Source organism: Triticum aestivum, chromosome 4B (assembly GCF_018294505.1).
Source record: "Triticum aestivum cultivar Chinese Spring chromosome 4B, IWGSC CS RefSeq v2.1, whole genome shotgun sequence".
Lineage (NCBI taxonomy): Eukaryota > Viridiplantae > Streptophyta > Magnoliopsida > Poales > Poaceae > Triticum > Triticum aestivum.
The window spans coordinates 399498981-399571069 of NC_057804.1; the positions used below are offsets into that span (position 1 = coordinate 399498981).

The 72089-nt window shown below is 44.0% G+C and overlaps 1 long non-coding RNA gene across 1 annotated transcript; it reads left to right on the plus strand.

Annotated features, from left to right (window-relative positions):
• Window positions 1–27578: 27578 nt before the first annotated feature.
• LOC123092346 (uncharacterized) lies at window positions 27579–31011 on the plus strand. The gene is made up of 3 exons (XR_006444485.1): window positions 27579–28005; window positions 28711–30175; window positions 30846–31011. It is a non-coding gene; the product is annotated as an uncharacterized lncRNA (long non-coding RNA).
• The last annotated feature ends 41078 nt before the right edge of the window (window positions 31012–72089 follow it).

Below are 72089 nucleotides of genomic sequence, written 5' to 3' on the forward strand. Positions count from 1 at the left end.
GTGATGTACCTGTGAATGGAAACGCTTTTCTTGGAGCGACTTTGTGGGACTACAAACGGAAATGTTTAGTGGGGACTGACTGTGTGGGATGTAGTTACGACCGGAAACGATTTCGCCTGTATAATTGTATTTTTTAGCACTACTATATGTATAACTGTATTTGCTCACTCGCCGGTCGCACACGACCTCATTTTGCCGAGCGTGTGTACCAGGAGGTCATATCCCCGACGATTTCTGGGTCATGTGGGAAGGACCCCCTATCGCCCACACTCACTTGGCGATGGTTCCAAATGTCGTCGCGGAAAGGGGTTAAATACCGTTTGTATAGCACCTCCTTGTACCAGTGTGTTCTTATGGAATTCGTTGCTAGTTAAAATGCTCCTATTGATCCTAATGATGTGCCTTTTTCACTTTGGTTGAGCAAAATAATGATCTCGTATATGTGAATTTTGTCTCGCGAAACAATTTTAATAGCAATGCTTATGGAGGTAATTCTAATCCTAGGTCGTTTCCTGGAAATTCCTCTAATAATTATGGCAATTCCTATGGTAATTCTAATAATAATAATAATAATAATAATAATAATAATAATAATAATAATAATAATAATAATAATAATAGGATACCCTCTGATCTTGAAAGTAATATCAAAGAATTTATCAATGCTTAAAAAGTTTTCAACACTACAATAGAAGAAAAGTTGAGTAATATTGATGATATGTCTAGGAGCATTGATAGAATTATTCATGATGTGGAAAATCTTAAGACCAAAATATTGCCACCCAAGGTTGATATTAATGAATCAATTAAATCTTTATATGTCTCTATGGATGAAAGTAAGAAAAGAACCGCTATGCCTAGAGCTAAAAGAGAATTTTTAGAAAAAACAATTTCTCCTGGTTTCTTTCGTAGTAATGATGAGGAGATTAAAATGATTGGTGTTTCTTCTATTGATCCTTATTTAGTAATGTTAAAATTGATGATGAGAGGACTGAAGAAGAATCAACTTTAGTTAGAAGGCATCCTCATGATTCAGTGGGTGAAAAACTTGATGAAAATTTTACTAAAAGTGGGTTTGAAGAGGTAAAACCTTTAACTAGTGGTGTGCCCACTCTCTTGGATTACAAAGATTTTAATTATGATAGTTGCTATTTGATTGAGGGTATTTCTTTGTTGCAATACATGCTAAATTCACCCAATGCGTATGAACAAAATAAAGCTTTTACTAAACATATTGTAGAAGCAATGATGAAAGCTTTAGAAGAAAAGTTAGAATTAGAAATTTCAATTCCTAGAAAATTATATGATGAACGGGAACCCACCATTAAAGTCAAGATTAAAAATTATGAATGCAATGCTTTATGTGATTTGTGTGCTAGCGTTTCCACAATTTCGAAATCTCTATGTTATGTGCTAGGTTTTACCAATATGGATGAATGTTCTCTTAATTTGCACTTAGCGAATTCTGCTATTAAAAAGTCTTTGGGTAGAATTAATGATGTTCTTATTCTTGCAAGTAGGAACTATGCGCCCATTGATTTTATTGTACTTGACATTGATTGCAATCCGTCTTGCCCCATCATACTTGGTAGACCGTTTTTACGAACTATAGGTGTCGTTATTGACATGAAAGAAGGGAATATTAAATTGTAGTTTTCGTTAAAGAAGGGTGTGGAAAACTTCCCAAGAACTATAATTAAACCACCATATGATTCAATCATGAGGGCCACCTATGGAACAAAAACTAAAGATGACAACACTTTAAACTTTGCATTATGCCTAGCTAGGGGCGTAAAACAATAGCGCTAGCTGGGAAGCAATCCAATAGTTATCTTTTAATTTCTTTTCTTTTCTTTTCTATTTTTCAATAAATATACACTTATGCTACTATTATGATTGTGTTCTAGTGTTTTAGTTAGTGTTTGTGCCATGTAAAGCCTTTGGGATGATTTGGGTGATAGTTGATTTGATTATGTGCATTAACAGAAACTTTTGTCTCCAGTAGAAGAATTGCTAAAATTTGCTGGAGTGTGATAAAATTATATACTTTTTACACATGATTGATATACAATTTTCCCACATTTTCCTAAGTTTTCAGAATTTTTCGATTTACAAAAGAATGGTTAAATTTAGATTACTATAGACTATTCTGTTTTTGATAGATTCTGTTTTCGTTGCATTGTGTGCTTATTTTGATGAATCTATGGATTGTATCGGGGGGTATAAGCCATGGTAAAGTTATAATACAGTAGGTATAATGAAATAACAAAATATGAATGGGTTTGCAACAGTACTAAAAGTGGTGATTTGCTTTATTATACTAATGGATCTCACGAAGGTTTTGTTAAGTTTTGTGTGATTGAAGTTTTTGAGTTTTGGGTGAGGTCACGATGGATGAAGGAATAAGGAGTTGCAAGATCTTAAGCTTGGGGATGCCCAAGGAACCCCATGGTAATATTCAAGGACTCCCAAGCAACTAAGCTTCGGGATGCCCCCGAAGGCATCACTCTTTCTTCTAACGATCATCAGTAATTTTACTTGGAGCTATATTTTTATTCGTCACATATCATGAGTTTTGCTTGGAGCGCCTTCTATTATATGAGTCTTTTTCTTTGTTTTCTTTTTAGTTTGTCACAATCATCCTTGCTGAACACACTTGTTTGAGAGAGCCACACGCATATCATGATTTGCTAGAATACTCTATGTGCTTCACTTAAATGTTTTGAGCTAGGCAGTTGCTCTAGTACTTCACTTATATCTTTTTGAGCACGGCGGTGGTTATATTTTGAAGAAATAAACTCTCATACTTAACTTATATTATTTTGAGAGTTGGAAAATTTTAAATAAATATGCTCTCATGCTTCACTTATATTATTTTGAGAGATAAAGTTTTTGAACAAATATTTATGCTCTCGTGCTTCACTTAGATCTTTTTGAGAATTAAGAATAGTAATGGTAATTTTCACGAGATATAAATTTGGTCCCAAAGTGATAGATATCCAAGGGGGATATAATATAAACTCTCATGAAGATCATTGGATATTATAAATTTGATTCCTTGCAATAATTTTGCGATATGGAGATAGTGATATGTGAGTCATGTTGCTGAGTAATTATGCTTTAGTAACAATATTGGTGTTAAGGTTTGTGATTCCCTGTGCATGCACGTAAAGTCAATAGTTATGCAATGAAATTATATCCTACTTATGGTGCATTATTCAGTGCTAATTATTTTCAATGCTCATTTATGACTGTTTTCATTTTTTGGTTGGTTGCTTCTCAATCTATTTGCTAGCCTTCCCTTGTACTAAGCGGGAATACTTCTTGTGCATCCAACTCCTTAAACCGAAACTTGTGCCAAATGAGTCCACCATACCTACCTGTATGTGGTATTTCCATGCCATTCCAAGTAAATTTGTATGTGCCAACTCTAATTTTCAAAATGAATTTCCTTTTTGTGTGCCCGTACCACTCATGAAGCGGCAGGGGGTGGCCAATATTTTCCATGCTAGGTATTTTATTCTCGCGATGAGTGTTTATTCACTTGTCATTGCATGAGAGTGTGGCAGGTAATAGGGATGCCCCAGTCCCGAAATAAAAAATACTATGACAATAAATTCCTTCGAGATTGTTGGTATGGAAGGCACCCATGGATACGACTAGCCATTTATTGTTCAAGAATGGTGGAAAGGAAATAAACTTTACTTTTTGTTTGGGAACATCCTATGAATTATCTAGCATGGAAGATATTGGGCATTCTTAGTCGTTTCTGTTGACAGGAAAAGCATGCCTCTCAAAACAATTTTATCTCTCAATTTAAGCTATGAGCTCTGACACCTCAACAAATCTCTCCTTCCCTCTGTGAAGGGCCTATCTATTTACTTTTATGCAATTTTTATTTTTTATGTTGAGTCTCCATGTTCTCTTATAAAGCACCAACAAGGAAACACTATTGTCATACTTGTGCACTGGATGAAATTAAGATTTGAGTGTGTTTCATGAATGGGTCAATGATTGAGCATCATGGGCTAGGGATAACTTTCTTTACCGTTGATATTTTGAAATACATAGTTGCTTGTTGATACGCTTGAGTATTGATGTTTCCATGTCAAATTATAGAGTATTGCTTTGAACCATTCAAGTCCAAATGTCCATGCTACAAAGAAAAGAATATATGATTGAGTGTGTTAGGTAGCATTCCACATCAAAAATTCTGTTTTTATCATTTAACTACTCGAGGACGAGCAGTAATTAAGCTTGGGGATGCTTGATACGTCTCCAATGTATCTCCAATTTTTTATTGTTACATGCTATTATATTATCAATCTTGGACGTTTTAAATACATTTACATGAAACTTTATATCAGTTTTTGGGACTAACCTATTAACTTAGTGCCCAGTGTTAGTTGTTGTTTTTTGCTTGTTTTTTACTTTGCAGAATATCAGTACCAAACAAAGTCCAAATGCCACGAAACTTTTTGGAGATTTTTTTCTGATGATAAGAGACCCTGGAAGCTTCTAGAGGCCACGAGAAGATTGAAGTGGGGCCCACTAGGCACCATGGCGCGCCAGGGGCCTCTGGCGCCCTGCTGGGTAGTGGGGCCCACGGACATTGTTTTGACCTACCTCCGCCTCTATAAATACTCTAAAATCCCAAAACCCTCAGGGGAGTCCACGAAATACTTTTTCCGCCGCCGCAAGTTCCATAACCACTAGGTCCAATCTAGAGGCCTTTTCCGGCACTCTGCCGGAGGGGGAACGATCATGGAGGGCTTCTTCATCATCCTTGCTGCCCCTTCGATGATGCATGAGTAGTTTACCACAACCTACTGGTCCGTAGTTAGTATCTAGATGGCTTGTTCTCTCTTTTTGATCTTTAATACAATGGTATCCTCGGTGTTCTTGGAGTTCTATTTGATGTAATGACTTTTTGTGGTGTGTTTGTTGGGATTTGATGAATTTTGAGTTTATGATCAGATCTATCCATGAATATTATTTGAGTTTTCTCTGAATCTTTTATGCATGATTGTTATAGCCTCGTATTTCTTCTCTGATTTATTGGTTTGGTTTGGCCAACTAGATTGATTTATCTTGCCATGGGAAGAGGTGCTTTGTAATGGGTTCGATCTTGCGGTGCTCAATCTCAGTGACAGAAAGAGACATGACACGCATGTATCGTTTCTATTAAGGGTAACAAGATGGGGTTTATTCATATGTGAGTTTATCTTGTCTACATCATGTCATCTTGCTTAAAGCATTACTCCCCTTTTCCATGAACTTAATACACTAGATGCATGTTGGATAGCGGTCGATGTGTGAACCAATAGTAGTAGATGCAGGCAGGAGTCGGTCTACTAATCTTGGACCTGATGCCTATATACATGATCATTGCCTTGGATATCGTCATAATTATTTACTTTTCCGTCAATTGCCCAACAGTAATTTGTTTACCCACCGTATGCTATTTCCTTGAGAGAAGCCTCTAGTGAAAACTATGGCCCCCGGGTCTATTTCCTATCATATATTAAAACCAAAAATACCTTGCTGCAATTTTCTTTTATTCATTTTATTTTGTATTTTTGTTTGATCTATTTATCAAAACCTATACAATTTAATCTTTCTCAATACCGTTGAGGGATTGATAACCCCTCTACGCATTGGGTTGCGAGTATTTCTTTGTGTGCAGGTGTTGTTTACATATTGTTGCTTGGTTGTCCTACTGGATTGATAACCTTGGTTTCATAACTGAGGGAAATACTTATCTCTACTGTACTGCATCATCCTCTCCTCTTCGGGGAAATCCCAACGTAGCTCACAAGTAGCAGTGACCCCAGTAGTCCTGAGGCGATGGGTTTTGGTGACGGCAATGTTGAGCTTCTCGTCATCCTTGTCATAGTTGCTCCAGTCCTTGTTGCGAACCACCTTGGTATGCCGGGGCAAGCAAAACGGCAAGAAACCTGCCTCCTCGATCCAGCACCTTTCACCTCGCCATTCTTCCCACTTCTTGTGAAAGTTGCATTCAGGGTAGATATCCTTGTTCCATCCTCTGGGAATCCAAGTGATAGAGCTAGAAAGTGCATCTCCAGATTCAACACGGGGGGGCAAGTAATGATGGAAGAATGTTGTGTTGGGGACTACTCCGGCAAAATTTTCACAAAGATGTACAAAAACTGACACGCAAGTGACAACATTTGGCATGAAATCAAGGAGATGGAAGCCATATGTGTACATGATGGCGTTGAAGAAATCAAAGAAAGGGGCAGACTCCACAACAGAAATATGCAACAAAGAAGGGATATTTGTCTGTGCTACTCTTGACGGAGCCAGGAAGTACATGCGGGGCAGTGTGAGCTTTTGTGGTTCTCCTCCACATGTATTTGTACCGTTCGACCAGGTTGCTCTTGTCAAGAACTGGCTGGAAGACGACGTGTTGTTTCCGCGCCTCCGCCAAGGCTTCCGCGTCTGCTCTGATAGCCTTTTCTGCCTTGTCCTTACTCGCCTTCAGCGCCATGGCTACTTTGGAAGCGAGGATTGTGGAGGAGCAGGAGTGTGGGGGCGGCGGATGAATGCAGAGCGCTCTGCTTTGGGGGTGCAAGGAAGAAGATGATAGCAGATTGCGATATTGTAAAAGGGAAGGGGTAAATGAGCAGCGCCTTAGTCAGGACCCCGATTCTAAGCCACACCGATCTAGCATGCAATACCTCATATCACTTTGCGGCCTCACGCACGGTATTCCCACGGGCGACGCCTTACCAGGCCCGGGACCGTTTGCGCCTTTTGGCACACGTATATGACAGTGTCGCTAGCATCCATATGACAAAGAACCCGGGATGACATGGCTAGTCGTGAACCCAAAGTGGCGCTAACTTACAGGGACATGCATACATGGCCCAGCAACAAACATGTCGATCAACAACGAGTGAATCCCAAGTCGTAGCAAGCTATAAGGACTTAGAGGATCACCGCATGACATTTCCCCAAAGGGACAGACACAGGAACGAAGAAGGCCACATGCTGGACAGCCTAAGTGTTCCGGAGCAGTAGCAAGCTACCATGGCTCAGTGGAAGCACTAGGAGACATTTCCCGGTAAGAGAGGCTACCAAGGATAAACAACTAGATAGTCAGATCCCACACATACCAAGCATTTCAATCATACACACAATATGCTCGACATGTGCAAATACAACATGGCATCACAGCAAAACTCTACAACTCAAGTACTTTATTTAAAGGCTCCACAGAGCCATACATATCATTCACGCAGGTACAGGTCACATGACCCAGCATTCAAGTCATACAAACATACAAGCCATAAGCGGAAGTAGCATGTCTGGGTACAGACATATGGAAAGTAAAAAGGCTCTAGGAAGCCTAACTATCCTACAAGGGTCCACCATGTGCTCAAGATCACCACCTGGGCCTCAGGCTACTCGTCGACATCAAGGTCTATGTAGAACCCATTAGAAGGGGTTGCAGCATCTTCTGAAAACGTAAATAAGCAAACATGAGTACAAGGTACTCAGCAAGACTTACATCAGATCCTACATACATGCACATTATCAAAGAAGGGATGGTCGAGTTATTGCAGCAAGCAAACTTTGACTCTTGGCTAAGCTATCTTACGAGACTCCAACTTGTAATTGTTTGCGCACTCGAGTCCACTACACACCACACCAATACACTACCAGGGATCCACCTCCGTCATCCTACGGAAGGCCATCCACGGCACTCACACTTATCTTGAGGTTTTTAGTAGTTTCCATTTACTTGTCTATGAACTGTATAGGCAACCAAGTAGTCCTTTACCGTAGAAGCGGCTATTCGAATAGATGATGTTAACCCTGCAGGGGTGTACTTCTTCGTACATGTTTCCACCACTTAGCGTCTGCACACGACATGTGCTCGGCAGACTTCAAGTGAAAGCCGGCGTGGGTGTAGACCACGACCTACCTAAACACTTAAGTCTCTAGTCTAGGTTCATCGCCTATTCAGATTCCATCCGGAGAGAGTCCAGCCGAGGTCTCCACATACGGCCCCGAACAATGTGTACAGGGTCCCGAGACACCTAACGGGTGCCCGGCATACCCGGCCATGTACCTACCGCATCACAACCCACCCCGAGGGTCAGCGCTGCCCACGGCCTCCAGTATATGACAAACACCAGAAAATACTTGCAACTCCTTGACAGAGGACTAGGGTGGTTAAGAAGTCAAGCGGGGTCATATTTCAGGGCCCAATGCATGGTAGTAGTTGAATCTTAAATCACACATACAGATCTCAGTGCTTAAGGACGGTTCCAATGAAACAACCAATCATGTACTCCTACATGGCCTCTCATCGATACCTTTACCAAATCGTGTTCAACATATCACTCTCATCACCGACATGATCATTTCACCCTAGCCCATCACCCAGATGAACCAGACCTGACACGACCCTAAGCATAGCAGGCATAGCAAGGTAGGAAACACAATCATGGCTCAATCAACTCCTACACATGCTACTGGGTTTCATCTAGTTACCGTGACAATGACAGGTCATGCAGAGGAAATGGGTTGAACTACCGTAGCACACAACAGTTTGAAACGCTTTGTCTTAAATGCAGTAAATGAGATCAAGAGCGAGAACATGGGATTGTATCAATATGATCAAATGGTTGGTTGCTTGCCTAGCAGGTCCGTAGTCTGATACTGGTCTTCATTCGGGTACTCGTGGCATTCTTCCGGGGCAGAACCTACCGCAGAGAGCACCGATAACACAATCAGTACCAAACAATATGCAACATTATGATGCATGCATGAGACAATGGCAAAATGAGTGTGTTGGGCTAATGCAGCTATGACCAGATGAGTTTGAGCCATTTTGGACCAAAGATTCAAATTCCAAACTCATATGTGATCTTAAATAGTGCTTTATCATGTTTTGCACTAAACAACAAGTTAACTTGTTTAAACATGCATGAAACCATTACAGACGGATGGATTGGATTTTTCTAATCATTTTTCATATATATCACTTTGCATTTGGAGTTACAAATTAATTTATATGAATTTTTGAAGTTAGCACTATTTTTTGAAATTTCCTGAATAAGAATAAATCCAGAAAAATGAGTTATTGTGTCACCATTGCGTCAGCTGGCGGTCCAGGTCAAACCTAACTAGTAGGACCCAGTGGTCAGTGTCTTTGTTAATTAACTAAGTTAATTAGGATTAGTTAAGCACGAAACTAGGTTTGACCAAAAGGCACGGCCCACATGTCAGTGATCCAGGGGAGTCAAACCCCTGGTCAAACTAGGTTGACTCGCCGGCGTTTAGTTGTCGGCGACGTCCAGACGCTGCGAAGGCTGCGGGTTTCGCCCTCCGACGACCAAATGGACGGCGGAGGCCATCTACGAGTAGCTGGGAGCGCGCTACGTCAAAGGGTGGTGGTGGTTGAGCTCAAGGTCACTGGAAACGACGCCGGTGATGAGCTTTGCAGCTGCCGGAGTTTGGGCGAGGACGAGCTCGTCGCTGCGGTGGTCTTGGAGGCTTGAGGCCAGCTGCTACGTGGCCTACATGGTGTAGTGAACTTGTTGGACAAGGTGGTGTGCCGTTGGGTGGCCGGAGCTACGTCGGCGACGAGCTCAGGCGGCGGCGCATGCAGTGAAGCTCCTTGCAGTCGATGCAGGGGACGGCAGCGAGAATGGAGAGGATGAGGAGATGCAGAAGCTCACGGTGGTCACGATTAGCTAGACAGCACAGTCGGGGACGAGCTGTGGCAGCGGTGACAGCGAAGGGGGTCTCCAGCAACGGCGGAGTCGGGCGAGGTTGGTGCAGTGGCTTCGGGCGAACGAGCGCTCGGGGCTCGGTCTGCTCGATGGAGAGGAGGGTGGCAGAGCTGTTGGACACGGCGAGGTGGCGTGGAGACGGCGGTGGCCGCATCTACGACGCGAGGCGATTGCGGCTGCATCGGCCATGGCGAAAGGGAGCGAGGGAGAGGTGTTGGGGGTGAATGGAGGTGTCCAGGGGCTCGAGGGGGCAACGTGGAGGTCGACCAGGCGTCTAGGGGCGTGGGCGGCAAGCAGGTGGCGCCGTGGCGAGCTCGCGCACGCCGGCGTCACCTCCATGCCTGCCTGGCAGGGACGAAGCAGCTGGCTGGCGTGGGCCAGCACAGTGCTGGGCCGCCAGGTGGGCCTGGTGGTGGATTTGCCAGGTAAGTGAGCTTTTCCTTTTATTTTCTGTTTCCTTTCTTTCTGTAGGTTTGTGGAATTTCTAGAAATACCTAGGCATTTCCAAAATTCACCAAACTGCTCATGCCCACTGTATGGAATATATTCTACAGTGAACATTTTAGTTTGGGATTATTTGGACATTTAAAATATTTTATAGCATTTAAATGCCCAAATTCAAATAACATATGATTTAATCCACTGACCTTAGGATGACCTAGAAATTTGTGCACCATTTTTGTCAGAGGTTTAAGACCAAGGCAAAGATGATGAACATTTTAGAAGGGCATTTCAGCTTCATTGAAAATAATTTTAGTAAACCCTGGTTGATTAAGAGGGGTGCTGGGGGTTCTGGCATCCCCATTTCCAAGTTTCTGATAAAGGTAAACATGATGCCAACACTCTAATGCATGAACTAGCTAGGGTGTGACAACTCACCCCCACTCAAAAAAATCTCGTCCCGAGATTTAGGATCCTCCGGGAAGAAGGTGGGGGTACTTAAGTTGAAGACGATCCTCCCTTTCCCAAGTGGCTTCTTTCTCAGAATGGTGTGACCATTGAACCTTGAGAAACTTGATATTATGGCGTCGAGTGGTACGCTCGGCTTGATCAAGCATATGAACGGGGTATTCTCGATATGTGAGATTATCTTGGAGATCAAGCATTTCATGGTCCACTCCACGGATAGGATCCGAGAAGCAACGCCTGAGTTGAGAAACGTGGAAGACATCATGGACTCTGGAGAGGTGCGAAGGTAGTTCCAGTTGGTAGGCAACTTCTCCTCGTTTGGCAAGAATGCGAAAGGGTCCAATGTAGCGAGGAGCCAATTTGCCTTTGATACCAAAGCGATGGATTCCCTTCAGAGGAGTAACCCAAAGGTAAGCCTTCTCGTGAACTTCAAAAGTCATAGCCTTATGTTTACGATCATATTGGCTCTTTTGACGAGATTGGGCTGTTTTCAACTTTTCACGAACAATGCGAACTTGCTCTTCTGCTTCCTGGATCATATCCGGGCCAAAGAATTGTCTTTCCCCGGTTTCTAACTAGTTAAGAGGCCTTCGACACCTTCGTCCATAGAGAACTTCAAAAGGAGCTTTACCCAAGCTAGATTGATAGCTATTGTTATAAGAAAATTCGGCAAATGGAAGGCATTTCTCCCAATCCATTCCGAATGAGATAACAGAAGCTCAGAGCATATTTTCCAGAATTTGATTAACGCGTTCTACTTGACCACTTGATTGAGGGTGGAAGACGGTGCTAAAGGAGAGACGAGTTCCCATAGCGTTTTGGAAACTTTCCCAAAATCAAAAGGTGAAAAGACTTCCACGATCTAAGTTAATTTCCAATAGAACACCATGGAGAGACACTATTCAGGAGATATACAAGTCTGCTAGCTGGCTAGTGGTTATACTCTCGCGAACAGGCTAGAAATGGGCTACTTTGGAAAGACGGTCGATAACGACGAAAATAGCATTATTCCCTCTCTTGGTCCTGGGAAAACCGGTGATGACATCCATACCAATTTTATCCCATTTCCATTCAGGAATAGCTAAAGGTTGAAGGGTGCCAGCAGGCTGTTGATGCTTTGCTTTAACATGACAACAGACGTCACAATTAGCAACATATTGAGCAATGTCTCTTTTCATCCTAGTCCACCAGAACCTCTGGCGTAGGTCTTGATACATCTTGGTACTACAGGGATGAATGGTGAGAGGAGATTGATGAGCCTCCTTAAGGATCAACTGCCGTAGATGCTGGTTCTTGGGAACCACTAGACGGTCCTCAAAGAAGACAACACCTCGGTCATCCATAGAGAAACATTTAGCAACCCCGCTAGCAATTCTCTCCCGGATGCGAGTTATACCTCTATCTCGCTTCTAGGCAGCTATGATTTGATCCGTAATAGTGGGTTTCGCCACCAAGCTGGAAAGGAATCCTTGAGGAACAATATGAAGGTTAAGCTTACGAAACTCCTCATGGAGAAGTAGTTGACTTTGTTGTAACATAAGATTGTTACAATAAGATTTACGACTTAGTGCATCAGCCATGACAATGGCCTTTCCTGGGGTGTAAGTTATCCCTAAGTCGTAATCCGAGATCAACTCGACCCAACATCTTTGCCTGAGATTCAAATCCAATTGGGTGAATATATATTTTAGACTTTGATGATCGGTGAAGATTTCGCAACGATTACCGAGAAGGTAATGTCACCAAGATTTGAGTGCATGGACTACAGCTGCAAGCTCTAGATCATGTGTAGGATAATTTTCCTCATGTGGATGCAACTGCCGTGAAGCATAGGCAATTACATGACGATCTTGCATGAGTATGCAACCTAGTCCCTGTCACGAGGCATCACAATAGATAACAAAGTCCTTGGAAAAATCTGGTCATACCTGTACGGGAGCAGATGTCAGACGTCTTTTCAGTTCCTAAAAACTGTGCTCACACCATGGGTCCACTCAAACTTTTAATCTTTCTTGAGGAGTTCAGTTAGAGCTTTAGCAACTTTGGAGAAGTTCTCGACAAAGCGGCGACAGTAGCTCGCTAAGCCAAGGAAACTTCGAACTTGCTTGACCGGATTCAAGTGGAGTCCAATTAAGAACGGCTTGAACTCGCTCGGGGTTGACAACAATACCTTTACCAGAGATTATGTGGCCTAGAAAGGTCACTTTTGGCAACCAAAATTCACATTTAGATAATTTGGCATAAAGGCGATGCTCTTGAAGTTTCATCAATACTAGCCTTAGATGCTCGGCATGTTCTTCCTCATTCTTGGAGTAGATGAGTATATCATCAAGGTATACCACGACGAATTTATCCAAATACTCCATGAAGATCGAGTTCATCAACTGAGAGAAAGTGGCTGGGGCATTGGTTAAACCGAAGGACATGATGGTGTACTCGTATTGGCCATAACGAGTGACAAAGGCCGTTTTGGGAATGTCCTCGTTCTTGATTTTCATTTGATGGTAACCCAACCTCAAATCCATCTTAGAGAAGACTGAGGATCCAGTGAGCTGATCATACAGGTCATTGATCCTGGGGAGCGGATACTTGTTCTTTATTGTGACCAAGTTGACGGGTCGATAATCTACAATCATCCGATCCGTACCATCCTTCTTATTGACGAAGAGGATGGGACAAGCCCATGGAGAAAAACTAGGACGGATGAAACCCTTTTTCAAGGACTCATAGAGTTGTTTCTTGAGCTCAGCTAGTTCTAGTGGTGCCATCTTATATGGTCTCCTAGAGATTGGGACAGTTCCTGGGATAAGATCTATCACGAACTCGACATCTTTGTCAGGTGGAACACCTGGAAGTTCTTCGGGAAAGACATCCGGGAAGTCACGGACCACTGGAACGTCTTCGAGGTCTGGCAAAGGACTAGCATTAAGAGAGTAGAGCTGTCGCTTAGCTACTCGGGTCAACACATTGACTACCTTGCCTGATGGATGTGTAAGTTGAACAGTCCTAGAGAAACAATCAATCTTAGCATGATGGGCTGACATCCAGTCCATACCCAAGATGATATTAATGTCCAAGGATTTGAGAGCTATCAAAGATGCAAGGAAAACAAGTCTATCGACATGAATTTCATTCCCATGGCTTACTTTAGAAGTTTGCCATCTAGAACCAGGAGTAGAAATTTCCATGGTAGAGGGCATGTCACAAAATGCGGTGTTATGTAAACGAGCATAGATCTCAGATATAAATGGATGAGATGCTCCAGTATCGAAAAGAACATATGTCGGATGGCAGTTAACAAGGAGCATACCAAGAACAACGCTGGGATCATCCTGCGCCTCTTCAGTTGAGAAACGGTTCACATGGCCACATGTAGTGGTGGCCGGCTTGGCGTAGTACACCTTCCTGTTGGCTTGCCACGGCCAACAGCCTTTCCGGACTAGTTGGGGTTGGGGTTGATCTGGGGGCACTCTCGCATGTAGTGACCCAGTTCTCCACACTTGAAACATGTCACAGTGTTGGTGCGTGGAGGAGCATTGTTGGTTGATCCACCATAAGACTTGGGCGGTGCATACTGCTGGGTTGGACAAGGCGCCTGATAGGATGGCCTCGGTGTGAACCTGGGTGGCAGGGCTGTGTTAGGCACCCACACCCGGCGCTTCTGAGATCCAGAACCGAATGAGGAACCAGTGTCACGGCCATGCTTGTGTGTAGCTTCGAAATCAGTCTGACATGTCTTGGTACTGATAGCTTTGTTCACTAGCTTCTGGAAGGAAGTGCACTCATGCAGTCGGAGATCACGGCGAAGCTCGGGGCTAAGTTCCTTGCGGAACGTTGCCTGCTTCTTGGCGTCGGTGGATACTTCCTCAGCTGCATAACATGCTGGGTTTCCGAACTCTCTGCCGTATGCATCCACAGTGTGTCTACCCTGGGTGGAACTGCAGAACTCCTCTCGCTTACGATCCATAATACCTTCCGAGATGTGGTGCTCACGGAAAGCCTCACTGAACTCTGCCCAAGTGGTAACCTGGCCAGCTGGGCCCATGGCCTCATAGTTCTCCCACCAAAGGCTGGCGGGGCCTTCAAGATGATAGGCAGCGTAAGTGACCTTATTAGCTTCGGCTACGTGTGCAGAGCGTAGCTTGTGGGTGATGTTGCGGAGCCAATTGTCCGCGTCAAGGGGCTCGACGGAATGATGGAAGGTGGGTGGGTGCAATTTGATGAAGTCACTGAGGGACACCAAGTCGTTCCTCTGGTCTAGTGTTGTGTTCTTCTCAATGCATTCCAGCAAATGGTTGGTCTCACGTTTGTTCCTCTCGGCCTCCAGCATGACCTCAACCAAGGAAGGAGGATGAGGCAGATTCGCATATCTAGCCCCACTACCTTCAGCCTGCTCCGGGGCAGCAGGGTTGTTCCGGGTGTTGACCATCCTAGGGAAACAAAACAACGTTTTAGACAAGGATGACAAAATTCTGACATAGAAGTGCAGAATGTAATGGATGACTCGGAATACAATATGTTCATCCATACGACATGATAATACAGAAACTACCATATTTATACCATCGGTCATACACACCATACACGGTTTAGTACAAGACCAAACTGAAGTACAACTACGACGAAAGGAAGATTACATCTCATCGGAGGCATCCCAAGCTCCTATACATTATTTTTCTACACCTCCGGAATCTAGTACACACTAAGTCATATTCCACAAGACGCGTAGGACTGTGGAAATACAACTACTACAAACTACTAGTGTCGTGATCCAGCTCAGTCATCTCCAGCTCCATAGTAGTCCTCATAGAGATCCCCCGCATAGCCTGGAAGCGGGACGTGCGGATCCGGGAACTCACAATCACGTCGGCCCTGTGGACCATATGGACTTGGATGAGGCCTAGGCCCCACGAAGGGTGGAAGACGACGCCCACGAGGAGGCATGATACCTCCAACATATGGGTAATCCCTGTGAGCTGGAAGACGTGTGCGGACAGGGTACAAGTCCCACATATCCAAGTAACCGGTCTGCACAGCTGGTGCGAGCCGCGTCAGGGTAGCCCAGTGGTCCCGACGGGTGTTGTACAACTCCACGTGTAAGGCACGGTTCTCTCGGTCTCTCTCCTCCAACATCTCAGTGGTGGTGCAGAGACGTGGCACCTCATGATAAGCATCGGCATATAGCCCAGTGTAATAGCCCTCTTGGCCAGTGTGTGCCGCCGGCAGATAGCAGAACTCAATATCATTCAACAATGCATACCCGGCTCGAATGATGGAGATCATAGAGTAGGCAACATCCTGCATAGACATCTCCATAGTGATACCAAGCCCATAGGACCAGTGCAGAGGCTTGGTAGATCTCGGATAAGATGGGAAGATCCTCATAGTGCAGGTAAACTGACTCTGATTGAAGTCGCGAAACTGCTCCTCGAGGGTATATTCAGGATACCATCTATAGCCCGTCTCAGTCATCACTCATACTAACATGGCCGTATGCCCAGGCACGTCAATGCACTGGGTCAATCGTACCACCTGGTGAGTAGTGCGAGACGATATCTGAAACACCAATAATGCAAAGGTATTAGAATTTCTAGCAGAAATTGGATAGCATAACGGCTGTAAATGCTCAAAAGCGATTTTGAGACACTTTGCAAAAGGTTGCATAGACACTCAACAACATCATATCAAGGTTATGGTCAAACTTAACAACATACTGAAGTAGTAGAGCTAATCTGGGGCTTGTAACCATCAATCCTATAAGTTACTATAGATTAGTAACACATGAACCTGATAGAGAGAAGAGATCCTAGTCCTTAACCCCCGTGGAAAGAATGAACTGACTCAGATCAGAATGCCATGAGGTAAAGGAGTAAAAAGAGCCTTACGTTCCATCCCACAATCAATTCCCCTACATATAAGTAAAGCATTTCTAGACTCGACATCGACCAGTTTGGCTTGAAGAGGCAGTCCGGCTCTGATACCAATGCTGTCACGACACCGATTCTATGCCACACCGATCTAGCATGTAACACCTCATATCACTTTGCGGCCTCACGCACGGTATTACCACGGGCGACGCCTTACTAGGCCCGGGACCGGTTGCGCCTTTTGGCACACGTATATGACAGTGTTGCTAACATCCATATGACAAAGAACCTGGGCTGACATGGCTAGTCGTGAACCCAAAGCGACGCTAACTTATAGGGACAGGCATACATGACCCAGCAACGAACATACCGATCAACAGCGAGTGAATCCCAAGTCATAGCAAGCTACAAGGACTTAGAGGATCACCGCATGACATTTCCCCGAAGGGACAGACACATGAACGAAGAAGGACACATGCCGGCCAGCCTGAGTGTTCCGGAGCAGTAGCAAGCTACCATGGCTCAGTGGAAGCACTAGGAGACATTTCCCGGTAAGAGAGGCTACCAAGGATAAACAACTAGATAGTCAGATCCCACACGTACCAAGCATTTCAATCATACATACAATATGCTCGATATGTGCAAATACAACATGGCATCACAGCAAAACTCTACAACTCAAGTACTTTATTTAAAGGCTCCAGAGAGCCATACATATCATTCACGCAGGTACGGGTCACACGACCCAGAATTCAAGTCATACAAACATACAAGCCGTAAGCGGAAGCAGCATGTCTGGGTACAGACATCTAGAAAGTAAAAATGCTCGAGGAAGCCTAACTATCCTACAAGGGTCCACCATGTGCTCAGGATCACCACCTGGGCCTCAGGCTACTCGTCGACATCAAGGTCTATGTAGGACCCATCGGAAGGGGTTGCAGCATCTTCTAAAAACGTAAATAAGCAAACATGAGTACAAGGTACTTAGCAAGACTTACATCAGATCCTACATACATGCACATTATCAAAGAAGGGATGGTGGGGTTATTACAGCAAGCCAAATTTGACTCTTGGCTAAGCTATCTTACAAGACTCCAACTTGTAATTGTTTGCGCACTCGAGTCCACTACACACCACATCAGTACACTACCGTGGATCCACCTCCGTCATCCTACGAAAGGCCATCCACGGCACTCACACTTATCTTGAGGTTTTTAGTAGTTTTCATTTACTTGTCTATGAACTATATAGGCAACCAAGTAGTCCTTTACCGCGGACGCGGCTATTCGAATAGATGATGTTAACCCTGCAGGGGTGTACTTCTTCATACGTGTTTCCACCACTTAGCGTCTGCACACGACATGTGCTCGGCAGACTTCAAGCGAAAGCCAACGTGGGTGTAGACCACAACCTACCTAAACACTTAAGTCTCTAGTCCAGGTTTATCGCCTATTCCGGTTCCATCCGCAGGGAGTCTAGCCGAGGTTTCCACATACGGCCCCGAACATTGTGTACAGGGTCCCGAGACACCTAACGGGTGCCCGGCATACCCGGCCACGTACCTACCGCATCACAGCCCACCCCGAGGGTCAGCGCTGCCCACGGCCTCCAGTATACTACAAACACCAGAAACTACTTGCAACTCATGGACAGAGGACTAGGGTGGTTAAGAAGTCGAGCGGGGTCATATTTCAGGGCCCAATGCATGGTAGTAGCTGAATCTTAAATCACACATACAGATCTCAGGGCTTAAGAATGGTTCCAATGAAACAACCCACCATGTACTCCTACATGGCCTCTCATCGATACCTTTACCAAATCGTGTTCAACACATCACTCTCATTACCGACATGATCATTTCACCCTAGCCCATCACCCAGATGAACCAGACCTGACACTACTCTAAGCATAGCAGGCATAGCAAGGTAGAAAACACAATCATGGCTCAATCAACTCCTACGCATGCTAGTGGGTTTCATCTAGTTATTATGGCAATGATAGGTCATGCAGAGGAAATGGGTTCAACTACCGTAGCACACAACAGTTTGAAACGCGTTGTCTTAAATGCAGTAAATGAGAGCAGGAGCGAGAACATGGGATTGTATTGATATGATCAAATGGTCGGTTGCTTCCCTGGCAGGTCCATAGTCTGATACTGGTCTTCGTTCGGGTACTGGCGGTATTCTTCCGGGGCAGGACCTACCGCAGAGAGCACCGATAACACAATCAATACCAAACAATATGCAACATTATGATGCATGCATGAGACATGGCAAAATGAGTGTGTTGGGCTAATGCAGCTATGACCAGATGAGTTTGAGCCATTTTGGACCAAAGATTCAAATTCCAAACTCATATGTGATCTTAAATATTGCTTTATCATGTTTTGCACTAAACAACAAGTTAACTTGTTTAAACATGCATGAAACCAGTACATATGGATTGATTGGATTTTTCTGATCATTTTTCATATATAACACTTTGCATTTGGAGTTACAGATTAATTTCTATGAATTTTTTAAGTTAGCACTATTTTCTAAAATTTCCTGAATAAGAATAAATCCAGAAAAATGAGTTATCACGTCAGCATTGCGTCAGCATGGCATCAGCTGGTCAACTGGGCAGGTCCAGGTCAAACCTGACCAGTGGGACCCACTGGTTAGTGTCTCTGTTAATTAACTAAGTTAATTAGGATTAGTTCAGCACTAAACTAGGTTTGACCAAAAGGCAGGGCCCACATGTCAGTGTCCCAGGGGAGTCAAACCCCCGGTCAAACTAGGCTGACTCGCCGGTGTTTAGCCGTCGGTGACGTCCAGACGCGGCGGAGGCTTCGGGTTTCGCCCTCCGGTGACCAAATGGACGGCGGAGGCCATCTACGAGTAGCTGGGAGCGAGCCACGTCGAGGGGTGGCTGTGGTTGAGCTCAAGGTCGCCGGAAATGACACCGGCGATGAGCTTTGCGGTTGCCGGAGTTTGGGTGAGGACGAACTCATTGATGCGGTGGTCTTGGAGGCTCGAGGCCAGCTGCTATGTGGCCTACGTGGTGCAGTGAACTTGTTGGACAAGGTGGTGTGGCCGTTGGGTGGCCGGAGCTACGTCGGCGACGAGTTCAGGCGGCGGCGCATGCGGTGAAGCTGGTTGCAGTCGATGCAGGGGACAGCAGCGAGAAGCCGAGAACGGAGAGGATGGGGAGAGGCAGAAGCTCATGGTGGTCACGATGAGCTAGACGGTGCGGTTGGGGACGAGCTATGGCAGCGGTGACGGCAAAGGGGATCTCCGGCGACGGCGAAGTCGAGCGAGGTCGGTGCAGTGGCTTCGAGGCAAACAAGCGCTCGGGGCTCGGTCTGCTCAATGGAGAGGAGGGTGATGGAGCTGCTGGACATGGCGAGGCAGCGTGGAGACGGCGGTGGCCGCGTCTATGACGGCGAGGCGGTTGCGGCTGCGTCGGCCATGGCGGAAGGGAGTGATACATCTCCAACGTATCTACTTTCCAAAACACTTTTGCCCTTGTTTTGGACTCTAACTTGCATGATTTGAATGAAACTAACCCGGACTGACGTTGTTTTCAGCAGAACTGCCATGATGTTGTTTATTGTGCAGAAAACAAAAGTTCTCAGAGTGACCTGAAAATCCACGAAGATAAGTTTTGGAAAATATAAAAAATACTGGCGAAGGAATCAAGGCCAGGGGGCCCACACCCTGTCCATGAGGGTGGGGGCGTGCCTTCCCCCGTGGGCGCACCCCCCTGTCTCGTGGGCCCCCTGATGCTCCACCGACCTCAACTCCAACTCCATATATTATGTTTCGCGGAGAAAAAAATCAAAGAGAAAGTTTCATCGTGTTTTATGATACGGAGCCGCCGCCAAGCCCTAATCTCTCTCGGGAGGGCTGATCTGGAGTCCGTTCAGGGCTCCGGAGAGGGGGATTTATCGCCGTCGTCATCATCAACCATCCTCCATCACCAATTTCATGATGCTCACCACCGTGCGTGAGTAATTCCATCGTAGGATTGCTGGACGGTGATGGGTTGGATGAGATTTACCATGTAATCAAGTTAGTTTTGTTAGGGTTTGATCCCTAGTATCCACTATGTTCTCAGATTGATGTTGCTATGACTTTGCTATGCTTAATGCTTGTCACTAGGGCCCGAGTGCCATGATTTCAGATCTGAACCTATTATGTTTTCATGAATATATGTGTGTTCTTGATCCTATCTTGCAAGTCTATAGTCACCTATTATGTTTTGTGATCCAACAACCCCGAAGTGACAATAATCGGGATACTTCTCGGTGATGACCGTAGTTTGAGGAGTTCATGTATTCACTATGTGCTAATGCTTTGTTCTTGTTCTCTATTAAAAGGAGGCCTTAATATCCCTTAGTTTCCACTAGGACCTCGCTGTCACGGGAGGGTAGGACAAAAGATGTCATGCAAGTTCTTTTCCATAAGCACGTATGACTATATTCGGAATACATGCCTACATTACATTGATGAACTAGAGCTAGTTCTGTGTCACCCTATGTTATAGCTATTACATGAGGAGTCGCATCCGACATAATTATCCATCACTGATCCAATGCCTACGATCTTTTCACATATTGCGCTTGATGACCCACAAGTGTAGGGGATCTATCGTAGTCCTTTCGATAAGTAAGAGTGTCGAACCCAACGAGGAGCAGAAAGAAATGATAAACGGTTTTCAGTAAGGTTTTCTCTGCAAGCACTGAAATTATAGGTAATAGATAGTTTTGTGATAAGATAAATTGTAACGAGTAACAAGTAAATAAAGTAAATAAAGTGTAGCAAGGTGGCCCAATCCTTTATGTAGCAAAGGATAAGCCTGGACAATTTTTAATAATGAGAAAGGAGCTCCCGAGGACACATGGGAATTATCGTCAAGCTAGTTTTCATCACGTTCATATGATTCGCGTTCGGTACTTTGATAATTTGATATGTGGGTGGACCGGTGCTTGGGTACTGCCCTTACTTGGACAAGCATCCCACTTATGATTAACCCCTATTGCAAGCGTCCGCAACTACAAAAGAAGTATTAAGGTAAACCTAACCACAACATTAAACGTATGGATCCAAATCAGCCCCTAACGAAGCAACACATAAACTAGGGTTTAAGCTTCTGTCACTCTAGCAACCCATCATCTACTTATTACTTCCCTATGCCTTCCTCTAGGCCCAAATAATGATGAAGTGCCATGTAGTCGACGTTCACATAACACCACTAGAGGAAAAGACAACATACATCTCATCAAAATATCGAACGAATACCAAATTCACATGATTACTAATAGCAAGACTTCACCCATGTCCTCAGGAACAAACGTAACTACTCACAAAGCATATTCATGTTCATAATCAGATGAGTAATAATATGCATTAAGGATCTGAACATATGATCTTCCACCAAGTAAACCAATTAGCATCAACTACAAGGAGTAATCAACACTACTAGCAACCCACATGTACCAATTTGTGGTTTTGATACAAGATTGGATACAAGAGATGAACTAGGGTTTTTAGAGGAGATGGTGCTGGTGAAGATGTTGATGGAGATTGACCCTCTCCCGATGAGAGGATCGTCGGTGATGACATTGGTGATGATTTCCCCCTTCCGGAGGGAAGTGTCCCCGGCAGAACAGCTCCGCCGGAGCCCAAGATTGGTTTCGCCAAGGTTCCGCCTCGTGGCGGCGGAGTTTTGTCCCGTAATCTTGCCCATGATTTTTTCCAGGGTAAAAGCCCTCATATAGCAGAAGATAGACACCGGGGGGCCACCAAGGGGCCCAGGAGACAGGGGGCGCGCCCAGTAGAGGTGGGCGCGCCCCCCACCCTCCTGGCTAGGGTGTGGGCCCCCTGATGTATTTATTCCACTCAATAATTCTTATTAATTCCAAAAATAGGTTTCGTGGAGTTTCAGGATTTTTGGAGCAGTGCAGAATAGGTTTCCAATGTTTGCTCCTTTTCCAGCCAGAATTCCAGCTGCCGGCATTCCCCCTCTTCATGGTAAACCTTGTAAAATAAGAGAGAATAGCCATAAGTATTGAGATATAATCTTTCCCTAATATCTCCCTAATAATAAAGCACGGACTGGGTCTCCGGGTTCACCGTCACGCACATTTTACACAAAGCCCCCTGAAGTTTTGGACAATCAACCCGCGCTATAGATTTAAGTTAGTACAGTAAAGAAAATGTATCGCTTCACGGGACCGGAAGTTGGGTGCTGCGCGGTGCACAGGAGATACACGAGGAGGTCGGCGACCTAGGCAGCAGACTGCAAGGCAGGAGGCGGAGATGGCGTGCGGAGGAGCGCCAGGGGAGCAGAGAGTGGCGGTGCCTCAGCGAGGGAAGATGACGACACGCTAGACGACCGGTTGGAGGAGCGAGCAGGCGGAGAGGAAGGGAAGAAGAGGCGGGGGGTCCAGCCTTCCCGTCGGCCGGCGGCAAGGGACGCCGGCAGGAGCGACAGACGGGCGCTCGCGGGATCCAGCCCCGTCCTCGGCGGCAGGAAGGGAAGAAGAGGCAGCGGGGTCCGGACGGCGGCGAGGGACCCCGGCAGGAGCGACGGACGGGCGCTCGAGATCGAGCCCCTACCTCGGCGGCCTGAAAGGAGATCGGGGTGAGGGAGAGAGCCGTCGAAGGGGATCGGGACGAGTGAGAGACAGTGGGGATCGAGTGGCTGTGAGGGGATCGAGCGATGGCTTCTGCGGCTAGGGTTTAGAACGGTTTACGCGGGCCGCGGTCAGCAGATGGGCCGGCAGGCGCTGGTAGGGAGAGAGAGAAGGAGAGTTGGGCCGACCTAGCGTTGTTGAATTTTTTTTTTCTCATCTCAGAAAAGGAGAAACAAATGGAGGGGAGAGAAAAGAAAATATTTGAGATAGGACTAGAAGTATACACCGGCTAGGCCACGTAACCCTCAAAAAAAATCTGTTACAGGACGTGACGACGAAGGCTTAGTGTTCAGTCCCTCAGAAAAAAGGCTTAATGTTGAGAGAGTGGCGTTTTGGCACATGGAAGCGCGTGCTCCTGATTTTTAAAATGTGTTTTAATCATATTTTAAAATGTCAAAAAATTTCAAGCAAAAACTTGACGCGTACATCTCGATATTGTACATGTTCATAAAGTCGTTTCGCGAAAAACCGATAAATTATGTGTCACGTGTGAAAAAAACAAAATCCGGTGTTAAAAATTGTTTTTCACAACACATCCTCTTATCTTTTCTACACAAGCCACAAAAAATATCGGTATTCTCCGAAACTTGACGTGCACACATATAATATTGAGATGTATGCACCAAAAAAAATTTGAAATATTTTTTCGCGTGCAGGAGCGCGCGCTCGCGGGAGCACCACCAGATTTTCATTCGTGTTCATGCATCTCATATCTTACAAATGCATTGGTAGTTGCAGTAATTAAAATACGTGTCACTGAAATATTAGAAAGAAATATTTCTTAAAGGAAACGATATTTGGAGCTCTCTTGTGGACTAGCTGGTCATCGATACATTCCTCCACTCTAGATGTAACCGGTGCCGTTGGTGAGATATAGAGGAGAGAGGGAGGGATGAAGAGTTGAGAGAGTACGATAACGGTGCATGTTGCTTGAACTGGGTGAAGGAGGGGCCGCGTCCTATTTTGCCCCATCGTCGGCTAGAGAGAGAGAGAGAGAGAGAGAGAGTGTGTGTGTGTGAGAGAGAGAGAGAGAGAGACGTGTGGTGATGGCTACGACTACGATTTCCTTGGTCCTTCATGTGGCTACTTCCCTCCGTTGTACCAACTCTCCCGCAGCTCTGCGTGCCTCAATCCTGGTACTCCTTGAACCCTGGTGATGGTTTCAAGGTTAGTTGTTGGGTTGGCGCAATCGATGCGCTCCTACGGCTGACAACAGCGCATGAACAAAAGAGCACTAAACATTGCATGCCAGCAGTTTCACACCAAAGTAAAGATAAGGGAGGCAGAAGCGGATTGTGCATAACGAGGTAAACTATTGAGTAACACAAACTCTCAATTTCATGCACAATTGCAACACAAGGGATCTTTTTGCATGCACAATTTTCATGGAACAACAAATGTATTTTGCACATAATTGAATACATATAAACTTTTCTCCCGTTGCAATGCACGGGCATTTGTGCTAGTCTCTCCCTAATAATAAAGCACGGATTGACTCCGTGGGTTCACCTTCACAATACACTTTCGCCCAATCATAATACGCTTTTACGATTCATATAGACAAAATCGTAATATAAGCGAGGTGGTACTAATAGTATGTTCTCGGTTTCTGCCGTAGCATGCCGCGTATCCCCTGCTCTGGATACCATCTATCGTGCATCGCACCTGCACCCAGCCGCGCCCGCGCCCGTGCTCCTCCCATAGGTCGTCGTAGCCTCGATGTACCTTGCCGCCATGACAGCATGTTCTTGCCCGTGCACACCCACATGCATGGGTATGCCCCACCGTTGCTTCGTGGCTCCCGTACCAGCAGCAGTTCCTCCTAATCCCGCACGTCCGCCGCCGCCTCTAGAGGCCCGCCATCCCTGCCATTGCTCGCCGGCGTCGTTGATTCTTCTCTGTTGCAGAGGAGAAGATACCCAGTCCGCCTTGGCTCTCTTTCCATAGCTGGATAAGCCCATGTCTAACTCATCCTCAGCCGTGGCCGAGCTGGTTACCTCCCCGCACCAAGACCACGAGGTCCTGGGTTCGATCCCGCATGAAGACACCCTAAAGTCGCCCATTTCCTTTTCTTATTATCCCGAACCACTGACATGTGGGCCCTTGAGGGATCCACCTGTCATCCTCCAAGCCACCTCCGTATGTTCTCGATTTCATACGTTCTGAGAGCTTCGTAAGTCAATGGGCCAGATTTTTTATAGGCCGATAAAAAGAATCAATCTCCCCACCTGCCCTTACCTCCCTTACGGAGGCAGGGAGAAAAAATTGCTTAGACTTATGCTATAATTTTAGATTCTAATTAGTCCCACACTGCCTCTTTACATCACATCCTAGCAACATATATGCGTTTCAAGTTATCACAACCAACAAGCCAAGAAAAGAAGATAAGATATGACTCGGCCTAGAGATAGAGATCTAAAGAAAGATGCCATGCATCACAAAATCGATAGGCCGAGAGTGAAGGTCATGGCCAATCAAAAAGAAAGAGGCGCATCAACCCGAGAGGAAGGTCACAGCCAATCGAAAAGAAAGAGGCGCATGAAATAAAAAAAAGCAGAGCATGAGCAGGGCCGCCGGCCGCAGCCCAACCGGTGGCGGTGGTGGAGCAAGGGTGCGGGGATCCCGACGGGAGGAGCTCCCGGGCGCGCACGGATTTGGAGGTGTGGTGACTCATGGGGAGCGAGGGATCTTCCGGCGGTAATGGGTGCAGGGCAGGCGGCAGTGCGTTTCGGGGAAGGTCGTGGAGATTGGGGTAGGGAGGCCGCTGATTTCCTTTTCTTTTCTTTTTTCTGATCAAGGGCGGCTGACTTCTACAAAAACCGACCTGTTAGCTAGTTAGCGTGCACGAATGTTGAACGTTTCTGTTTTCCATTAATTAAAGATGTAGTTTTGATCCTTGACCTACTGGTAAACATCTCCCAGTCTGTAACATGGACGTGTTAGAGCATCTATCGTCGGAGTTAGCAAATCGAGCCCTCTAAACGTCCGCGGACATGCCCGATCAGTGACCCGATGTGTCTGTTTTGAGCTCTTGTTTGTTCGTGCATATAGTCATACTTCTCATTTTCTCTTTTATATGTCCGGTCATTTACACGTGAATTGTGGATATCAAGACAAAGAAAGAAAAGAATAAATAAAGAAAGAGAAAACATGGTCCAAGATGGGCGGTATGCTACGTGGTGGACTGATCGGATGCGTCCATAAGCCCTCATATTCTTCCTACATTTGTCTTCAATATGAGAGTTCCCGGACAGCCTCGGACGTCATGATATGAGGGGTTTAATTGGTCATTTTTTCTTCTCTCCTGTTCAGTCACGGACCGGGCGTGTCCGAAAATGTTTGAGGATATAGGATGCCCGGCTGTAGAGGCTCTTAGTGTTTCACATGTGTTTATTCTCCGAACAATGCTCCGAACTTTGCACACGTTATCGGGTTTGGTGCTATATATTTTTGTTTTAAGGTGGAATTTGACTTTTTTTGTGCCCCTCGCAAACTCAAACTGGCTGCTAGGGCGATGTGGTATTTTTTTTTCACTAGGCATTGACGATCTAATCTACAACATCATAACATTTTTCTGATTCCTAAATTGTATCCATGAAAAACAAGACACTAGCAACACACCTTTTAAGAATAATTTTAATATGGTATGCTTCATGATTAGCACACACGAAAGAAGCATGCATGCCTGAACATAGGACGAAGTACACCATACTTTTATTTTGTGATGTCAGTAACTGAAAAGAAACATTGCGTGTATGATATTTTTATTATCACTATGGTAATCTGAGGATAAGGTTGTCCATCTGGTTAGTTCTATGATTCACGTCCCAAGTTCCGAACTGGCGCCCTAAAAGATTATATTGTTAATTGATCAATCATATTTGTCATCATCAAACTTATTCTCTACGTATCCAGCTTGATTAATTATAATTGGCGTTTGGCTTTGCAGCGAAGAATGCTAATTTTTTTTCCGTTGCAACGCACGGGCATGTTTGCTAATTAATTTTTAATAATAAAACATGAATTGACTCCGTGGGTTTATCGTCACAATACGCTTCCGCCCAGTTATAATACGCTTTTACGATTCGTATAGAAAAAATTGTAATATAAATGAGGTGGTACTAATTTGGAAATTAAACAAGCAATCAAAGTCACTGCTATCCTGTTAGACACATGCCCTCACCTGTTCCCAATTCAGGCCGGGGGCATTTGATGATAACCCCCAGTTCGTGTGCCTTTGATCATAAACCCCCATTTGTGTCACTGACCCACACCCCCCAGTTCGTGTGCCTTTGATCATAAGCCTTCCTTTGTGTCACTGACAGTCAGTGACACAAAGGGGGGCTTATGATCAAAAGCACACGAACTGGGGGTTATCATCAATTATTCCTTCAGGCCGCATAGTCGCCCGCCGCCGGATGCTGCTCCGCCCCGAGCACCGTCAGTGGCCCCGTCGCCTCCTCAGGCATGCCCTCTTCATCCTCCGAGCTTCCCTCGTCGCACCGCGGACCACCTGCTCCTCCTGATGCACCGGCTGTCTCCTACCTCGGGGTCCGGTGAGCGGCGTCGGCAGCCACGGCGAACTGCCACGGGTGCGGCCAATCCGAGCTCCTGTTGGTAGGTTAATCCAAAAAGAAAAAGAATCCACGCACTACACGACCCCGTCCTCCAATACGCCACCTGCTCCCATCCATGTAGCACCGCCGCTCGCTTCAGCTCCTGCTCGTCGATCGCCGCCGTGTGGAGCCACCTTCCCAGCGCGCCGCTCCGCCTGCGTACACCGGTAGGCTTTCAACCAACGCCATGCGCCACCTCGCGTCCCCCTGCCCATCGCCTCCTACAAAATCGTCTCTCTCTCTCTCTCTCTCTCTCTCTCTCTCTCTCTCTCTCTCTCTCTCTCTCTCTCTCTCTCTCTCTCTCTCTCCCTCCCTCCCTCTGTCTGTGTGTGTGTGTGTGTGTGTCCTGGTGGTCACGGCTGATGCTGCTTCTCCTCTCCATCAGGATCTCTCTCTCTCTCTCTCTCTCTCTCTCATGGATTGGCAAATGCATTCTTCCAGATAAATGTGTGCCTCTGTTCTTGATATGCCGCCCACCACATGTTTGATGTTATGCTTATGAGGAGTTGAACTTCGTTTTTTTCAGGTTTTTCTTTGGTGTATTAGGCAGCCTGGTGTAATTTGTTTCAAAAGTTAACATGCTGTACAGTCCAATGTATCTAGGAAAATTAAGTTATGGAGAGTTGTTCATGATGTTGCTTGCATATTTTTTGTCTACCAAACTGGATACTTAAATGGATATAAACATTGAGTAGGTGCTGAAATTTTTCCCTAATAATAGTTTCCAACTTGCTTTTTAGCAGAACTACAGAACTATTTGCAGCTTTTAATTATGTGTACTTAAAATGGATTTGTTGTCCAGGACATGTGGAGTTGAGATCAAGTTGAATTATGTGCTGATGTTATTATGTTTTTTGTGTGGAGAAATTTAGGGGATTTAGTCCAGGCCCTCCACCGGCTCAAGACCCAGTGGCTCTCTGCTCCTCAACGCCCCACATCGAGCGCCCAATCCAGGAAAACAACCCCGTCGCGCTGCCGCTCCCCATCTCCCTGCGTCGTCCCAAGATGGTCGGGCTGGGCACCACCCCGGCGGCCGAGCGTGTGCTTTCCACGGAAGCCAGCTCCTCCACCCAGACCCTTCTCTACAAGGACGGCGAGGACACTGCTTCGTCATAACTGATCGTGACGACCACGCGCAATCCAATTGGGAGGTATTTATAAGCACCAATGTATCCTTGGTTTAGTTCCCATATCTTGAATTACTGATCAAATGCAAGGATTGCATATAAAGTAATTGGGTTTGGCCTTTGTGAGGAATGCTACAGCAGCACTTCAAACCTCCCATGCCGCTTTCATCAGCAGCATAGAACTTGATAATACATCACTGTAGGATGCATTCATGAGATTCCAATGGATACCCACGGAAGGTCCACAATAGCTGATTGTAGAAGAATTTGTTGTATCTAGCGAAGTTAATTCTGGGAGCAATCCTTGAATATTGCAGGGGTCGATTTAAATGAATGTAGTGTGCTAACATGGTGCATCGTTGGAGATGTATTTATTATTCGCTTACTGGTTAGTACTTGGAAAGTTAGTTGACACATATCTATGATAATAGAAGTAATAATTATTTGACAATAGGAATAAGCATATAGTATTTGTTTCCACTTCTTAATAAATAGGTTTCTTGTTTTCTTTGTGTTCAGTCCACAAGATAGGTGCATGTTGTTTCTAATCATGACATTCTGGAATTCAAGCTTTTCTGTTTGTGCTCAACTGAACAAAAGCTCGATGTGGGATGTTACTTTCCCCAATGATAGAGGGTCTTTGTTTCAAACTCATGAATATGTTCCCCACAATAGGAAGAATGTAATATTGCTTAGCATGTCTCCTTGAAGTACAGGCATCCAAGATTGCCATACAAAATATAATGGCTTTGACGTTAATTTAGAGTACAATTTTACCTTCTCAAGAAATTTCAACACTGAAGATGGAGTCTATGTTAATTGTGATACATGTGGCATTTGAAGTAGTAATTCCACTCAAAGTTTAGATTATACTTAAGTGTGGGTTCAAAATTCCATCTGTATCTTCGTATAAGAATTCATGTTTTTGTTTTTTGCACAAGTCCATATGACCTGATTTATCTATATGGACTATCATTGACGCGCTTAAATGTATTCTCGACATTTTTTCAGAAAACCAGATGATCGAGGTGAGAAAAAAAATGTGTGTTGCTTTTATCTAGGAAAACTGACACTCAGATGCACATGCCAAGATCACCATTGATTTATTGCCTGTTTAACAACACAGAAAGAAGAATTGCTACACCGGAACCTGGGCCATGCGGTGATTGATATTTTAGTTGCGCGACTGTTTCCATGCTGTTCATTTGAGGTAAATTTTAAAATGATGCATTGCTTCTCCTTACTATATGTCGATGCTTGCATAGTTTAATCTATCCGGTGTATACACAGCTCTTCTTGGTGATCGTGTTTTTCATGGTGTGTCGATGTGTATCACAAGCTAACAGGCAGACATAGATAAATTGTAATTATGGTTGTATAATGATTGGTTTGGTAAAAGCTCATGTGTTATATGTTTTGGCGGGTTTTGGTAAAACCACTTCTGAACTTCAGAGATATATGTTTGGTGCTTGCTCCACACATATGTATGTTGCTCCAGCTCATGCATTCGTTTGGTCTGACCATGGTGCGTGGCCTCTACAATTTAAGGCAATCTATGCGAGTTAAGATGATGCATGCATGAATTAAACATGGATCTTAGATTAATTAATCTCGCAATATGAAATCTAAATATAGCCAATGAAATCTATATGACATTTCTCATGAAGAGGATACACATTATTCGTTGTATGTTGTTTCTTCATAACACACATTAAATATCAGATTATCTTCATTGTATAGCTAATCCTTCTGCCCTCTGTATTAAGCGAAGGCATAATACCTAGGTTCTGAATATATTATATGTTTGACAGTTTAGCATATACCATCTTCATACATTCTTCTATTAATGCTAATAGAATGTATACTGGTTTCTTAATCAGAATTAAGAACTCTTCCCGGCCATCAAGGATGTATGAAGTACTTGAGTTGTACAAGAACTGAATTACATTATTTCTATTTTATACAGCAACAAGGACCCAGATTTGTGATTTTTATATGTAAAGAAAACCATATGAAATTTTCATGTAACTGTTATTGTGTAACTTATCTTCATCTCTAAGAATATGGATGATCTTTACTTTTGAAATCCAGTACTTTGAGTTGAGTTTACAGCAACCAGTAATAGAAACTATGATGTGAAATTGCAGCTATGACCCAACAAATTGTACTTACTTCCACATGACACAGAAGGAAATTGTTGTGTACCGAATTGGGTACACACAACTGTTTCTGGTACTTTTTCTTTTTGACTTTCTACACAAGGGATAGATGAGGTTGCCGAGGGTCCTTGACGCAATCCCATGCCTCGGTGCCCGGTGTACAAATGCGCCCTCAGGGTCATTTGTGCCAAGTATTTCACGTCAACCTATTTATATTGTTTTAATCACAATCATTCTATTTAAAATCATTAGGAAATGAATTGATCTAAAATGAATAGTGCATCGTTTTGGCCCTATAAGTTTGGATGTGGGTTCGCATAGGAAGTACCCAATTAGTTTATCAATTTCACTGGAATACACTCAGGAAGGGATGAGGCAATCTTCTACCTAATTTAGGTCTTTTTGGACACCAATAAAACAGAGTGACCGCCTTGGGATTGATTATTCGATCTGACAGTGGTCAAAAGGAGAAGTGGCAACAAGATAAGTCATTGGTGCGTGCTAGAATTTGTTTCTTCCGTTGCAACTCACGGGCATATGTGCTAGTGTGTAATAACAGCTCATAATGCAATAAATATTGATATAAAAGCATGATGCAAAATAGACGTATCAACTCCCCTAACCTTAGACTTCGCTTGTCCTCAAGCGGAAGTCGATATCGAAAAATATGTCCATATGTTTAGAGATAGAGGTGTCGATAAAAACAAAATACGGACATAAGGGCATCATGATCATTCTTATAACAGCAACATATATAGATTTTATCATATGATTTCTTATGCTCAAGTAACAATCAATTCACAATGTCAAGTATGGTTCAAAAACTTCATTGAGAACTAAAAAACTATAATCTCAGTCATTGAAGCAATTGCAATTTATCATAACATCAGAAAGAGTCAACAATAGAGCTTTTCAGCAAGTTCACATACTCAACTATCTTGTAGTCTTCTACAATTGCTAACACTCACGCAAGCAAGTTCACATACTCAACTATCTTGTAGTCTTCTACAATTGCTAACACTCACGCAATACTTGTGGTTATGGAGTTTCAGCCGGACACTCAGAAAGATAGGGGCTTATTGTGTTGCCTCCCAACGTATTCACCTTTAGGTGATGTCAACAATAATAGCACATGCTAACTTACATCCCGTTGGATATACATATCATGATCTTTCAAACACGAGGAGCTTGCCAAAGGATAAAATGAAAAAGGGAAAGGTGAGGATCACCTTGACTCAAGCATAAAGTAAAAACATAAAGTAAAAGATAGTCCCTTCGCAGTGGGAAGCAGAGGTTGTCATGTGCGTGGGTTGGATGCACAAAATCTTAATGCAAAAGAACGTCACTTTATATTGCCCCTTGTATGTGGACCTTTATTATGCAGTCCATCGCTTTTATTACTTCCACAACAAGATCGTACAAAGCTTATTTTCTCTGCACTAATAAGTCATACATATTTAGATAGTAATTGTTATTGCCTGCAACATGACAACTTACTTGAAGGATCTTACTCAATCCATAGGTAGGTATGGTGGACTCTCATGGCAAAACTGGGTTTAAGGATATTTGGAAGCACAAGTAGTATCTCTATTTAGTGCAAGGAATTTGGCTAGCATGAGGGAAAGGCAAGCTCAACATGTTTGGAAGGTCAATAACAATATACTTTAACTGAGATGTGAGAAAACATAAACCATTACGTTGTCTTCCTTGTCCGACGTCAACTCTTTTAGCATGTCATACTTAATGAGTGCTCCCAATCATAAAAGGTGTCCAAGATAATATATTTATATGTGAACCTCTCTTTTCTTATCACTTCCTATTAATTGCAACGATGACCAAAACTATGTTTATCAACTCTCAACAATTTTTATGGCTCATATTTTCTATGTGTGAAGTCATCACTAACCATAAGATCAATATGAACTCTTTTATTCTTTCTACTTCCTCAAGATCACGACAACATAGCAAAGCCCTTGACTCAACACTAATCTTTATTATAGATAGCTCACGGACTCGATTACATAAAGAGATCACAAAGCAAAACTCAAAACTACTTGATATCAAAACTTCAATCTACTAGATCAAGATACTACTAAAAAGGATCGAGCTAAATAAAACGGTAAAGATAGGAGTGTGATGGTGATACGATACCGGGGCACCTCCCCCAAGCTTGGCAGTTGCCAAGGGGAGTGCCCATACCCAAATTATGTCCTCGGAGATGATGGAGGTGGTGATGATGACGGTGGATAATCACACATTGAGCGTAAAAGCTCTTCCAACTTGCGGATAATGCCCTTGAGTCCGGCAATATGATCCTTCAACAGAATATTCTCATGTGTGAGACACTTGTTTTGTATGCGAGCTAACTCAATCATCTTGAAAGCTTCAATTTCTGTTGGAGTAAAGAGGTTAGGTAAAGGTTGAGGGATGTCTTCTTCTTTCACCGCCAGAGCTTGAACCTCCATGGCCTTCTTGATCCCTTCATCCTTGTTGATCTCTTCCGGTTCTTCTCTTTTCAACTCTATCTTCAATAGCCAAGCATCCTTGTCTTCGTTGTTGGAGGAGGGCGACGTCATGGTGCTCTTGATCTGCAATAGAAACATTTCGAAACAAAAACAGAGGATATTTACGTGATATGGTGGTCGAAACCTTCGGGAGTATATATAATGATTTTTTACCGAGCAAAATACGTAACGTGCAAGAAAACGGAGTCCGGGAGGCACACGAGGTGACCACGAGACAGGGGGCGCGCGCCCAGTAAGGGTGGGCGTGCCCTCCACTCTCCTGGGGGCCTCGTGTCCCTTTCGGACTACTTCTTTCTTCCTAAAATTCTTAAATATTCCAAAACTGATAAAAATTGCCATTGGAGTTGTTTTGGAGTCGGTTTACTTACCGTACCACATACCTATTCCTTTTCGGAGTCTGGAACGTTTTGGAAAGTGTCCCTTATGTATTCCTCCCGTGTTACAGTTTCAATAATATTAGTTTCAACATTGATAGGATTACCTGAAATATAATGTTTAATTTTTTGACCGTTTACCACCCTCGGACTTGTGCCTTCGAAGTTGTTGATTTTTATGGCACCAGAACGATTGACCTCCTCGATAACGTAAGGACCTTCCCATTTAGAGAGAAGTTTTCCTGCAAAAAATCTTAAATGAGAGTTGAATAATAACACATAATCTCCTACGTTAAACTCACGCTTTTGTATCCTTTTATCATGCCAGCATTTGACTTTTTCTTTGAATAGCTTGGCATTCTCATAGGCTTGGGTTCTCCATTCATCAAGTGAGCTAATATCAAACAACCTCTTCTCACCGGCAAGTTTGAAGTCATAGTTGAGCTCTTTAATAGCCCAATATGCTTTCTGTTCAAGTTCAAGAGGTAAATGACATGCTTTTCCATAAACCATCTTATATGGAGACATACCCATAGGATTTTTGTACGCAATTCTATAGGCCCATAATGCATCATCAAGTTTTTTTGGACCAATTCTTTCTAGATCTATTCACAGTATTTTGCAAAATTAACTTGAGCTCTCTATTGCTCAACTCTACTTGACCACTAGATTGCGGATGATAAGGAGATGCGATTCCATGATTAACATCATACTTAGCAAGCATCTTACAGAAAGCACCATGAATAAAATGTGAACCACCGTCAGTCATAAGATATCTAGGGACTCCAAACCTCGGAAAAATAACTTCTTTAAGCATTTTAATAGAAGTGTTATGATCAGCACTACTAGTTGGAATAGCTTCTACCCACTTAGTAACGTAATTAACAGCAACTAAAATATGTGTGTAACCATTAGAGGCAGGAAAAGGTCCCATATAATCAAAGCCCCAAACATCAAACGGTTCAATAACAAGAGAATAATTCATAGGCATTTCTTGACGTCTACTAATTTTACCTATTCTTTGACATTCATCACAAGATAAGACAAACTTACGAGCATCTTTGAAGAGAGTAGGCCAATAAAAACCAGATTGTGGTACCTTGTGTGCAGTTCTATCTCCAGCGTGGTGTCCCCATAAGATTCAGAGTGACACTTACGTAGGATCTGTTCCTGTTCATGCTCAGGCACACAACGTCTAATAATACCATCTACTCCTTCTTTATAAAGGTGTGGGTCATCCCAAAAGTAATGTCTTAAATCATAAAAGAACTTTTTCTTTTGCTGGTATGTGAAACTAGGCGGTATAAATTTAGCAACAATGTAATTAGCATAATCAGCATACCAAGGAGCAGTACAATAAGCATTAATGACCGCTAATTGTTCATCAGGAAAGCTACCATCAATAGGCAGTGGGTCATCAAGAACATTCTCTAACCTAGAAAAGTTGTCTGCAACGGGGTTCTCAGCTCCCTTTCTATCAATAATATGTAAATCAAATTCTTGGACCAAGAGAACCCATCTAATGAGCCTAGGCTTAGCATCTTTATTTTCCATAAGATATTTAATAGTAGCATGATCAGTGTGAATAGTAACTTTGGAATCAACAATATAAGGTCTAAACTTATCACATGCAAAAATAACTGCTAAGAACTTTTTTTCAGTAGTAGCATAATTTCTCTGGGCAGTATCAAGAGTCTTACTAGCATACTGGATAACATTCAATTTCTTATCAACTCTTTGCCCTAGAACAGCACCTACAACATAATCACTAGCATCACACATAATTTCAAAAGGTAAATTCCAATTAGGTGGCTAAACAATAGGTGCAGTGATCAAAGCTTTCTTAAGTATTTCAAATGCTTCTACATAATAATCATCAAAGACAAAAGGAATATCTTTTTGCAATAAATTAGTCAAAGGCCTAGAGATTTTAGAAAAGTCCTTAATGAACCTCCTACAAAAACCAGCATGACCAAGGAAACTTCTTATACCTTTTATGTCCTTGGGACATGGCATCTTTTCAATAGCATCAACTTTAGCTTTGTCAACTTCAATACCTCTCTCGGAAATCTTGTGCCCCAAGACAATGCCTTCATTAACCATAAAGTGACACTTTTCCCAATTCAAGACAAGACTACTGTCTTCGCATCTCTGCAAAACTCGATCAAGGTTGCTCAAACAATCATCAAAAGAGGATCCATAAACGGAGAAGTCATCCATGAATACCTCACAAATCTTTTCACAAAAATCAGAGAATATAGCCATCATGCATCTTTGAAAGATAGTAGGTGCATTACATAAACCAAAAGGCATACGTCTATAAGCAAAAGTACCGAAAGGGCAAGTACAAGTAGTTTTTGATTGATCCCCCCCTGACACAGGTATTTGAGAGAAACCAGAGTAACCATCTAGAAAGCAGAAATGAGTGTGTTTGGATAGTCTTTCTAGCATTTGATCAATAAAAGGTAAAGGGTAATGATATTTCTAAGTAGCTTTATTTAATTTATGGAAATCAATTACCATCCTATAACCTGTAATAATTCTTTGCGGGATCAATTCATCTTTATCGTTAGGAACAACGGTAATACCTCCCTTTTTAGGAACACAATGGACAGGGCTTACCCAATCACTATCAGCAACGGGATAAATTATACCTGCCTCAAGGAGCTTTAGTATCTCCTTTCTTACCACTTCTTTCATCTTGGGATTCAGTCGTCGTTGAGGATCTCTAACTGGTTTGGCATCTTTCTCCACTGTAATTTTGTGTTGGCATAATGTGGGACTAATGCCCTTAAGATCATCCAGAGTATACCCAATAGCTGCTCGGTGCTTCTTTAGAGTTTTCAATAATCTTTCTTCTTCTTGCTCTGAAAGGTTAGCACTAATAATAACAGGATATATTTTCTTTTCATCAAGATAAGCATACTTAAGATTAGCATGGAATGGTTTGAGTTCAAACACGGGATTACCCTTGGGTGGAGGGGGATCCCCAAGAATTTCAACGGGAAGATTATGTTTCAGCACAGGTTCCTGTTTAAGGAACACTTCATCTATTTCCCTTCTTTCCTTCATAAACATATCATTTTCATGGTCTAGCAAATATTGTTCTAACGGATCAGTAGGAGGCACAGCAATGGAAGCAGGACCAATAATTTCATCTTTACTAGGTGGTTCCCTATCACGTGGTTGTCTACGAAACTTAGCAAAATTAAACTCATGATACATACCATCTAGGCCAACGGTGACAGTATCTTTTTCACAATCAATTCTAGCACTAGCTGTATTTAAGAAGGGTCTACCAAAAATAATGGGACAAAAATCATCTTGTGGGGAGCCAAGAACAAGAAAATCAGCAGGGTATTTAACCTTCCCACACAAGACTTCAACATCTCTAACAATCCCAACTGGTTTAATGGCATCCCTATTAGCAAGCTTAATGGTAACATCAATGTCTTCTAATTCAACTGGTGCAATGTCATGCATAATTTCTTGATATAAGGTATAAGGTATTGCACTAGCACTAGCACCCATATCACATAATCCATGATAACAATGATCTCCTATTTTAACAGAAATAATAGGCGTGCCTATGACAGGTCTATGTATCTTAGTATCTGGTCTAGCAATATTAGCAGATTCATCACAAAAATAAATAACATGCCCGTCTAAATCATCATCCAAGAGATCTTTAACCATAGCAATACAAGGTTCAACATTGATTTGCTCAGGAGGTGTATAAGTTCTAGTATTACTCTTACGAACAACAGTCGAAGTTTTAGCATGATCCTTTATCCTAACAGGAAATGGGGGTTTCTCAACATAAGTAGTAGGAACAATATGATCACTATAGGTGATAGTCTTTTCTTCAACTGTAATAGGTGCAACTACTTTCACTTCAATAGGAGGATTATATTTAAACCACTTCTCTTTAGGGAGATCAACGTGAGTAGCAAAAGATTCACAGAAAGAAGCTACTATCTCAGAGTCAAGTCCATACTTAGCGCTAAATCCACAAAAAGCATCGGTATCCATAAAAGATTTAACACAATCGAACTTAGGTGTCATACCTGACTCCTTACCATCATCATAACCCCAATCTTCAGAGTTGCATTTAATTCTTTCCAATAAGTCCCATTTGAAATCAATAGTCTTCAGCATATAAGAACCAGCACAGGAAGTATCGAGCAGGTTGCGATCATTAAGAGAAAGCCGAGCATAAAAGTTTTGAATAATCATTTCCCGGGAGAGCTCATGATTGGGGCATGAATATAACATTGACTTAAGCCTCCCCCAAGCTTGAGCGATGTTTTCTCCTTCGTGAGGCCCAAAATTATATATGTAATTACGATCACGATGAACAATATGCATAGGATAGAACTTCTGGTGAAATTCCAACTTCAATCGTTTATGATTCCAAGATCTCGTATCATCACATAGCCTATACCATGTCAATGCATATGCCTTCAAAGATAAAGGGAAGACCTTCCTTTTGAGAACATCATCGGGAATACCTGCAAGCTTAAATAATCCACAAACTTCATCCACAAAGATAAGGTGTAAATCAGGATGCAATGTTCCATCTCCTGCAAATGGATTAGCTAGCAGTTTATCTATCATACCCGAAGGAATCTCAAAGTAAATATTTTCAAAAAGTTCAGTAGGTTGAGGAGCAACTCTTTGCTCTTCTGGTCGGGGTGAAGAAACCCCGAACAAGCCCCTCAAAGGATTAGTTTCCATAGTGACAAGTAACAGAAAATTTCAGCACACTATATAAATGTTTCCTTGCCAAGTTACACTCACCAAAAGCGCTACACTCCCCGGCAACGGCACCAGAAAAGAGTCTTGATGACCCACAAGTGTAGGGGATCTATCGTAGTCCTTTTGATAAGTAAGAGTGTCGAACCCAACGAGGAGCAGAAACAAATGATAAACAGTTTTCAGTAAGGTTTTCTCCGCAAGCACTGAAATTATAGATAATAGATAGTTTTGTGATAAGATAATTTGTAACGAGTAACAAGTAAATAAAGTAAATAAAGTGCAGCAAGATGGCCCAATCCTTTATGTAGCAAAGGATAAGCCTGGACAATTTCTAATAATGAGAAAGGAGCTCCCGAGGACACATGGGAATTATCGTCAAGCTAGTTTTCATCACGTTCATATGGTCCGCGTTCGGTACTTTGATAATTTGATATGTGGGTGGATAGGTGCTTGGGTACTGCCCTTACTTGTACAAGCATCCCACTTATGATTAACCCCTATTGCAAGCGTTCGCAACTACAAAAGAAGTATTAAGGTAAACCTAACCACAACATTAAACATATGGATCCAAATCAACCCCTAACGAAGCAACGCATAAACTAGGGTTTAAGCTTATGTCACTCTAGCAACCCATCATCTACTTATTACTTCCCTATGCCTTCCTCTAGGCCCAAATAATGGTGAAGCGCCATGTAGTCGACGTTCACATAACACCACTAGAGGAAAAGACAACATACATCTCATCAAAATATCGAACGAATACCAAATTCACATGACTACTAATAGCAAGACTTCACCCATGTCCTCAGGAACAAATGTAACTACTCACAAAGCATATTCATGTTCATAATCAGAGGAGTAATAATATGCATTAAGGATCTGAACATATGATCTTCCACCAAGTAAACCAATTAGCATCAACAACAAGGAGTAATCAACACTACTAGCAACCCACAGGTACCAATTTGTGGTTTCGATACAAGATTGGATACAAGAGATGAACTAGGGTTTTGAGAGGAGATGGTGGTGGTGAAGATGTTGATGGAGATTGACCCCCTCCCAATGAGAGGATCGTTGGTGATGACGTTGGTGATGATTTCCCCCTCCCGGAGGGAAGTGTCCCTAGCAGAACAGCTCCGCCGGAGCCCTAGATTGGTTCCGCCAAGGTTCCGCCTCGTGGCAGCGGAGTTTCGTCCTGTAAGCTTGCCCACGATTTTTTCCAGGGTAAAAGCCCTCATAGAGCAGAAGATGGACACCGGGGGGCCACCAGGGGGCCCAGGAGACAGGGGGCGCGCCCAGTAGGGGTGGGCGTGCCCCACCCTCTTGGCCAGGGTGTGGGCCCCCTGATGTATTTCTTCCGCTCAATAATTCTTATTAGTTCCAAAAATAGGTTTCGTGGAGTTTCAAGATTTTTGGAGCGGTGCAGAATAGGTTTCCAATGTTTGCTCCTTTTCCACCCAGAATTCCAGCTGCCGGCATTCCCCCTTTTCATGGTAAACCTTATAAAATAAGAGAGAATAGCCATAAGTATTGAGATATAATGTGTAATAACAGCCCATAATGCAATAAATATTGATATAAAAGCATGACGCAAAATGGACGTATCAGTGCTTCGCTTATTTATTTTTCCGTTGCTACTGTTACAACTACTACAAAACTGCTATCTTTACTTTTGCCACTATTACCATTACTATCATACTACTTTGCTACTGAATACTTTGCTGCAGATACTAAGTTATCCAGGTGTGGTTGAATTGACAACTCAATTGCTAATAGTTAAGAATATTCTTTGGCTCCCCTTGTGTCGAATCAATAAATTTGGGTTGAATACTCTACCCTCGAAAGCTGTTGCGATCCCCTACACTTGTGGGTTATCAAGGAGCGAGGGAGAGGCGTTGGGGGCGAATGGAGGTGTCCAGGGGGTCGAGGGGGAAACGTGGAGGTCGATCAGGCGTCCAGGGGCGTGGGCGGCAAGCAAGTGGCGCCGTGGCGAGCTCGCGCACGCCGGCGTCACCTCCCTGCCTGCCTGGCGGGGACGAGCAGCTGGCTTGCGCGGGCCAGCACAATGCTGGGCTGCCAGGTGGGGGTGGTGGATTTGCTAGGTAAGTGAGCTTTTCCTTTTATTTTCTGTTTTCTTTTCTTTCTATAGTTTGTGGCATTTCTAAAAATATCTAGGCATTTCCAAAATTCACCAAACTGCTCATGCCCATTGTATGGAATATATCCTACAGTAAACATTTTAGTTTGGGATTATTTAGACATTTAAAATATTTTATTGCATTTAAATGCCCAAATTCAAATAACATATGATTTAATCCAGTGACCTTAGGATGACTTAGAAATTTGTGCACCATTTTTGTCAGAGGTTTAAGACCAAGGCAAAGATGATGAATATTTTAGAAGGGCATTTCAAGTTCATTGAAAATAATTTTAGTAAATCCTAGTTGATTAAGAGGGGTGCTAAGGTAAACATGATGCCAACACTCTAATGCATGAACTAGCTAGGGTGTGACAGCCTTCTACGGATTCCTTTTTATGGGGAATACGCGAGGTTGGCTCTTAAATGTCCGATGTGGATGCGCTTTTGCAGGCGCACTACCGTTGCGGCCGTTTCATCCACCTCTCCCACATTCCGCATTTAATGTGCGTCATGGGAGGTGCAGTTAAAGAGAATATTATGAAAATTATCCTCTGCCACGCGTGCCTGTGCATTGTTTTGGGCCTAGCCCAACGACGCCTCACATGCGTGTGTGGCCCAGGCCCGAGGGCTCCTGCGGTGTGCTAGGATTTTGGCCCTTAGTACCCCAGACTTATGCACAGGCAGTAGCAACTTTCCTGGAGGCAATGTGTGCCGGAGGACAACTAAAGACAAACTCAAGACAAACTCAAGATCAGATTACAAGGATATAAAGATCTCCAAGACAAAGATCAGGAGTATAGAAGACCAAGCTTGGGACACCCGGCAATATCCTTGCCAGGAAGCTAGCGAAGACCCACCAAGTCCCGAGTCCGGCAAGCTATGAGCCCTGCAAGAATCCCTGTGCTCTGCTTGAGGGAAAAATCACTATTGTCGTCATGTTCATCAACATCGTTGCTCCCAAGATGATGTGTGAGTAGTACTCTGTAAGGGCATATTTATCCCTAAGGTGTTTTGGTGATTGATGACAATGCTTTTGCGGACTAATCGTGTGCCTTGAGTATTTCAGACGTTTTGTCACTAGGCACAAGACGGTTTGGTGCCCCTCGAAGACTATTGAAGACGGCATTTTTCTATGTTTCCTTTCGGTGGATTTGAGTCGTAGAAAGCTGTACTATTAAGATGGGGTCCGCGTTGGAAAGGTTCGGGTGGAATCATCACGTACACGTTTACTCCCTCTGCACCGTCTTTCCGTTTGCGCTTTGGAGCATCCTCCGTTTTCTTCATGTATATGCAAAGAGAAGGATTCCTAGTGTTGCTATTCTGAGGCATGCGGTAGTACTGCTCTTAGGAGCGGTAGTACCGCAGGCCCGCGCGGTAGTACCGCGCGCCCTTGCGGTAGTACCGTAGGTGCCCATGGTAGTACCGCTCCTAAGGAGCTGTAGTACCGTGGCTTCAGACCAGACTCAGCCGCTCATGCGGCTGTAGGGGCGGATGTAATTTTTTACATCCGCGCCCTACACGGTAGTACCGCCCCATGCGCGCGGTAGTACCGTGAGTCTTGGTCTGGCACAGCAACATGAGCGGAAGTAGGGGCGGATGTAATTTTTTACATCCGCTCCCTGCGCGGTAGTACCGCCTGCCATGTGCGGTAGTACCGTGTCGGATTTTTGCATTGGTTGATTTTCAGCGGAATTTGGCACGGATGTATTTTTATTGATCCGCGCCCTTCCCAGTCTAGTCCAATCCTGCCTTGTGGTGGTACCGCAAGGAGGAGCGGTAGTACCGCGTCAGTGGCAGTACCGCCCTCAGTTCAGGCCTCGACTAGCTCCTGTCGTAGCAGCGGTAGTACCGCGGTCCGCCGCTGTAGTACCATTAGCCCTTGCGGTAGTACTGCAGGTCGTGGGCTGGTTAAGTGGATAACAGTTGGATTTGTCTCTCCACTATATAAGAGGTGTCTTCTTCCTCTAATTGACCACCTCTTCCACCCCGAAGCTCCATTGTTGCTCCAAGCTCCATTTTCGCCCGATCTCTCTCGCTAGCCAATCAAACTTGTTGATTTGCTCGGGATTGGTTGAGAAGGACCCGATCTACACTTCCACCAAGAGAAATTTGATTCCCCCCACTAATCCCTAGCGGATATTGTTACTCTTGGGTGTTTGAGCACCCTAGACAGTTGAGGTCACAGCGGAGCCATAGTCCATTGTGGTGAAGCTTCGTGGTGTCGTTGGGAGCCTCCAATTTAGTTGTGGATATTGCCCCAACCTTGTTTGTAAAGGTTCGGTCGCCGCCTTCAAGGGCACCAATAATGGAATCACGGCATCTCCCATTGTGTGAGGGCGTGAGGATAATACGGTGGCCCTAGTGGCTTCTTATGGAGCATTGTGCCTCCACACCGCTCCAACGGAGACGTACTTCCCCTCAAAGCGAAGGAACTTCGGTAACACATCCTCGTCTTCACCGGCTCTACTCTTGGTTATCTTGTGCCTTTACTTGTGCAAGTTTATTTGTGTTGTTTTCCTTGCTTTCTTGTGTGCTTGTTGTTGTTGCATCATATAGGTTTCTCACCTAGTTGCATATCTAGACAACCTAATTTGATGCAAAGTTTAATTTGGTAAAGAAAAGCTAAAAATTGTTAGTTGTCAATTCACCCCCCCTCTCTAGTCAACTATATCGATCCTTTCAATTGGTATGAGAGCCTCGTCTCTCTATTAAGGACTTTGTCGTCCAAAGAGTATGATTGATACCGTAGACGGTGGGGAGGAGCACTCCGGTGTGAATCCGAGCTTGTCTACGGCCGATGGGGGAACCGCGGTTTCTCGTGAGGAATTCAATGTGGCTTTGGACACATTGAAAACCTCCATGACAGCCGAGGTTGAAAGCATGTTTAATAAATTCTTAGTAGGACTTAAACTATCTACCTCGCCGATGAAAGTGGGTGATCCACTAACAAGGTGACGGATGCTAACTCCGACAAGGGGGAAGCTACTAGTGAAAAGGGTCCTTCTACTAGTGGTAGAAATGGCACCGGCATCTTTGCCAATGTGGAACCTCCAATTTATGGAGGACTGATTCCCTCTACTCATTTAAATCATGCCGGCCCTCCTCCTAAGATTGTGAAAAATGAGGACTTTGATTCTTGGGTTTATCGCTTCAAGCGTCATTTAAATCATGTGAATACTAATCTTTGGAGAATCATTGAAGAAGGTTTCCATCCACATGACCGAAGCAACTTCACCCCTAGAGAAGCCGTGGATAATTAATTCAATGAGAATGCTCTCTTCATCATTCAAGATGCGGATCCACCCGAAGATCTCCCTCATCTTCGACCCTTCGCCATGGAGAAAGATGCATGGCATTGTGTTGTTTCCCTCTATAAGGGAAGCGCAAGCATTCAACGCTCCAACTATGAAGTGGTGCAAGATGAAGCCGATGAGTTTGCAATGAAAGAAGATGAAGAACCTCGTGAGCTCTTTCGAAGAGTAACCAAACTCGCGGTCTCACTCCGAGATCATGGGAGCAAGGACACAGATGACAATTGGATCAAGCGCAAGTTCTTCAAAGCAATGATGCCTTACCACAAGGCCATGTCCTCCGTCATTTGTCAAAGACCGGACTTCCACTCCTTGACCTTAAATGAAGTGTTGGATGAGTTTGTGGCAATGAGGATCTTGGACAAGACCGCCGACAATGCGGTGTTGCGTTCTCAAAGAGCAAAGAAGCCAAACCTTGCCTTGAAGGCCAAGGTTATTGTGGAAGAACAGGAAGAAGAGGAAGATGAGGAGAGCAACCCCGAAGATACAAAATATGATTATCATGAGCACATGGATCTTGCTTCAAGGCAATTTTGGAGCAATAAGAACACAAGGCCCAACTTCAACAAGAACAACTCAAGTGGGTTCAAGGGAAAGCAAAGTGTCAGAACATGTTACAATTGTGGCAATGTGAGCCACGTTGTTGTGGATTGCCCTTACGAGAAGCGGGACGACAATGGTGGCAAGCTCATACGAAAAGACAAAGCCAAGTCCTTCCCAAACAAGAACAACTTCACCAAAAAGACTCCTACTCGAGGGTTGGTGGTTCAAGAAGAATACCATGAGGATGACGATGATGATGAAGATAGTGAAGCCATGGCCATGGCCTCCGTTGCCATTGCCACAACTCCACGGGTGTCCCTCTTCGACTTGCCCAATGAGAACATCACCGCCAAGTGTCTCATGGCTAAAGCCACCAACAAGGTAACCCCCAACATCAAAACCACCATCATTACTAATCCCTCCTTGATGGATGGCATTGATGAAAGTGAGGGGTCTAATGAGGAAGTAAATGAATTTGAGTCTTTTATGAGTAAGCTCAAGGGCAAATCCAAGAAGCACTTTGTTTCTCTCTTGGAACAACTTGGTGAAGCCAATGACATGATCGAGGCTCGTGAAGAAACCATCTCTAAGATGGAAGGTCATAGTCGTGACTATGCCGATGAGATATCGGATCTCTCTAATGCTCTTGAGGAAGAGTGTGGGCATTGTTTGGCTCTTGAGGAGTCACACAACGATGACCATGCTAAGTTAAAGAAAGATCTTGATCATGCTCTTGTTGTACCTCGTGTGCTAATTTCTGAGAAGGCTAAACTTGGTGTTGACCATGCTAGACTCAAGGAAGAGTTTGATATACTCGACAAGGCCCACAAGGTCTTGAAGGGTGCTCATGCTAGCCTGAAGGAGTCTCATGATCAACTCCAAGTGAAGCTAACCAAAGAGAAAGCCACCTTTCCTCATATGATATTAATTGATAATGCAAATGCAACTAACCCATGTTGTGAGCATGTGCATCTTGTGGAGGAGAATGCCAAGTTAAAGGAGCAACTTGAGAAAGGCCTTGTGACGTGCATACAAGGTGAGAAGAACCTCAATGACCTTTTGAGCAATCAAAAGGAAGTTGTGTCCAAGGAGGGAGTTGGGTTCGCACCCAAGTCCAAGAACAAGAAGAAGAACGACAAGGCCAAACGACCTCCTCCTCTCAAGCAAACTTTTGTGAAGGAGGGAGAGGGTGCTCCTGAGGAGAAGAAGAACAATGTGAAGGGTGGTGATGTCAAAAAGGGCAATGCCACCCCTTCTAACAAAGCCGGCGACTTTAACCCTTCTTATGTGTTGTGTCGTGCTAGTGATGGGCATGTTTATGCTAAATTTGTTGGTTCTCCTTATGAGTACATTGAATGGTCTATTTGGGTTCCTAAGACCCTTGTTACTAACATCAAAGGACCCATTACAAAATGGGTACCTAAAACCAATCATTGATCTCTTGTAGGTGTTTGCTTCTGGTGGGGGATCATGGTTGCTTGATAGTGGAGCAACAAATCATATGACCGGAAGCAAGGACTTGGTGGTGGACATGCACAAGATCCCTTCTATGCCCACCAACATCGAGTGGGGTGATGCCTCATCTTCTAAGGTATTGGGTCTTGGCAAGGTTGTCATTTCTCATGATCTAACGATCGAGAAAGTCATGCTTGTTGAGTCCCTTTCTTACAATCTACTTTCTGTTTGTCAACTTGCACTCATGGGCTTTGCCACTTTCTTTGATATTGATACCGTGGCCCTCTTGTGGAGCAAGACTCTTAAAGTAGCCTTTGTTGGGCATGTCGAGAATGATCTTTATGTGATTAACTTTTCAGAGCGACCCACTAAGACCGCAACATGCCTAATGGCTAAAGTTGATGTGGGATGGCTTTGGCATCGCCGTTTACCCACGTCAATATGAGATCTTTGCAAAGTCTTCTCAAGGGGGACCATGTCCGTGGACTAACAAATGTTAGTTTTGCCAAAGATCGTGCTTGTAGTGCTTGTATCGAAGGAAAGCTTCATGAGAAGGCTCACCCTCCCACGACTATCATCTACTCGAAGAGACCCTTGGAGATCCTTCACATGGATCTCTTTGGGCCTCCATCCTTTGATAGTCTGGGGGTAGAAAGTATTGCTTGGTGATTGTGGATGATTATTCAAGATACACTTGGGTATATTTCTTCAAGAGGAAGAGTGAGACTCAACAAACCGTCATCGACTTTGCAGATGAAGCTCAACGTCAACATGATGCAAAGATCTTGACAATTAGGAGTGACAACGACACCGAGTTCAAGAACTACAACTTGGATGACTTTCTTAGTGATGAGGGGATCAAGCATCAATATTCTGCACCATATACCCCTCAACAAAATGGTGTCGTGGAGAGGAAGAACCAGATGTTGATGGATGCGACAAGGACCATGATGGCAGAGTTCAAGTCTCCATACAACTTTTGGGCCGAAGCCTTCAACACAACATGTCATGCATCCAATCGGCTCTATCTCCGCAAAGGCTTGAACAAGACTCCTTATGAAATACTTACCGGTAAGAAGCCCAACCTCAAGTACTTCCGGGTGTTCGGGTGTAAGTGTTTCATTCTCAAGAAAGGTGTTCGTTTGTCTAAATTTGAGGCTAGAGCTTATGAGGGCATATATGTTGGTTATGCTACAAACTCTCATGCTTAGCGTGTCCTCAACAAGTCCACCGGACTCATTGAGGAGACGTGTAACATAGAGTTTGATGAGAATAACGGCTCCCAAGTGGAGCAAAGTGGTACTTGTGATGTAGGTGATGAAATTCCTCTCCAAGCCATAAGAAGAATGGGTGTGGGTCATATCCTACCCATTGAGGAACCCCTTGTGGCCGAAGGAGAAGGACAATGCTCCACTCAAGTGGAGCCATCACCAACCCAAGACCCACACGCTTCCGAAGAACAAAGTGAAGGCCCTCAACCTCATAAACAAGATCAAGGGCAAGATCAACCTCAAGATGGTGGTGAACCACCAAATGGTGCCCAAGGTCAAGTTCTCCCTTTCGAGCAAGTTCAAGATCAAGAGCAAGCTCAAGATCAAGAACAAGTTCAAGACGGCGCTCAAGATGATCAAGTTACCCCTCTTCCTTTCACATCCGAGGAGGAATTAGAGCGTCATGCTGTGAAGAGTGCTTCCAAGCTCACTACCAAAGGTCATCTCATGGAGAATGTGGTTGGAAGCCTAAGAAAGGGGGTAAGCACTCGTAGACAATTAGCAAACTATTGTGAACATCATGCGTTTGTTTCTTGTGTCAAACCCCAAAAGGTTTATGAGGCGCTCGAGGACCCGGATTGGCTCAATGACATGCATGAAGAACTCAACAACTTCGAGCATAACCAAGTGTGGAAATTAGTGCCAAGGCCAACCGGGAATCATAATGTCATTGGGACCAAGTGGATATTCAAGAACAAGCAAGATGCTCATGGGATCATTGTTCGCAACAAGGCTCGTTTGGTGGCACAAGGCTACCCCCAAGTCGAGGGTATCGACTACTGTGAAACCTTTGCTCCCGTTGCTCGCCTTGAATCTATTCGTTTGTTGATTGCTTATGCTTCTCATCATAATTTCACGTTGCAACAAATGGATGTGAAGAGTGCTTTTCTTAATGGTCCCATTAATGAGTTGGTGTATGTCAAACAACCCCCCGGGTTCGAAGATCCCTATTTCCCCGATCACGTGTACCAACTCCACAAGGCACTCTATGGCCTTAAAAAAGCCCCACGTGTGTGGTATGAGCATCTTACGGAGTTGTTACAAGATTGTGGGTTCGAAATCGGGAAAATCGACCCCACTCTTTTTACTAAGAAGGTCAAAGGGGAGTTGTTTGTGTGCCAACTATATGTTGATGATATTATTTTTGGTTCCCCTAACAAAGCTTTCAATGAAGAATTTGCCGCTCTCATGACCTGAAAGTTGAAGATGTCTATGATGGGAGAGTTGAAGTTCTTTCTCGGGTTCGAAATCAAGAAAAGAAGAGAAGGAACCATCATAAATCAAGCCAAATACACTCAAGACATGCTCAAGAGATTCAAGCTAAGTGATTTCAAGCCGGCCTCCACTCCAATGCCCGTCAAATGCCAACTTGACATTAATCCCAATGGTAAAGTGGTGGATCAAAAGGTATATCGCTCCATGATTGGATCCTTGCTTTACCTTTGTGCATCTAGACCGGATATCATGTTGAGTGTGGGAATTTGTGCACGGTTTCAAGCCGCACCTAAGGAAAGCCACTTTGTGGCGGTCAAGCGAATATTTTGATATTTGGCTCATACCCCAAACTTTGGCTTATGGTACCCAAGAGGAGCCAACTTTGATCTTTTGGGCTATACATATTCAGATTGGACGGGACACAAAGTGGATAGGAAGTCCACCTCCGGAGGGTGCCAATTACTTGGTTTCTCTTTAGTGAGTTGGTCTTCTAAGAAGCAAAGTTGTGTATCTCTCTCGTCCACCGAAGTAGAGTATGTGGCTGCCGGTAGTTGTTGTTTTCAACTCCTATGGACGAGGCAAACTTTGAAGGATTATGGTGTCACTTGTGACGAAGTGCCTTTTTGGTGTGACAATGAAAGTGCTATCAAGATCTCTCTCAACCCGGTGCAACACTTCAAGACGAAGCATATTGAGATTCGGTATCAGTTCATCCGGGATCACATTAGGCAAAGGGAGATCAAGCTCAAGTATGTCAACACTCATGATAACCTTGCAGATATTTTCATGAAGCCCTTGGATGAAGCAAGATTTCACGAGTAAAGGCATGAGCTAAATATCATTGATTCGAGCAATGTGACTTGAACCCTTGCACACCCCACCACACTCAACTTGTTGTCTAGTTTAGGTGTAGGCATGGACATAGGGAGAGTGTTGTTCTCTCAATGAGCTCTCCCTCCCCCCATTATGCATAAATTGATCAACTCTTCCACATTAGCCATTGTTGATGGTACTTGTGCTTCAAAGACGAGTTTTGGTCATGGGCCCAAGGATAATTCTTCGCAGTGCCATACCAATCGACTCAAACATAGGTGGCTCCAGCCACCGCCCTCTCCTTGGAGAGGCTGTGTCTCGTTTTTTTGGTCCTTGTTGTCTCTTGCTTTTCTTTCTTCGTGCCGAGCTTGTTCTTGTGGTGTCTCATGTGTTAGCTCGTTGGTGTGTTCGTTCGCTTGAAGGTTCCGTGCAAAGGTGTTTCTTCCTTTTGTTTGAAACTGCATTTTCTTGGGTTCACGGTACTACCATGGCCTACCACGGTACTACCGCAAGGACACGGTACTACTGCAACCAGCACGATAGTAATTTTTTACTGCCGCTGGTGGAGCAGTACTACCGCCCGCGACGCGATACTACCGCAAGGACATGCGATACTACTGCGGAGTAGTGAGCGCGTGGGGGTTAAGAGCGGGCAGGGGGAGTTCCAACTCCCCCATACCCATTCACTCTTTCTCCCCACACCGCCTCTCTCTCTCTCCTGCCCAAGAACGGCGCCGGAGGCCCTCGCCGGATCTCCATCTCCGGCCGCCCTCCTCGGATTCCGACCGATGGGATCGTTCCCCACCACTTCCTCTTGCCATGGACCAAGGTGGTGGCTCAGGTTCTCTTGCTCGCCATTCCAATCCAAGCCGTGACACGGGCTCCAAGCATCTGCGAAATCAAGATGAAGCTCCAGAGGGCTCTAGTGCCCCCAACGCAGGACCAAGACCACCGCCACCAAGGACAAGGAACCCGCAATGGGCATGGATGAGATGCCACTTGCTGAGTTCATCTCTCGAAGGAAGATCAATCCCTATGTGCATCCTCGTGCCAACTTTGGAGAGAATGACCTGTTCTGGACCAAGCAACAGAATCTCATTTATCTGGATGTGATCAAGGCCAAGTGAAACATCTATGTGGATGTGCACTGGATCGACATGCATCATATGAGGGAAGAGAAGCACCGGGACTACTTTGGTGAGGCTTTGGATCTAGTGGAGAAATTTGGCATTAAGCACATCATCTCTTTTCACAAAGACTTTGATCCTGAGATTGTGGCTCAGTTCTTTGCCTCAGTGCACTTTCATCCTAATTAGGAACGGACTATGACTGGGATGACCAATGGTCAGCAGCTGACTACTATGTGGAAGGAGTTCATGACTTTGCTTGGTGTTCAGGATGAGGGGCTCACCACACCCCAAGGTGTTCGTCCTCATGCCAATCCCGAGTCAGCCAACAAGAACAAGATTCAGCCCTTCTATGTTGAGAAGAAGCTCTCCAGTGGCAAGTCATCTTGGGTGCTCAACTCCTTCCTTGACATCATGTACCGGATCTTCCGCAACACTCTCTTTCCATGCATTGGTGACAAGGACAAGGTGCATGCTTATCTTGTGGACATGCTGCTCCTGTGTGAGGAAGCGTGCAACTCTCAGATGCTACCACTTGATGTCTCACATATCATGTGGTGTGAGCTTCGGTTTGCGGTCTACAACCGCAAGGTCCCCATCTATGGACCGTATCTGTTTCATTTGATCTCAGCAACTTGGGACAAGCTCTACCCTCAGGATGAGTTTGAGGCCCCTGGTTAGATTCGACATGAGTCCATCAGGCTCCGTGTCAAGACTCAATGGGCTAACACCACTTCTCGTGCTGAGGCCGTGGCTGCCATGGATGTGGATGTGGATGAGGATGAGGAGGAGGCAGCGGACGAGGACAGCTCTGAGGGTTACATCCCCCCACCTCTGAGCCATCTTGGGCTAAGAGGCTGAAGAACAAGATGAAGGCATTGTTTTGTATGCAAGCAAAGGGGCAATATCGGACTCACATTGTCTCCAAGGAGAGTCCCCGCCGCGACAAGAAGATTATGAGGCTTTTTGGAGAGGATGTGTCTAGCGGTTCTGAGGAGCGCATCACTCCAGAGGCTGAGTGGATGGCAAAACAAGGCTTCAAGTGGACTGATTCTGAGGAGGACAACGAGGAGACCGTTCCCGCTGCCGAGTCTGACGAGGAGTGTGCGACTGATTACTCCGCTTGAGCCACCACTTGTGTTGTAGGTGTCCTCTCTACCTTTTTGGCGTCTCGATGCCAAAGGGGGGAGAGTGTAGGGATTTGCGAGTCTTGTGTCATGCTTCTTGTGTCGTGCTTGTGTTTGCTTTGCTCGCGTTGCTCCATTGAACCTTGCTTGCTTTGGCTTAGTTTGCTCGTGAGACTTGATCTATCATATGGTGTAAGACATATGCACTCTATCGTACCTTATTGAGCTTATGATATATTGTGCTATTTATGTTATGCTCATTTTTACTATCTTGTTTAGTGTTAGCCTTATTTTTGCAGATATGCATTGTCTATAAAATATAGGGGGAGTGTTGATCCTAGTATACGTGCTGTGCAGTCCAAAGCACATATCTAGATAGCACACATCTAGGGGGAGCTCGTCTATATTTTAGAGATGTGGGGTTTGCTTATGTTCTATATTATTTCCCCTTGTGCAAATCCCATATTGTCATCAATCCACCAAAAAGGGGGAGATTGTAAGTGCATATTTATCCCAAAGGTGTTTTGGTGATTGATGACAATGCTTTTGCAGACTAATCGTGTGCCTTGAGTATTTCAGACGTTTCATCACTAGGCACAAGACGGTTTGGTGCCCCTAGAAGACTATTGAAGACGGTTTTTTTTTCTACGTTTCCTTTCGGTGGATTTGAGTCGTAGGAAAGCCGTACTATTAAGAGGGGATCCGCGTTGGAAAGGTTCGGGTAGAATCATCACGTACACGTTTACTCCCTCTGCACCGCCTTTCCCTTTGCGCTTTGGAGCATCCTCCATTTTCTTCATGTATATGCAAAGAGAAGGGTTCCTAGTGTTGCTGTTCTGAGGCATGCGGTAGTACTGCTCTTAGGAGCGGTAGTACCGCAGGCCCCTGCGGTAGTACCACGCGCCCTTGCGGTAGTATCGTAGGTGCCCACGATAGTACCGCTCCTAAGGAGCTGTAGTACCATGGCCTCAGACCAGACTCAGCCGCTCGTGCGGCTATAGGGGAGGATGTAATTTTTTACATCCGCACCCTACGCGGTAGTACCGCCCCATGCGCGCGGTAGTACCGTGAGTACTAGTCTGGCACAACAACATGAGCGGAAGTAGGGGAGGATGTAATTTTTTACATCCACGCCCTACGCGGTAGTACCGCCCCATGCGTGCAGTAGTACCGTGAGTCCTGGTCTGGCATAGCAACATGAGCGGAAGTAGGGGCGGATGTAATTTTTTTACATCCGCTCCTTGCGCGGTAGTACCGCATGCCATGTGCGGTAGTACCGTGTCGGATTTTTGCATTGTTGGATTTTCAGCGGAAGTTGGCACGGATGTATTTTTATTCATCCGCACCCTTCCCAGGCTAGTTCAATCCTGCCTTGTGGTAGTACCGCAAGGAGGAGCGGTAGTACCGCGTTAGTGGTAGTACCGCCCTCAGTTCAGGCTTGGACTAGCTCATGCCGTAGCAGCGGTAGTACCGTGGTCCGCCGCGGTAGTACCGTGAGCCCTTGCGGTAGTACCGCTTGTCTGGGGCGGTAGTACCGCAGGTCGCGGGCTGGTTAAGTGGATAACGGTTGGATTTGTCTCTCCACTATATAAGGGATGTCTTCTTCCTCTAGTTGACCACCTCTTCCACCCCAAAGCTCCATTGTTGCTCCAAGCTCCATTTTCACCCGATCTCTCTCCCTAGCCAATCAAACTTGTTGATTTGCTCGAGATTGGTTGAGAAGGCCCCGATCTACACTTCCACCAAGAGAAATTTGATTCTCCCCACTAATCCCTAGCGGATATTGTTACTCTTGGGTGTTTGAGCACCCTAGACGGTTGAGGTCACCGCGGAGCCATATTCCATTGTGGTGAAGCTTCGTGGTGTCGTTGGGAGCCTCCAATTAAGTTGTGGAGATTGCCCCAACCTTGTTTGTAAAGGTTCAATCGCCTCCTTCAAGGCACCAATAGTGGAATCACAGCATCTCACATTGTGTGAGGGCGTGAGGAGAATACGGTGGCCCTAGTGGCTTCTTGGGGAGTATTGTGCCTCCACACCGCTCCAACGGAGACGTACTTCCCCTCAAAGGGAAGGAACTTCGGTAACACATCCTCGTCTTCACCGGCTCCACTCTTGGTTATCCCGTGCCTTTACTTGTGCAAGTTTATTTGTGTTGTTTTCCTTGCTTGCTTGTGTGCTTGTTGTTGTTGCATCATATAGGTTGCTCACCTAGTTGCATATCTAGACAACCTACTTTGATGCAAAGTTTAATTTGGTAAAGAAAAGCTAAAAATTGTTAGTTTCCTATTGATAACCCACAAGTGTAGAGGATCGCAACAGCTTTCGAGGGTAGAGTATTCAACCCAAATTTATTGATTCGACACAAGGGGAGCCAAAGAATATTCTTAAGTATTAGCACTTGAGTTGTCAATTCAACCACACTTGGATAACTTAGTATCTGCAGCAAAGTATTTAGTAGCAAAGTAGTATGATAGTAATGGTAACAGTGGCAAAAAGTAAAGATAGCAGTTTTGTAGTAGTTGTAACAGTAGCAACAGAAAAGTAAATAAGCGAAGCACAATATGTGAAAAGCTCGTAGGCATTGGATCAATGATGGATAATTATGTCGGATGTGATTCCTCATGTAATAGCTATAACATAGGGTGAGACAGAACTAGCTCCAGTTCATCAATGTAATGTAGGCATGTATTCCGAATATAGTCATACGTGCTTATGGAAAAGAACTTGCATGACATCTTTTGTCCTACCCTCCCGTGGCAGCGGGGTCCTAGTGGAAACTAAGGGATATATAGGCCTCCTTTTAATAGAGTACCGAACCAAAGCATTAACACATAGTGAATACATGAACTCCTCAAACTACAGTCATCACCGAGAAGTATCCCGATTATTGTCACTTCGGGGTTGTCGGATCATAACACATAATAGGTGACTATAGACTTGCAAGATAGGATCAAGAACTCACATATATTCATGAAAACATAATAGGTTCAGATCTGAAATCATGGCACTCGGGTCCTAGTGACAAGCATTAAGCATAGCAAAGTCATAGTAACATCAATCTCAGAACATAGTGGATACTAGGGATCAAACCCTAACAAAACTAACTTGATTACATGGTAAATCTCATCCAACCCATCGCCGTCCAGCAAGCCTACGATATAATCACTCACGCATGGCGGTGAGCATCATGAAATTGGTGATGGAGGATGGTTGATGATGATGACGGCGATGAAACCCCTCTCCAGAGCCCTGAACGGACTCCAGATCAGCCCTCCCGAGAGAGATTAGGGCTTGGCGACGGCTCCGTATCGTAAAACGTGATGAAACTTTCTCTCTGATTTTTTTTCTCCGCGAAACGGAATATATAGAGTTGGATTTGAGGTCGGTGGAGCATCAGGGGGCCCACGAGACAGGGGGGCACGCCCCCACCCTCGTGGACAGGGTGTGGGCCCCCTGGCCTTGATTCTTTTGCCAGTATTTTTTATATTTTCTAAAAGTTATCTCCGTGGATTTTCAGGTCATTCCAAGAACTTTTGTTTTCTGCACAATAAACAACACCATGGCAGTTCTGCTGAAAACAGCGTCAGTCCGGGTTAGTTTCATTCAAATCATGCAAGTTAGAGTCCAAAACAAGGGCGAGAGTGTTTGGAAAAGTAGATACGTTGGAAACGTATCACCTATTCACCCCCCCCCCTCTAGTCAACTATATCGATCCTTTCATACTCTCTTGGACTATGGGTTCATAATAGTAGCTATGTGGTTCAAATGTTTTCAATATTACGAAAATAGTGGGTAGCTGGATTTAGTTTGAAACCTTAACCTATTTCTTACTTGTGTCTCGTATTTATAAACTTAGTGCCTTAGGATTTGGTCATTAGCTCTAAATTCCAGTTGGCTTTGGTTGGATGGTTGCTTTATGTTGGGATGCTAATGTTGCCAAAACTATCTCTTGTTGTTTGCCTTTAGTCTCCTTGATCCAATGTTTAATACTTTTTCCTTAATCAGATGCCATCAATTATTACCTTAAACATGAAATGGTGATTTACTTACGTCTAATTAGCACTCTTTCTAATAGGATTAAGAATTTAACTGGTTCCTAGTTTTGTAAAGCTAGACTCCTAAATTAATACTACATCTTTGAATGGAGTTGCAAACATTCTAAACTTAATTCCCATTTGTTTCCTTCGTGTTCATTTTGAAAGTTCTACATAAAGTGCACATGAAGAGAAGAAGATCTTAGCTTACTTAGTTTAGGCCTTATTTTTCTTCTTCTACCATTTTCTCTTAAATGTAACTTCTAATTCCTCATTGTACACTTTCTATATATGTATTATGATCAATAAAGCATTTCCTTGATATTTATTTATATGTATTTGCATGTATATTTTTTCCAATTGCAATTTCTTGTAGTATTCCTTAAAGTAATACTCCCTCCGTAAATAAATATAGGAGTGTTTAGATCGCTACTTCAGTGATCTAAACGCTCTTATATTTCTTTATGGGGGAGTACATTTTTATTGTTTGAGTTTTAAATACTTGGAGACTTATATGATTATTTAATTTGAACCTAAATTTGATTTCAAATGTCACTTGTAATGTGATTTATGCACTTTGATCCTTATCTCCATAATTTTTAATATTGTGCTCCAAACATGACAAAATGAGCAAAGGTCATGCTCAATTGTCTCACAGCTGGCTAGACTTAGTAGTTTAAAAGGAAAGGTTCCAATTTTTTACCTAATTTTGCCCAAAGCAACAGTGTAAAGAACATAATCAGGTGCAGGTCTTGGTTTGGTAATGACCAATTTTAAAATTACCACTTTTTTAGCATGCATGAATGCAAAAATGCACAAGCAACACTTATAATTCCTATGTTGGCGAACTATGAGTCATTACTTATGTGTTGTAGATTTACAATCCGCTGCAACATAGGTAAATCTACAGCACAAGCTTCGGCTAAGTCCGTGAGAGACTGTGGTGGGTCATAGTGTATAACCATAAGACTAGCCACAGTGGGAGTAACATAGGTGGTAACATCACATTTACCTAGGCAAACTATATGACATGGCAAGTAATTAATGATGAAAGAGAGGCATGTAGTAACCTAGCTAGTTAGACTAGTCACAATGGAGAGTAACATACACATATCCCTAGACTATGCTATTACCTTCATAGTGGGTACTACCTCCGTCCGGGTTTATTGGTCCCTATTGTATTTCGTGCCAAATTTTGACCATAGATTAAACTAACAAAATGTTCACGCATGTCACCAAACATTATATTTTTGAAAACTATGTTCAAATACGAATCCAATGAGATAATTTTTCTTGACATGCATTAATATTTTGTTAGTTAAATCTTTAGTCAAAATTTGGCACAAACTACAAGGGGACCTATAAACCAGGACGGAGGTAGTAGTAACATAAGTGTGGTGTCATGCAAAGCTTCATTTATTATGTTATAGATTCATATTGCATTGGGGTATGTGATATTACAGTAATTAGCTAAGTTACTCAAATTACCTCTCTCCTCATTAACTCATTGCCACATAAGCAAATTTGCTGAGTTGGACTCGATGTTACTGCTGAAGTTATTCCCACTGTGGCTAGTCTTAGACTGCCTACAGTGGGAGTAACATAGGTAGTAACATCACACATATCTAGATAAAATAGATGATGTGGCAAGCAATAAATGAAGAAAGAGAGGAAAGTGATAACATAGCTAGTTACTAGTAGTATGAGTAACATCACACATATCAATGCAAGATGAGTCAATAGCCTAATAAATGAAGTGTTGCATGTTACCACACATATGTTACTCCCCACTATAGAGACAGTAACATAGAGGGTGCTTGGATCCAAGGGACTTATTTTAGTCTGACTAAAAATAGTCTCTTTAAGAGGCTACAGTTCCAAGCACCCCTGACTAAAGAGGGGCTAAAACTAGTCTTGAGACTAAAAATTTTTAGTCAGAGATACCCCTACTAAAATGTGGATTAGTCCTCTCACTCCTCATTTAACTCCTCTCCTTTAACACAGGCGAGTTTCGGATTGGAGGGTTTGGAGGATAATAAATGCTCATTAACTTGATTTTAGTCTCTTTAGTATTTGGATCCAAGCATGGGTGAGGCTAGCAAGTTTTAGTCCCACTACTTTTAGTCTATGTTACTACCCATTGTACTATGAGTAACATCACACATACCAAGACAAGATAAGTCTACAACCTAATAAATGAAGAGTTGCATGACACCCCACATATGTTACTACTCCCTCCGTTCGGGTTTATTAGGCCTAAAGACAACTTCTCTTAGACCAAGACATATAGTAATTTGCGCAAATTAATTCTTCCATTTCACTCCCAATGCACTCTCTCACATGCATGCAGCCAATAAAAAAACACACATGAAGTGTATTAATTTCCCAGCCATGGCACCAACAACAATGACTTTCAATGCAACCAATGGAATGGTTGCATGCATGCACCTTTCCAAAATGAGGCCTTATAAAAAGGGACATGCTTGTGATGCTGAGAGGCCTAATAAACCCGGACGGAGGGAGTACCCACTACGGAGATAGTAACATATGCATGTTACTAGTCTAAGTTACTTTCCACTATGGTTAGTCTAACTAACTGCTATATTACTGGACTAAGAGCAACTCCAACGGGGCGACCCATTTCGTCCTCCGCCGTCCGTTTGGGTCGGCGCGGACACAAAAGGCGGCCCAACGTGCCGACCCAAACAAACGCGTGTCCGCTTAACGTCCGCATGGCAACCCATTCCCGGCCCATTTTTGAGCCGGATTTACGTTCGCGCGGACACAAGAAGGACGCGTGCGCGCGCCTACTCCTCTTCCCGGGCCCGCCGGTCGGTGGCAGCCACCACCATTTCCCCCCATTTTCCCAAAAATGCTCCCGCCCGCGCGCGCTCTCTTCCGCCCCAACCATGGATGATGCCATCGACCTCGACCTCGACGCCACCGTCGGCCTCACCTCCCTCGCCTCGTCCGGCACCGCCGCCCCCGCCGGGAAGGGCAAGCCTCATGCCCCGCGCAAGACGGCCGCCACCACCAAGCCAAAGAAGGCGCTGACGCCGGAACAGCGGGCACGCGAGTCGGCCAAGAGGAAGGGCCGGAGGCACGCCGCGGACGCGAGGGATGAGGCTGCCGTCATCGCTGCCGCGCAGCAGGAGGTCACCAACGCCCGCGTCGCGGTGGCAACGAGGGAGGCGCTCTACATGCTAGGGTTAAACCCTAGCCAGCACAGCCTCGTCCAAGCCGTCGTCGCCGCGGCCAGCACCGGCTTGTTGGTGTTTCCTCGGATGGTGATGCCCGACTCGCCCCACGGGTCGGCTTGCAACCCGATCCCCGGCTTCCACGTCGAGAAGCAAGCCAAGATGTTCGAGCTAGAGGCGGAGAAGCAAGCCAAGATGCTTGAGATCGAGGCCGCCAACGCCAAGACCAAGACGAAAGAAGTGGCTCTTGCGAGCATGATGACCGGGGTGGAGATCATGAAGGCGGATCTCAACACCGTGTCGTCAAGGAAGAGGCCATGGTTCGAGAAGATGCAGGCCGACATGCTCAAGTTCGACGACGAGTGATCTATGGCGGCGAGCGCCATCTTTTTTGTATGCCGGCAGGTGTGCCGGCATGACCACAGGAGCCGCGATGGCGTGGTCGAACTTCAAGCCCCATCCTTTTTGTGTGCTGGCATGTGTGCCGACCGGCTAGCGAGTGCGCCAGCATGAACCTGTGGTGATATTTTCTGAAGCCGGCATTATATGCCGGCGCCGGCATGAGACATGGCCGCTGGCATGATCGCCCGCGGGCCTTTTTTAAAAAAATTGGATGCGGACATGAAACGGGTCGGCCCGTTGGGCGCACTGCCGACCCAAATGCAAAACTGGGCGGACTCCGGGCGGGCGGCCAACCCAAATGGACAAAAGTCGGACAAATGCGCCGTCCGTTCGGACGGCGCGTTGGAGTTGCTCTAATAGGTTAGCTCTAGAGATGGAGTGTGAGTAAGGCTAGCCATAGTGGGAGTAACTTAGGTAGTAACTTAACACATTCCAAGATAATTTTGCTTATGTGGCATGTATTTAATGAGGAAAGAGGTGTTTGTGGTAACATAATATGTTACTGTAACATAGTATTTCCCGAGGCAAAATGAGTCTATGAGCTAATAAATGAAGCCATCTATGACACTACTATTACTCCCTCCGGTCCTTTTTACTTTGCATATTAGGTTTGTCTGAAGTCAATCTCATCCAACTTTCACCAAGTTTATATAAAAAATTATAGACATTCACATAACAACACCAATATCATTAGATTCATCTTGGAATATATTTTCATATTATATTTATTAGATATTATAGATGCTAATAATTTTTAATATAAATTTGGTCAAACTTAGCAAAGTTTGACTTTCGGCAAAACCAATGTGCAGAGTAAAAAGGACCGGAGGGAGTATGTTACTTTGCACTATAAAAATAGTAACTTAGAATAGTATCATATGCATGATACTAGTATAAGTTACTCCCCACTATGACCAACCTAAGATAAAGCCTGGTTCTATTATTAGGCCTGCTTTTATTGTTCAAGCGTAGGCATGCAGCCGCTAGCTACCTGCATGTGGGAAGATTAAATGCGTCCAAGACAAATGGTGCACACTGTCTGCTTTTCTTTTCCTCGGTGTGCTCATGCTTGCCTGCTCCCGTTTGGTAGCTAGACGGTGTATCAACTTCCTGCTTGCCTTTGCGTCGTGGTCGTCGTCTCGAGCGGTCATTCATGGCAGTGGGTTCGACGATCCAGGCCCATCTGTAATGCTCGCTCCGACTTGGCACGTCGTCGATCTGTTCACGCAAATCCTTTCGCTCTACTCTGCAACCGGTACTGGTCCATAATCTGATCGATTGTCCATGCACATAGCCGACTTCAGATGCTTGCGTACATTTCGCTACGCAATGGCTTAAATCACGCGGAAGATAGATCGATGGTGTCGCGAGAAGAAGCTCGAATGCGGGTGTTGAGTTACAGCATGCGGCTGCTAAAACGGTCAACGGTCAACTCCAGTAACTGCCAGCTACCTCGACACTCCTGGGTAACATAATGGCATTGACAGGGCAGGGCATATGCATTCTCACAATTTTCTATTTTGAAAAAGAGCATTCTCAGAAATACCATTGATCAAGATACTCCATTATGCAGAGCGTGTGCGTATTGTTTCTGACACTCTTCTTTACAGCCTCTTATAGTTAGCCTTAATATTTGTTTCAATGCTCTAGCTAGGCAATGCACACCGAATGAATACGAGTCTCGATGAATATAGAGCCATGCATGAGGGAAAATAAAAAGGAGGACCTGGGTACCAGCGCATCCTATATGCAAAAAAAATTAGTAGTTCAAAAAATCCCGAACCTTCTTTGGTATCAAACATGATCAAATATTGTAGTCGTATAAAAAGATTCGTCGGAGAAAGACTTTTGTTGTATTCTGGGTCGAAGATTCGGCAAAAGACGCTATATACAAGTACTATACACGCTATACTGTCGTTATAAACTTCTCTTTTTGCCCTGACGTCAAAATGAATCATTTCTTGTCCAAACTTTTTATACAAGTAGAATACCTAATTATGTTTGATTTCAAGAAAGATTTTACTCCCTCCGTCCCAATAAGTGACTCGACTTTGTACTAAATTTAGTACAAAGTTGAGTCACTTATTTTTGGATGGAGGGAGTGTTTTTTCTGAACTTTTTTGAATTACTAATTTTTTTGGCGCATATAGGGTGCGCCAGAACCGAGAGCACCAAGAAATGATTCATTTTGACTTCAGGGAAAAAAAGAGAAGTTTATGACGACAATACAGCGTGTATAGTACTTGTATATAGCGTTTTTTGATACAACAAAAGTCTTTCTCTGACGAATCTTTTTATACAACTACAATATTTGATCATGTTTGATACCAAAGAAGTTTCGGGATTTTTTGAACTTTTTTGAATTACAATCTTTTTTGCATATATGATGCGCTGGTACCTAGGTTCTTCTTTGTATTTTTCATACCGTCCATACCTATCTTACTTATATTATACTAGCAAATGTGCCCGTGCGTTGCAACGGGAGAGAAAACATAACACACACTCTTAACCCAACAACCATCACTCAAGACCACAATAGGTCCATCTCCTTTATTTTTGCGAGGCATCATATTTGTGTTGCCGCTTATCCTCCTCCTTATCCTCGCCGGCGATGGCCTTGGTGTTCACACAAAACAAAAAACAACGTTTTTGAATATGTTTAATCCTAAGGTGTCTCTCTCTCCTCCCTCTCCCTCCCTCCCTCCCTCCCTCCCTCGCTTTCGCTCACTCCCGCGATGAGAAATCTGTTGTTTTCCCCTGCGATATTTTTCAGAGGTGTGCATGTGTAGTTATTGATGTTTTCTTTTATCTATATTGTTATAGTGGGGTGTTTATTTGCAATCCGGGTCGCCGCCGGTACGGAAGGAAAATGGATCTTATGCTATAAATTATAAGTTTGCTCCCAAAACGATATTTTAAAATATTTAACAGATAAAATTAACATCATATTTAGACTCCACATATTTTTCTAATAAATTTTCATATATAATATGTTAAAATCAAAGTTACGGTTTAAAAGATACAGATAATTTAGAAAATCATTTGTTTGACTTAAATATATTCTAAAATAATATTTAAAAATACTTAACAGGTAAAAATAATATCATATTCATATTCTAAAAAAATTTCTAATCAAATTTCATATATAACATGTTCAAATCGGAGTTACGGTTTAAAAGATATGGATGATTTAAAAAAACATTGTTTGACTTAAATATGATCCATGGATGAATTACCTAAAACATCAAGGGGTTTTTTGAAAAATGTAAAATAACGGTTCGGGGATGACTTAAATCCGGACTGCGGGTTGTGTAACGGTTCAACAAAACACAGGGGCTTTTGTGTAAAATATGAAAAAACGATTCGTTTTAACTTAAAACAGGACTGCGGGTTGAATTCTCTGAAATAGAGGGACTTTTCTAAAAAATGTGATGACGGACGAAAGAAATCCAATTTGCTTTATTATTACTAGCAAAAGAGCCCGTGCGTTGCAACGGGAGAAAAAAATAACACACACTCTTAACCCAATAACCATAATATGTTCATGCACTTTATTTTAGCGAGGCATCATTTTTATGTTGCCGCTTATCCTCCTTCTCACCCTCAGTGGCCTCAGTGTTCACACAAACCAAAGTGTGTTTGAATGTTATTTTTCCCCTGCCAGTTTTTTCAGAGGTGCTCATGTGTGGTTATCAATGTTTTCTTTCGTCTCTTTATGATTTTAGTGGTTGTTTATTTGCAATCCAGATCGTCGTGGTACGAAAGAAAAACGGGCGTGCCCTATAGGTTACAAGTTTGCTTTTAAAATAATATTTTAAAATATTTAATAGGTAAAAATAACATCATATTCAAATTCTACATATTTTTCTATTCAAATTTCATATATAACATGTTAAAATCGGAGTTACGGTTTAATAGATATGGATAATTAAGAAAAATATTTGTTTGACTTAAATATCTTCCAAAATAATATTTAAAAAATATTTAACAAACAAAATAACATCATATTCAGATTCTACACCTTTTTCTAATCAATTTTCATATATAACATGTTAAAATCGGAGTTACGGTTTAAAAGATATAAATAATTTAGAAAAACATTTGTTTGACTTATATATGATCGGCGGGTGAATTATCTAATACGTCGGGGGGGTTTCCGTAAAATGTAAAATAACGGTTCGGTTATGATTTAAGTGCGTACTGCGGGTTAATTCATGAAAAATGCAGGGGATTTTCTGCAAAAGTGCATGACGGACGACAGAAACCCAATTTGCTTTATTATTAGGTAGAGACTAGCAAAAGAGCCCGTGCGTTGCAACGGGAGAAAAAAATAACACACACTCTTAACCCAATAACCATAATATGTTCATGCGCTTTATTTTAGCGAGACATCATTTTTATGTTGCCGCTTATCCTCCTTCTCACCCTCAGTGGCCTCGGTGCTCACACAAACCAAAGTGTGTTTGAATGTTGTTTTTCCCCTGCCAGTTTTTTCAGAGGTGCTCATGTGTGGTTATCGATGTTTTCTTTCGTCTCTTTATGATTTTAGTGGTTGTTTATTTGCAATCCAGATCGTCGTGGTACGAAAGAAAAACGGGTGTGCCCTATAGGTTACAAGTTTGCTTTTAAAATAATATTTTAAAATATTTAATTGGTAAAAATAACATCATATTCAAATTCTACATATTTTTCTATTCAAATTTCATATATAACATGTTAAAATCAGAGTTACGGTTTAATAGATATGGATAATTAAGAAAAATATTTGTTTGACTTAAATATCTTCCAAAATAATATTTAAAAAATATTTAACAAACAAAATAACATCATATTCAGATTCTACACATTTTTCTAATCAATTTTCATATATAACATGTTAAAATCGGAGTTACGGTTTAAAAGATATGAATAATTTAGAAAAACATTTGTTTGACTTATATATGATCGGCGGGTGAATTATCTAATACGTCAGGGGGTTTCCGTAAAATATAAAATAACGGTTTGGTTATGACTTAAGTGCATACTGCGGGTTAATTCATGAAAAATGCAGGGGGTTTTCCTGCAAAAGTGCATGACGGACGACGGAAACCCAATTTGCTTTATTATTAGGTAGAGAAGTAGAGATTAGGTAAAGATAAGTACTCCTGCTATCCATGTCCAACAAGGTAACATGCGTCTGCCGCGGGTGCGATTAGTTGAGCGGCTATAGCCGAGCGAGCGCGTGAACATAAATGCACCGGCACCAAATCGAAGCATGGCCATCCCTCGCTGCTACAGAACTACTCTTCCTACGTTCATGTGCATGTGTAGCTAGCCGAGCGACAGGCTCCTGGATGGATAGGCCCCGTCTCTGCTCATCCAGCTCGTGCTCGCGACTGCGCGTGCCCTCTTTCTTCCGCTTCGCCTCTCCTCTATCTCGCTGCTGGCTTTCTTTGACTCTGCGAGCTGAAACCCTCGCGGTTGAGAGTTGAGACGCCTTCTCCTGGCTAGCTAGGCTGGCTGGGTTGTCATATCCTTCTACCAACTACCTACATTTACTCCACGCGCGCACACAGATCTTCGCTCTAGTCTCCACTGTTCGATCCACTTGATCGGGTTTAGCTCAGCTCAGCTCAGGTACTATAAAACCAAGGCAGTGTCCTTCACTTCAAGCATCGACCGCAGCTGCAGCGGCTTAACTCAATCCAGTACGCCGGTTAGCTCGCAAGCTTCTCATGGGGAAGATGGCGAGGTGCGTACGGATATCGGCGCTCGTTGCATTGGCCGTTGCGCTTGTTCTTGGAGTGGCTGCCGAAGCGCGTCTTTTGGAGAAGCAGAACTTGGGCGGCGGAGGAGGCTTCGATGGCGGCGGCGGCTTTGGTGGTGGAGGTGGGCTTGGTGGTGGCGGCGGGCTTGGCGGAGGCGGTGGTGCCGGTGGTGGGCTTGGCCATGGTAGAGGCCTTGGTGGTGGGTTTGGAGGTGGTAAAGGAGGCGGTCTAGGCGGTGGTCTTGGTGGAGGAGGTGGTTTTGGTGGTGGTGCCGGCGGTGGTCTTGGTGGAGGAGGTGGTTTTGGTGGTGGTGCCGGCGGTGGTTTTGGTGGTGGTGCCAGCGGTGGTCTTGGTGGAGGTCTTGGGCACGGTGGCGGTCTTGGTGGAGGTGGCGGTCTTGGGCATGGTGGCGGTCTTGGTGGAGGTGGTGGTCTCGGTGGTGGTGCGGGTGCAGGGGGCGGGCTCGGTGGCGAAGCTGGAGGTGGTCTCGGTGGTGGTGCAGGTGAAGGAGGTGGACTCGGCGGCGGCATAGGAGGGGGTGGTGGCGCAGGAGGCGGTCTCGGTGGTGGGGCTGGAGGTGGTCTGGGTGGCGGTGCAAGTGGAGGAGGTGGGCTTGGGGGTGGTGCTGGAGGTGGTCTCAATGGTGGTGCAGGTGGAGGAGGCGGACTGGGTGGCGGGGCTGGAGGTGGTGGTGGATTGGGGGGTGGCGCCGGAGGCGGTCTTGGTGGTGGGGCAGGAGTTGGCTCTGGTGGCGGGTTTGGTGGTGGCGCTGGAGGAGGAGGCGGGCTTGGTGGTGGAGGCAGTGGTGGCCTAGGGGGTGGTGGTGGCTTCGGAGGCGGGAAGGGTGGTGGTTTTGGCGGCGGATTTGGTGCTGGAGATGGTGCTGGAGGTGGTGGTGGCTTAGGTGGTGGAGGTGGTGGAGGTTTTGGAGGCGGCGGTGGCATCCGCGGACGAGTGTGAGAATAATACATGCATGAATGCATGAGATGCAATAGTTGCACGTCATTGGATATGATATAGGTGATAGATGACCATATATTATTGATAAAACTTGAGCATTTGTATGTTTACATTTTGACAGTCCTGTTAAATGTGTGTTTATGATTACATATTTATCATCTTCCTAAATGAATAAAGTGCTTCTATTTTAATTCCTCCAATCCGCTATTGCTTTACGAAGTAATAGATGCATTATATATAGTCCAAAAACATGAATACGTACCGAGTTCAAAATCGGCAATAAATCTGTCGCGATCCTACTACAAAAAGGTATCCACTTCATCCATGCATGGGAGGCTCGTTGTGTTTGCTTGGGTGTACGTACTCTGTGCTGCCTGAGTACCCGTAGTCCGTCCACCCGGCCGGGTTGACGGTCCTGGAGAGGTTTTGTTTTTTGAGAAAATGGTTCTGGAGAGGTAGGTATCGGCGAAGAGGACGCGCGAGTAGGCCTCATTGGCGCGGCCCAGATACACCTCCCCTACACCGTACACCTTGCTCTTGAGGAACACGAAGTCGCTGCTGTTGTCCTCTTCCTTGCGGTCCTGCGCCGCGATGGACCCCAAGATCGGCGTCCGCCGGTTGGGCTTCACGAAGATCTCCGCACACTGCATGTAGAGCACGCGTTCGAGATGACGCCGATGTATGAGAATGCTGCGCTAGATCGTGCCATGTATGTACGCCCCTGCTAGAGTAGAGCGCGTGCTTGCCTGGAATATGGACTGGCCGCGCCGAAGATGAAATCGATGTTGCCCTGGATGTAGCAGCTCTCGTAGTAATGACGGCCGGCTTGGTCGAAGAGGGTGTGGTGGGGGCTGTACAACGCGCAGTGGTACTGGTAGAAGGCCACTTTGTCGCCACCGACCATTGCTGCCACCGTGCGGATATCTGGGCTGTTCGGCTGTTAGATAATAACGAGAATAAACGAGACAAAGAGAGACACGGATTTTTTACGTGGAAACCCTTGCGGGAGAAAACCACGGACCCACGAAGGCGCAATCACTATGATGGAGGAGTATTACAAGCACGAGACGACAGACCGTCTGAGGTGCGACTACATGGGGTATATAAGAGGGCAATACATGAGAGTCCTTGGAGGACAAGTAAACGAGTTGTACTCGTACGCGTCGACGTCAACGCAAAGGCCCACACCGGTTGTACTACGTCTAGTCAACCCGGTACTAGAATTTGGATCACAATTTAACAATCTCCACCTTGAGCCAAATTCCCTCCAGTAGTCGAAGAAAGTGAATAACTCCATCCAAATCAGCATAAACACCTTGTGCGTCAAAGTCCATAGGACTAGTGAGAAATACCAACTAAGCCTGAGCAAAACTCAAACTTATTGGTAGGAACTGGCTTTGTCATCATATTAGCAGGATTATCATGAGTACTTATCTTGCATACCTTCAAATCACCTTCAGCAACAACATCTCGAATATAGTGAAATCTGACATCGATGTGCTTTGTCCTCTCATGATACATTGGATTCTTTGTAAGATATATGGCACCTTGACTGTCACTAAATACGGTAGGGCAAGATGAATCTCCACAAAGCTCAGTGTATAAACCTCTCAACCAGATAGCTTCTTTTCATGCCTCAGAAATAGCCATATACTCGGCATCAGTAGTGGAACAAGCCACAATAGACTGCAAAGTTGCTCTCCAACTCACAGCACAACCACCAATGGTGAAAACATAACCTGTGAGTGATCTTCTCTTATCCAAATCACGAACAAAATCAGAATCAACAAAACCAACAAGTCCATCTCCAGTTTTCCCAAACTGTAAATAAGCATTAGAAGTACCACGCAGATATCTGAAAATCCACTGAACTGCTTTCCAATGCTCTTTTCCAGGATTAGCCATGTATCTACTGACAACACTCAATGCATATGATAAATCCGGACGAGAACAAACCATGGCATACATAAGTGAACCAACTACACTCGAATAGGGAACTCTAGACATGTACTCAATATCTGCATCTGACTTAGGACATAAAGCTGATGATAATTTGAAGTGTGCAGCTAATGGAGTACTCACCGGCTTGGCATTGTGCATATTAAAACGATAAAGAACTTTATCAATATATCCCTTCTGACTTAGATATACTTTTCCAGACGGTCTATCTCTGGATATTTCCATGCCAAGAATTTTTTTTGCTGCACCCAAATCCTTCATCTCAAATTCATTACTCAATTGCTTCTTTAGTTCATTAATCTCTGACATACTCTTTGCAGCAATAAGCATATCATCAACATAAAGGAGCAAATAAATAGTTGAACCTTTGACAGTTTTCAAATAAACACAACTATCATAATTAGACCTTTTGAAACCTTGAGAGAGCATAAAGGTGTCAAATCTCTTGTACCACTGTCTAGGGGATTGCTTCAATCCATAAAGAGATTTCTTGAACTTGCAGACAAGCTTTTATTTTCCAGGAATAACAAAACCTTCAGGTTGTTCCATATAAATATCCTCTTCTAATTCTCCATGTAAGAATGCAGTTTTAACATCCAATTGTTCAAGCTCAAGATCATGCATGGCAACAATACTGAGTAAAGTGCGAATAGAGCTATGCTTCACAACACGAGAAAAGACTTCGTTATAGTCAATACCTGGAATCTGGCTATAACCTTTAGCAACTAACCTTGCGTTATATCTTGTCTCATCATTAGGGGAAACACCTTCTTTCCTCTTGAAAACCCACTTGCAACGAATAGGTTTCTTCTCTCTAGGCAATTTTACTAAATCCCAAGTGCCATTATTTTCAAGTGATTCCATCTCATCATGCATAGCGGTCATCCACTTATTACTATCACTAGAAATAATAGCCTCGGAATATGAAGAAGGCTCAGCATTACCTTCAATTTCCTCTGCAACAGATAAAGCAAAAGAAACAATATTGCACTCTTCAATTAACTTGTCAGGTTTATTAATACCCCGTCTAACTCTGTCACGTGCAAGATTCCAACTTGGTGGAACAATAGCCTGATTTGGAGTGGGAGTGACATGTTCATGATCAACGACGGGTTCATCATGTGCATCAACAATTTCATTACCAGATGTACCACCTGAATCAATAACATGCTCCACCTGAATAGTAGGCTCCTGAACAATAGGCTGCTGTTCACTCTCAACGGGAACATTAGTAGATGAAACATCATGTAACATAGCAGATTCATTAAAGATAACATTTCTGCTAATAACAACCTTCTGGGTTTCAGGATTCCACAATTTAAAACCTTTAACACCAGACTTATAACCAAGAAAGATGCACTTAACAGCCCTAGGCTCCAACTTTCCATTATCAACATGAGCATAAGCAGTGCAACCAAAAACTCTCAACTGTGAATAATCAGCAGGTGAACCAGACCATACCTCAATTGGAGTTTTCTTATTAAGAGCAATAGATGGTGAACGATTAATGAGATAACAAGCAGTGGAAGCGGCCTCAGCCCAAAAACGCATGTGCAAACCTACATTGGACAACATGCAACGGGCTCTGGAAATAATGGTCCTGTTCATACGCTCAGCAACACCGTTTTGTTGAGGAGTATAAGGAACGGTGTAGTGTCTGACAATGCCTTCAGACTTGCAATAATTTTTAAATTGCTTAGAACAGAATTCCATACCATTATCAGTGCGAAGTATCTTTACCTTCCTTTCAGTTTGTCTCTCAATCATAATCTTCCACTCCTTAAATGCCGAGAATGCTTCATATTTATACTTCAAGAAATAAGGCCAAACTTTTCTCGAATAATCATCAATAATAGTCAGCATATAACTTGCACCACCTAATGATTTCTTGCGAGATGGTCCCCATAAATCAGAATGAACATAATCAAGAATACCTTCAGTTGTATGGGTCGAAGTATTGAACTTCACCCTCTTGTGCTTGCCGAAGATGCAATGCTCACAAAATTTCAATTTACCAGGTTCATATCCATCAAGAAGACCTCTCTTATTTAACTCTGCTAAACCAAGTTCACTCATATGTCCAAGACGCATATGCCAAAGGTTAGCAGCATCACAATCAGAATTCTTTGAAACAACTGGAGTAGCGTTACCTGAAACGGTAGAACCTCGAAGGTAATAAAGACCATTGGTCGAACTTAAGTCACCTTTCATCACAATAAGGGAACCTTTGGTGACTTTCAAAACACTATCTCCACCTAAATACTTGTACCCCTTTGCATCAAGGGCACTCATAGAAATAAGATTTCTCTTCATCTTCGGAATATACCGAACATCTGTCAAAGTTCTGATTATGCCATCAAACATCTTGATTCGAATAGAACCTATGCCTTCAATCTTGCATGGTGAATTATCAAAACCCAAAACGGCACCAGCAGCAGTAGTGGAATCAAAAGTATTAAACCAATCTTTATGTGGACACATATGAAAAGTGCATGCAGTGTCAAGTACCCACTCATCATTGGTCTCAACACATCCAGCAATAACGACAAGAGCATCATCAGAACTATCATCACGAGCAACGTTAGCAGAATTTTCACCTGGTTTGTTACCTTTCCTCTTTTCCTTGTTATGCAACTTGAAACACTCAGAGATGTCATGCCCGTCTCTCTTGCAATATCTGCAATACTTCTTGTCTCTGGATTGTGACCGGCCCCTATGGCCGTTCTTACTTTTGCCTCTGTTTCCATTATGTGAGTTCTTCTCTTTTGTCCTACCACGAACAGATAATCCCTCGGCTTGGGATGAACTTGAACCATCATGAGGCACCATTAATTTCATCTTCTCCTTGGAGTTCAAAGCTTCATAAACTTCATTAAGCGTGAGAGTATCACGATTGTATAATATGGTGTCTCTAAAATTGGTATAAGAACTTGGCAGTGAACAAAGTAACATTAAAGCAGTATCTTCCTCTTCATACTTAACCTTCATTGCAGCTAGATCAGATATGATCTCTTTAAATTCTGAAATATGATTCAAAACATTACCTCCATCGGGTAACCTGTGCAGGAATAATTTTTGCTTCAGATGCATCTTGCTGGTGAGATCTTTAGTCATACAAATCCCTTCCAGCTTTAACCATAGAGCGGCGACCGTTTTCTCGCTCAAAACTTCCTACAAAATATTATTATGCAAATGGAGTTGAATTTGTGACAAAGCCTTACAATCAATTCTTTTTTCCTCATCAGTCCAGTCCTGAATTCTGTTTTTCCCAAAACTATTCAGTGCTTCATCATAGTCGGACTGTGCCAACAACGCCCGCATCTTGACTTGGCATAGGGTAAACCTTGTGTCACGATCCAGCAGCAGAAGATCGTACTTCATGGATGCCATGAGTCGATAAACTGTGCACAAAGTAGTACAAGCCGGTAGAAAAAATTCTTCACAGAATTTAATATGCGGATCAAAATAGAACAGAGTAAATAGCACCTGAAACTCTTGGGTGGTTGTAGCAATTGAAGAAAAAAGAAATAGCCTTCTAGCCTCCACGTGAGTAGTAGTCAATTAGTACTTGGGTAATTGGCTTCGGTCTTCACGTTGGAGAAAACAGCGGCAGCAGCTACGATCGAATCCTCGGGACTTGAAGCCAGTACGAGCTGCATACAGTACGCGAGGAGAGCAGCCAGCGGATCGATCGCCTTTAAACTTCTATCGGTCTGGGAGTAGTAACGCCGCAGATAAATCGCTCGTACAATACACCTTGTCTCGGACTTGCGTATCCCAACGACAGCGGCGGCAGAAATCGATCTGCCTTCGGATTGGCAGATCGCGTGCAGGGGCGGCAGACAAACGAACCCTAATTCTCTCGTCTTTGAATCTCGTATCTCAAACCTCAGCTCTGTATACCACTTGTTAGATAATAACGAGAATAAACGAGACAAAGAGAGACACAGATTTTTACGTGGAACCCTTGCGGGAGAAAATCATGGACCCACGAAGGCGCAATCACT